The following is a 71,898-nucleotide window of genomic DNA, read 5'->3' on the forward strand; positions in this document are numbered from 1 at the left end:
TCATTATATTAAGCAAACCAGACGGCACAATTTACTCATTTTTTTTAGTGACAAATTGCAGGTAAACACTCCAACACTAAGAAATCATTTACAAATGAAGCACTTGTGAGCCAGATCAGAGACAGTAGGGATGTTCTCTTGATAAGTGTATGAATTGGACCATTTTCCTGTCAAAATGTAATAAGTACTTTTGGGTGTCAGGGAAAATGTATGGAGTAAAAAGTACATTATTTTCTTTAGGAATTTAGTGAAGTAAAAGTAAAAGTTAGCAAAAATATAAATAGTAACATAATGTACAGATCCCCCCCCAAAACTACTTAAGTAGTACTTTAAAGTATTTTTACTTAAGTACTTTACACCACTGCACAACATGCAACAATTTCAAAGATTTTACTGAGTTACAGTTCATATAAGGAAATCAGTTGATTTAAATAAATTCATTCGGCACTAATCTATGGATTTCACATGACTGGGCATAGGCCCACCAACTGGGGAGCCAGGCCCAGCCAATCAGAATGAGTTTTTCACCACAACAGGGCTTGATTACAGACAGAAGTCCTCCTCAGTTTCATCAGCTGTCCTGGTAGCTGGTCTCGGACGATCCCGCAGGTGAAGAAGTCAGATGTGGAGGTCCTGGACTGGCGTGGTTACACGTGGTCTGCAGTTGTGAGGCCAGTTGGACGTACTGCCAAATTCTCTAAAACGCCATTGGAGACGGCCTATGGTAGAGAAATTGGACTTTGATAGGCCGCCCCCAGGTGGTGAAGGTAGGAAACAGCATCTCCCCCCCGCTGATCCTCAACACTGGGGCCCCACTAGGGTGCGTTCTCAGCCCTCTCCTGTACTCCCTGTTCACGCATGACTGCGTGGCCATGCACGCTTCCAACTCAATCATCAAATTTGCAGACGACACTACAGTGGTAGGCCTGATTACCAGCAAAGACGACGAGACGGCCTACAAGGAGGAGGTGAGGGCCCTCAGAGTGTGGTGTCATGAAAATAACCTCCACAAAACAAATGATCGTGGACTACAGGAAACAGCAGAGGGAGCACCACCCCATCCACGGGACAGTAGTGGAGAAGGTGGAAAGTTTTAAGTTCCTCGCCGTACACATCACGGACAAACTGAAATGGTCTACCCACAGACAGCGTGGTGAAGAAGGCGCAACAGCGCCTCTTCAACCTCAGGAGACTGAAGAAATTTGGCTGGTCATCTAAAACACTCAAGAGCATCCTGTCGGGCTGTATCGCCGCCTGGTACAACAATTGCACCACCCTCAACCGCATCGCTCTCCAGAGGGTAGTGCAGTCTGCACAACGCATCACCGGGGGGAAACTACCTGCCCTCCAGGACACCTACAGCACCCGATGTCACAGGAAGGCCAAAAAGATCAAGGACAACAACCACCCGAGCCACTGCTTGTTCACCCCGCTATCATCTAGAAGGTGAGGCCAGTACAGGTGCATCAAAGCTGGAACTGAGAGACTGAAAAACAGCTTCTATCTCAAGGACATCAGACTGTTAAAGAATGCAATCTCTGGCCATTTAAATAAATTGACTTAATAAAGGTATCACCAGTCACTTTAAATAACGCCACTTTAATAATGTTTACATAATCTACAATTCCTCATCTCAGGTGTACATTGGGGCAAAAAAGTATTTAGTCAGCCACCAATTGTGCAAGTTCTCCCACTTAAAAAGATGAGAGAGGCCTGTAATTTTCATCGTAGGTACACTTCAACTATGACAGACAAAATTAGAAAAGAAATTCCAGAAAATCACATTGTAGGATTTTTTATGAATTTATTAGCAATTTATGGAGGAAAATAAGTATTTGGTCAATAACAAAAGTTTATCTCAATACTTTGTTATATACCCTTTGTTGGCAATGCAAGAGTGAAACATTTTCTGTAAGTCTTCACAAGGTTTTCACACACTGTTGCTGGTATTTTGGCCCATTCCTCCATGCAGATCTCCTCTAGAGCAGTGATGTTTTGGGGCTGTTGCTGGGCAACGTGGACTTTCAACCCCCCCCCAAAGATTTTCTATGGGGTTGACATCTGGAGACTGGCTAGGCCACTCCAGGACCTTGAAATGCTTCTTACGAAGCCACTCCTTCGTTGCCCGGGCGGTGTGTTTGGGATCATTGTCATGCTGAAAGACCCAGCCACGTTTCATCTTCAATGCCCTTGCTGATGGAAGGAGGTTTTCACTCAAAATCTCACGATACATGGCCACATTCATTCTTTCCTTTATACGGATCAGTCGTCCTGGTCCCTTTGCAGAAAATCAGCCCCGAAGCATGATATTTCCACCCCCATGCTTCACAGTAGGTATGGTGTTCTTTGGATGCAACTCAGCATTCTTTGTCCTCCAAACACAACGAGTTGAGTTTTTACCAAAAAGTTATATTTTGGTTTCATCTGACCATATGGCATTCTCCCAATCTTCTTCTGGATCATCCAAATGCTCTCTAGCAAACTTCAGACGGGCCTGAACATGTACTGGCTTAAGCAGGGGGACATGTCTGGCACTGCAGGATTTGAGTCCCTGGCGGCGTAGTGTGTTACTGATGGTAGGCTTTGCTACTTTGGTCCCAGCTCTCTGCAGGTCATTCACTAGGTCCCCCGTGTGGTTCTGGGATTTTTGCTCACCGTTCTTGTGATAATTTTGACCCCACGGGGTGAGATCTTGCGTGGGAGCCCCAGATCGAGGGAGATTATCAGTGGTCTTGTATGTCTTCCATTTCCTAATAATTGCTCCCACAGTTGATTTCTTCAAACCAAGCTGCTTACAGATTGTAGATTCAATCTTCCCAGCCTGGTGCAGGTCTACAATTTTGTTTCTGGTGTCCTTTGACAGGTTTTTAGTTGAGTTTGGAGTGTGACTGTTTGAGGTTGTGGACAGGTGTCTTTTATACTGATAACAAGTTCAAACAGGTGCCATTAATACAGGTAACGAGTGGAGGACAGAGGAGCCTCTTCTAGAAGAAGTTACAGGTCTGTGAGAGTCAGAAATCTTGCTTGTTTGTCGGTGACCAAATACTTATTTTCCACCATAATTTGCAAATAAATTCATAAAAAATCCTACAATCTGATTTTCTGGATTTCTTTTTCTCATTTTGTCTGTCATAGTTGAAGTGTACCTATGATGAAAATTACAGGCCTCATCTTAAGTGGGAGAACTTGCACAATTGGTGGCTGACTAAATACTTTTTTGCCCCACTGTATATACTATATACCATCTACTGCATCTTGCCTATGCCGCACACCATCGCTCATCCATATATTTATATGTACATATTCTATTCATCCCTTTATATTTGTGTGTATAAGGTAGTTGTGAATTTGTTAGATGAATTGCTAGATATTACTGCAGTCGGAACTGGAAGCACTTCGCTACACTCACATTAACATCTGCTAACCATGTGTATGTGACCAATAAAATTTGATTTGAAATTAATATGAAATTATCTAGCACCAGCTCTGGTGGACATTCCTGCAGTCAGAATGCCAATTGCATGCTCCCTCAAAACTTGGAGACATCTGTGGCATTGTGTTGGTGACAAAACTGCACATTTTAGAGTGGCCTTATTGTTTCCAGCACAAGGTGAACCTGTAATGATCATGCCATTTCTGGTATATGGAAGAATGTACAGACCGTGTCAATCTAATGACTGCAGCTTTCTTCGTCAGCTGTCCAAATGGTTAGCATCAATGGGTATAACTTGATATTAAGAAACACCCATACCAGAAAACACCCTAAATTGCGGTCTGCAATTACACCCTTCTCGGCTCAGCGGCTTTGGAGAAGTGTGACCAACTGTCTATCATGCTGCATAGAGATGGAAAATACAATAGATAATATGGTGCAAAATAAATACAAATAAAATAAACCCGTCCTCGAGGATAGTCTCTCTCCCTCCCTCACACAGAGACAAAAAAAACCAAAAAAAAGTTACCCCAGACAGCACAACTTAACCCACAGAGGCAGTGGTCTGTAGTCATTGAAATGTCAGTTTATTTTACAACGCATTGCAACTGGATAGCACTCATTTCTGCAATAGAGAAACAAATAACACAGAAAAAGACATTTAAATACACATGGATCGAGACACTTTCCATACTGTAGACAGGAGGAGGTTGGTGATGATAGTACGAGTGATTGAGATTGTTTGGCATGCGTGTTTCCTGTCTAGGGGGTCAAAGCTAGAAGGGATCCAGCTTTGGTCAAATTAAAATCAAAAGTATATTTTTCCCCCTTCATTTTAACTAACCTAATTCTCAGAACCTGCTGCGTATGTTCCAATCTGCTACAAAAAGTCAAATCTGATGTTAATTTGACAAAAGCAGGATCCTTTCTAGCAATGACCTGTCTGGGGGGGTAATCGAACAGACATTGAGGCCATGGTACCATTTCTCCCATTGCACAGCAGACTCGGAAAGCTGCTGCACTTCGTCACTCAACTTTAATGCAGTTGGGATTTGGTGTTTAAATGTGTTTTATAAAAATACAGAAAAATTCATACATTTGTAATTCCTTGCGGATATGTTTCTAGGCAGAGTTAGCTAGTATGTTTGAGAGAGTTCCAATACACTGCTAAGCAATGGGAGTGTTTTAGGGGTCTTTATCACTGAAGTAAACCTGGTGTCAAAGACAAGGATTTTTTCCCTGGCCAAGTTACGACTCAGACAAACTCTGGGCACTAAACATGTAAGATTAGATAAGAGCGCAAAAATAAACAAACACAGGACAGGGCGAAAGAATCTGGTAGTCCAATCAACACTGTTCTGAGGAGACCGCATTAAACATGTCAATGCACATCCAAGCTTTGAGAGAGAAAAAAATACAATCACTAAAACATTTGAAGCTTTGAACTGTGTTGTATTATTATTTTTCAGTGGTGGTGGGATGTTGTTACAAAGAGGTAACATGCACATATAGATAAATCAATTTGCCTCGTATTAACCAGCATGTGTATTCTATTCTTTGTATTTTGGAGAATCTACCACAAAATTAAAACACATCGTACGGCGTGTGGATAGAGCAGAAAGGACAAAGCAGACACCTGATCACTAACGCAGATAGACCGTGCCGCCTGAAACAGATAAAGTGCTACACTGGTGCAACTCAGAGGCAAGGTGAGTGACTACAGGACTGACTGAAACAGACTTCAAACCTCACCAATCGGTTGGAACTGATAACAGGAGGAGCTGCGATTGGCAGTGTATTAGGTTACCGTTCTGCTCAAAAGTAGAGCGTGTACATATGACACTTAACAGTAAGTGTCCCTTTGTTTACAGTATCTGCGAGACAACATTCATGCCTGACAGACAGTTAATTCTGTCTACCACAGCAACTCACAGTACCTTAAAACAACTCTACAGTAGTACCCATCTGTGTGTATTCACTCCTATCTGTACTGCAAAGTTTGATGCGTTTCTTACATAAGAAAAGTTCTGTGGTTTGTGTTTGACTTGTCTATACAGTGCAGGGCAGTGGATATCACATGCAGGGGTTGATGATTGTACTGGACCGGAATCGTGATATTGGAGGGGTGTGGCTTTTATTCTTTACCAAGTCTCAAAACTCTTTAAGTCACCTCCTCTCCCTCATAACTGATTGGTTAAACAGAGCTCATTAACAAGTACTTTTACCTTACAGATCAGTGATAAACATAAGGAGAGGGAGGAAGCCATTCAAGAATATTGAGACATCCCCATATCTTTAAAACACAGCATGTCCCCCTGTCCTCTCAACCCCTCCCCCTGTCTCTGTAGCTCTTCTTCCCTCTCTCAAGTTACTGGAGCTCTTTCATTCTGTTGAGGGCCGAGCCGGCCTGAAACCATTCGATCTGTGTCTCGTTGAAGGTGTGGTTCAGCTGGAACTCATCTTTGGTGCCGTCACTGTGCTTCACTACTGTAGACAGGGGCTGGAGGGACAGGGATACACCATTAGAGATACAGACATGTGAACCTTCTGGAAACAAAGTCCCAGATCCTAATCTGGAGGTGGGCGATTCTGATCCTGGACAGTCTCAAAGCCTACAGACTGGTGTAAATGCCACTCACCTTTCCTGGGGTGAAGGTTGCAAGCCCTTTGATGGATATCTTGTCGTCTGGGCGGATCTTGTCGTAGTCAGCGGGGTTCTGGAAGGTCAGGGGCAGCATTCCCTGTTTCTTCAGATTTGTCTCTACAGAGAGAAGGAAAGAAAAAAGGTTAGTTGTATGGATGTTGAAAATTAAGTTGGCGAGAGAAGCAATGTAGATGCAATGCAATGTTCTGCTTACACACAAACTGTCCCTTTTAGCCTGTACGCAAGTTACCGTGGATCCTGTTGTAAGTTAACGTGGATATAGGTCTGGGCGATATGGCCAACATAACATGGTATTCTAAATGTTTGATGGGATTTGATTAATAAAAGTTCTACATTTGCTTTATGAGTAGCGCGTAACACCTATTCTAAATTATACTGTTCAATTCAACAAAAATAATTTCATGCATTTACATGAATTTCTGCACTCATGAGAATTTCCACAATTAGGGAAAAAACACAAAAAAAAAACACACTAGGCCTCTTTTTTTACCCATTTTTTCTCCCCAATTTCATGGTATCCAATTGGTCCAGTTAGTCTTGTCTCAACGCTACAACTCCCGCACAGCCTCGGGAGAGGCGAAGGTCGAGAGCCTCCGAAACACAACACAATCTAGCCACACTGCTTCTTAACAACGCACATCCAACCCGGAAGCCAGCCGCACCAATGTGTTGGAGGAAACGATACACCTGGCGACCTGGTCAGCGTGCACTGCGCCCGGCCCGCCACAGGAGTTGCTAGTGCGCGATGAGACAAGGATATCCCTGCCTGGTCAAACCCTCCCTAACCCGGCCGACGCTGGGCCAATTGTGAGTCACCCCATGGACCTCCCGGTCACGGCCAGCTGCAACAGAGCCTGGGCTCAAACCCAGAATCTCTGGTGTCACAGCTAGCCCCTAGGCCTCATTTTTAACCAAATGTTGCAATTGCGATTTAGATCAAAACACAGGTGAACTATGGAATCACGGAAATAGAATGTTTATTTTATAGTTACAATATAAATAATAGTGGTCACTTTGAACACAGTGTTGTTTGACTAGTTATTGTGACAGGGCTGTAACCAAAGTGATGTTCAGCGTTTCCTATGGGACCCCATAATCTTTGGCTACATTAAATCTTTATTAATGTAGCCAACATTCATGCTTCGCCTATTCCCTCGGATTTAGAAGATACTGTTGCACAAACAATATGCGGATTTAAGCCTCCACCAGCACTGGTATTAGCTAGCTACGTTTGCTCAGATTCAGTACTTTTATTAGCTAGTTAGCGATTAGCATTAATGGCTAACACAATTTAGCTTAAATTGCTAAGAAAATACAAACTAGCTGTTTGCAGATGTAAGAAACAAACATGGATTTATATTAAGATCAAAGTGGAAACATTGTAGTCATCATCATCTACATTGTGGCATGTGCTGCACTGACCATTTAACAAACATTCAAATACTGTTACAGAAGGTAACAACCCAAACCGGTACGTGCATCAATACCGGTATATAGTAAAATACGGTATACAGCCCAGCCCTAAGTGGATCTTGTAGTAAGTTACCATGGATCCTGGCAAAGCTCTTGACAATGATGCATCTTCCTCCCAGGTGCCTGGGCTCCAGGGCTGCATGCTCTCTGCTGGATCCCTCACCGTAGTTGTCATCTCCCACAACCACCCATGACAGACCGTTGGCCTGGGAGAAGAGGAAGGTGAGGGGAGTTAAAAAAATTATAATTAAATAAATAAAGGGGAAACCATTAAAATCCCTAATCAATGGCCGTTTCTTACATTGATGGCTAAATGTTTAAGGGAATGCCTAATCGATATCAATCCCTCTTGGACAAAATGACAAAAGGGTTTGAATCTTAACGAGACAGACTTTCAAAGGGAAATTAGAGTGAAAAGTACACTTGTTTATCTCAAGTAAGGATGTTGTTTGAGCTAGGGGTCAAGGGTCATTGTTCATCATCCGGGGCGCTTACCTTGTAATGACGGGCTACGTCAGGCACACCGCCGTACTCTCCTGTCAGCTGGTTCTTGATCTTGTTAACGCCGTCGTTCTCGATGTTGACTGCTCCAATTAGCATGTTGTTGGAGATGTTGTCAAGGTGACCACGGAACTTCAGCCATGGACCAGCGGCACTGATGTGGTCTGTGGTGCATTTCCCCTTCACCTGGAGAGAGAGCATGAATGGTGGAATGGGAAAAGGAGAACAAGAGTAAGGGTGACTGGAAAGGATCACATTTTAAAAAGGAGTCTTCAGTTACAAAATATATTTCTATCTGAACGTTCTATAATGTCGCACCCTCCTGAACAGACCCCAGATTATCCTTTGACCCCTGACCTTGATGAGGATTTGCAGGTCCTCCAGGTCACCTCCGGCCCATTTGTCAAAGGGCTCCAACAGCTGCAGCCGGGTGCTGGTGGGGCTGACGTCCACCCTCAGCTTTGAGCCCCCCTCGGCAGGGGGGTGCTGGTAGGTGTCCTGACCGGGGTCAAAGTCCAACTTGGGCAGCTCGTCTGCACTGGGGGGCTTTAGCTTAAACTTTTCTCCATTGGCGGCCGTAAGGTAATCAACCTCGGGGTTGAAATCCAGGGTTCCTGCGATGGCCAGGGCTGTGACGATCTGGAGGAGCAGAGGACAAGGGAGAGAGAGACAAGGTGTGTGTGCGCGCAAGTGTATAATATTTCTATGCGAGTGAGAAAAGACAAAGTCAGAAAATAAGGTGCATTTAGCGTCCTAAAAGTACCTCAGGGGAGGCGACAAAGGCATGTGTGGCTGGGTTGGCGTCATTCCTGGCGGTGAAGTTCCTGTTGTAAGATGTGACGATGGTGTTCTTCTCTCCCTTCTTCACATCACGCCTGAACAGAAACATCAACTTAACATTGTATCCCAAATGGCACCCTATTCCCTATACTATATAGTGTACTACTTTTGACCAAAGCCCTACGGGCCATGGTCAAAAGCAGTGCACTACACAGGGAATAGGATGCTATTTGAAACACAACCAATATCTTAAGACACATTTAAGTCTAAATGAATAACAGAATTAACATAAATAGGGCTGTGGCAGTCATGAAATTGTCAGTTGGTTATAGTCATGCAAAAGTCTGCAGGTCTCACAGTAATTTATGTTAATTAACAAACAAGTTTAGCATCTCCAGGCCTCCACACAAAAGCTGCTGATGCGGGTCTTGGTGCCTTTGGAACAAAATCAATTGAATATACACCATCACAATATATCCCTTTAGGACTATCCTAAACAAACAAAAATAATATCGGGTGACCGAGAGTAATCTGTTCTACCAATAAAATGGTAGAAATGTTTAAAATGTGAATTTTTCATTTTTTTTTTTAGACACATCCTATGTGTTTTCACCTAATCAACTATATGTAGAGCTCGTCTTATGCTTTGAGTGCACCGTTTGATTAAATTATTGAAAGACATGAGTTCGTCCGCAGCTGATTTGATTGTGCTGGGCGGGCTCAGACTTCCTGCGCAGTGTTAAAAAATAAAAAGACATTGAGTGACTGACGAGCACCCGTTGTCTCTCCCTCTTTCCTCCCTGCTGCAGCGACCAGCACAGATCAGTGTTTACTGCGCTGTTCATGTTACTGAACCTGCAAAATAATTACAGCCATTTGACAAAAGTTCTGTTACAGAATCCCTAATTTGTTTAAGAAAAACATGCCCTATTCCAGCAACCATTCCTCTCGTTACGTGACACATGTATGCATCGCAAAATGGATGCAGAGGACATGACAAATAAACTTGAAAACGGGGGAACGTTTACTGCTTGCTCAGGAGGGAAAAGTGAAGTCAGATGTGTGGAATAAATTTGACTAGTTGTGGAAAATACTGGCAGCACTGTGCGCCAAACAGGTGCTGTTGGATTACAATATACATTTGTCTGATGGTTTGGAACAATGTAAACACTAAATAAGCGTACCAGACTTTGTTTTGGGGGGGGGGACCTTTATTACAGCAAAGACTAAAAACAGTCGCATGATACAGTAGCCTATATAAGTATTGAAGTTACACGTCGCAAAATACATTTAGAAATCAATGTCATTCAATTATTGCTCGCGCCAACGAGCATCTGTGATGCCAAGGGCTAAAATAGAACTCCTATTTGTGAAGCAGATCGAGCTGAAAGTCCTGCCTCTCCCATCTCCTCATTGGTTTATAGAAGCAGGTACCCACGTGCCATTTCCTCATTGGTTATACCCACGTGGGTGATTGAAAGACAAACTGTTTTCCCGGTAGCCGTCGTAAACTATGAAAGTGTAGATGCCAATCACCATATAAATTCAAAAGATGAAAAGGCCTGGAAGGAGGAGAGATGACTAGAAGCGATTCGACTGGCCGTTTTATGTGTGGATTAATTGGCGGAGTAGAAGAACTTGTGTATTTCAGGTAAAATAACTGTTTATATCCCAGGACAAATTAGCCAGCAAGTGCAAGCTAAATAGCCATACACGTTTACTGCTTTTCGACCTGTCCCCAAATTAATGTCATTGGTTCAGAGTTTGATATTTTAACCTGCGTGTCGTAATCGCGTTTGGTGTAGGGGGACAAAATAAATGTATGCACGATAGCGCACGGTTTGGGTTCCGTGTTAGGCCCCACAGCTCGATGGTGGTTAAGGCTGCTATACTAAGCCTACTAATGTTAATGACCGTTATTATTATGATCGTTATAATAACAATAAGACCAAGAAATGAGTCATTATTATAAATATTATATGAGACAACTTCGAAGTGTTTTACACAATAAACAAGTAATACCTAACAAAGTGTAAAGCCTTTATTACAGAAGAGCAAAGATTTTTTTTTTTTAAACAGCCAGATTTGTTAAATTGTTTCAGAGGTTGTGGTTGCTTGAGGCTCACGGAATCAGTAGGCTATTAAACACTCAAACAGGCAACACAAGCATGATCTGGCGCATGCAAAATATATTAATGGACCTAATTAAAGTTAAGGTTTCCTCACTATTCTTAAGGCAATGGCTGTTCTCGTCTCCAGGGTTCGTAAAGTCAGCGGCAAGTCAAATTTATGGACTTTCAAGTGCTTTTTCAAGCACTAATATTTATTTACGGACCATCAATCTGTAAGTTCCTATTATGCAATTTTTCCTAGTCGCCAGATGGTAGTATATTGCCACAACCTCATGAAAAAAGACTGACTTACAAGTTCTACTCAATAATACCTGTTTCATGACTACATACATTAGTGCTAAGTCAGAACTGAAGATGTTGACTGATTTCCTTACATGAACTGTAACTCAGTAAATTATTTCAAATTGTTGCATTTAATATTTTTGCTCAGTGTACATATTAAATTGTCTTAATATTTAAAATATGACATGAAAGTGAATTCTGATAGTGTAAAATGTTGCATTCTAAACCCATTTGAAAAGACACAAGTTATGAATGTGTTTGATAAAGATTAAAGACTCTCTCGGGTGCCTATTTAGAATTTTAGGGACCCCAAGTTTGGGAACCTCTGAATACTAACCCATCTCCCTGCTTGCGTCAACGCTTCCCCACTCTGCATCTCCTTCATTGCAACCTGACTCACCACAGTCGGGTTCACTACTCTATAAAGAAAAGGCATTTGGTTATGTCAACTTACAGTAGCCCATCTTTTAATTATAGCTAGCTTACATTTCAGTCAACTGCTCCTGCTGAGGTCAGGCTCCGCGTAACGTTAGCTTCATCCTTCTAGCTAGCTAGTTATAGCTAGCTCCTTAGCTTATAGCCGGAGCCCTTGCGCTACCTAGACATGCCTGAAATATCAGCGACTATTTACTAGTTGTACACTCATTCTCCAAAAGTCAGGCAGGGGGTTTGTTTGGGGTGCGTCTTGACACTGTAGGGGTTGATGGATGTTTAAAAAAAAAGTTCACTGTCAGCGGAGTCTCTCTGCCACTGTAGGTCTGGGCTGGGGTAGTTTGTGTCCTCTCTGCCCTGCATGTGTCGTGGGAGGAGTTTTCCTCCACTACATCCCTGGTTTGGTCTGGCAAAAACATCAATATCCCGCCAGGCATGATTGAATCTACATTTGCCCGGCATTTTAGCTATCGATGTGAGGTTCAGCAGCACTTAAGTCAGTTATGTACCTGCCTTGCTCAGTGGCAGTGTGGGTGAAACACCTGAGGAAAGCAAACTGTGCCATTATTTTATAGTAAGAACATAATTGAACGTAGCTGAATAAAATAAAAATGATATTTTTCCCCATTCAGGAGCATGCACATAAGTGGCTATCGTATATTGAGTGTAAAAATGATAATTGGAAAATGGTTCTGTACGCTAGATTTAGAGTTAATTGCTACTTTAGTTGTGAATTATACAAACCTTAGAAATCAAATGATGCAGTGTATTCGATAAGTATTCAGACCCCTTGACTTTATCCACTGTTACTTTACAGCCTTATTCTAAAATGGATTAAATTGTCACCCCCCTCAATACCCCATGACAAAGCAAAAACAGGTTTGTAGAAATTTTTACAAATCTATTAACAATACAAAACTGCAATATAACATTCACATAAGTATTCAGACCCTTTAAGTACTTTGTTGAAGCACTTTTGGCAGTGATTACAGCCGCGACTCTTCTTGGGTATGACGCTACAAGCTTGACACATCTGTATATGTGGAGTTTCTCCCATTCTTCTCTGCAGATCCTCTCAAGCTCTCTCAGGTTGGATCGGGAGAGTCACTGCACAGCTATGTTCAAGTCTGGACTCCGACTGGGCCACTAAAGGACATTCAGATACTTGTCCCGAAGTCACTCCTGCGATGTCTTAGCTGTGTGCTTAGGGTTGTTGTCCTGTTAGGTGATCCTTCACCCCAGTCTGACGTCCTGAGCGGGTTGTCATCAGGCATCCCTGTGCTTTGCTCCATTCTTCTTTCCCCTCGGTCCTGACTAGTCTCCCAGTCCCTGAAAAACAGCCCCACAGCATGATGCTGCCACCACGTTTCACCAGAGGGATGGTATTGGCCAGGTAATGAGCGGTGCCAGCTTTCCTGGAGACGTGACGCTTGGCATTCAGGCCAAAGAATTCAATCTTGGTTTCATTAGACTGGAGAATCTTGTTTCTCATGGTCTGGGAGTCCTTTAGGTACCTTTTGGCAAACTCCAAGCAGGCTTTCATGTGCCTTTTACTGAGGTGGCTTTCATCTGGCCACTCTACCATAACGGCGTGATTAGTGGAGTGCTGCTAAGAAGGGAGAACCTTCCAGAAGGACAACCCATCTCCACAGAGGAACTCTGAAGCTCTGTCAGAGTGACCAAGGCCCTTCTCCTCCCCATTGCTCAGTTTGGCTGGGCGGACAGCTCTAGGGGGGAGTCTTGGTGGTTCCAAACTTCGTCCATTAAAGAAGAATGGAGGTCACTGTGTTCTTGAGGACCTTCAATGCTGCAGACATACACTGTCAACTTGTGGGGCCTTATAGACAGTTGTGTGCCTTTCCAAATCACACCCAATCAATTGAAATTTACCACAGGTGGATTCCAATCAAATTGTATTGTAGAAACAGCTCAAGGATGATCAAAGAAAACAGGATGCACCGGAGCGCAATGTCAAGTCTCATAGCAAAGGGTCTGAATACTTATGTAAGTAAGGCATCTTTTTTTATAAACTATCAAACATTTCTAAAAAAAAAACAGATGTTGCCTGGTCATTATGGCGTATTGTGTGTAGATTGATGAGGAATTGGTTTTATTTGAATCCTTTTATAATAAGGCTGTAATGTAACAAAATGTGGGGGGAAAAGGGTTCTGAATACTTTCCGAATGCACTGTACGGGCTGCATGATGCGACTATCGGCTATTGATGATTTGAAAAAGGAAAGCTGCCACTACCTTGCCTCAGGATGCACACGCCGTTTCCTCATTCTCCATTTAATCTTTACTAATATGTCAAATTAGTTTTGATTTAGAATGGCCCATTATTAAATTGGCAAGATAAAAAGACATCTGTATACACTGGAATAGCGAAGATGTTACTTTCCTGTAGGTATGTTTTTCACTCTTATAGGCTACTGCACGACAGAAAAATGACACCCAAAACGGTTCCTGCAGATACCCAGTGCTTAATTTGGGAAAGTGAACAGTAACAAATTTTCACAATGAAAACATTTCATTAGACTGTTGACAGCCCCTCTCTGCACACTGGAGAAAGGAATGAAGGAGAGAGTAGAAACTCACCGTGGTGAGATTCGGTAGCTTAAAAGGGTATTGCGTCAGCCTATTTCTTTTATTTATACATGTTTTCCTGTCATGTATATTATGGGGTAAGCCATGTATTGTACAAAGACAATCATTATTTTAATTCAGTTCTCTTGGGGGTGGGGGCTTGGGCTCAAATATAGGCCTATGCTTATTAATTTAAAAAACAGCATATGGCTGTTTCGGATTAATCGTCACCTTAGAAAAACGCTGTCCATTTCATTGTGTTAGGCTTTGAAACATCCACAACGGTTTTCCACTCAGTTGCAACCTGTTAACTTCAAATTGATCAATCACAGTGAGGTGAGTTTTAAAAGCATATTCCGTTTTCATGCGATTTGTGATTATATTTGCATTGATGTCAGAGTGGTTCGAAAGGACAGTAGAGCCCCTGAGTACCAGGCCATTAGCAACCTGATGAACGTACTACTAATGCATGTCCAGAGTGGATATCTGGAGATTACCGTGACCAAACGGTCACATCGAATTTTACTGAGGTCATGACTCATGACTGCCAGTAATACGATCACCTCAAACAGCTCTTAACATAAATGAGTAAGTCAACTAATTATTACCTGTCCCACTGTCCAATGCAGGGTCCACAGGCGTTGGCCAGGACCATTCCACCAACATCACCAAGGATCTTGGACTACAGAACATACAGCTTAAATTAGGAGCAGCTAAAAGAAGTAGTTCCTGCTGAATATATCAACATCCAAGGCTCCAATTACAAATTGGCTACATATGATTCCCTTAAAACTAGAGAGCAGAGTTGTGCCAAAGTTGACATCCTCCTAAGAATCAAGGATGTTAACAATATTTTACAAAAGTTATCCTGTCACCCTGATTTGCTAGGTGAGTGACCAGCACCCAAGACATCCCTGATCATATCCCCTTCCCCTATACTAGACATCTGCCCGTGCCCAGGGACTCACATATCCATCTCGCTCGATTGTGGCGCGAATCTGTTCAGACCCGGGTGTGATGGTGAACGCAGCCTTGCACTTCAGACCTTTGTCCAGGGCCTGTTTGGCCACGGAGGCAGAGCGGCCCATGTCCTCATAACTGGAGTTGGTGCAGCTGCCAATCAGACCTGAGGGGAGGGGACAGAGCTTAAGGAGCCACCTGCTGCATGTCTACTTTCTCAGTAGAAAATCTATAGATCAGTATACAAGGCTAAAGTCAGATGTATAGTTAATAATATAGTAATATCACAGCAATAGCACAAAAATAGCTCTAAACAGAGACATGGTTGTGAGAGCCAGTGGTCAACTGTGAGGTCAAAAGGATCTGAAGGCTGCACTGACCCACTTTGACTTCCAGGGGCCAGCCATTTTTCACTGCGGTGGCCCCAATGTCTGCCATGGGGTGGGCTAGGTCAGGGGTGAAGGGCCCGTTTATGTGGGGCTTCAGCTTGGAGGGACAGAGAAAAGTAGCATGGTTAGGTTGGGGGTGTGGGGGTGTATGAGAGAGAGAAAGAGCAGGGGAGGGCACTCACCTCATCTAGGTTGATCTCGACCATTGAGTCATACTCACAGCCCACGTCAGGAACCAGCAGGTCAGCGTAATCGTCAGCCAGGGCAGCAATGTCTGAGATAGGGAGGGTAACTGGTCAGATAAATGGATCAAACATCTCTTTAAAATGAAATGACAACCCTTTCAGGGGAGTGTCCATAGTAGCACCCTATTCCCCTTATAGTGTATTATATAGGGAATAGGGTGCCATTTGGGACACATTCCCAGGACTTTCACAAACATATTCAGCATAACCGGAGATCATTGCACATCACACACAGGCGTGTTTGACGACATGAACTGACTGACCTCCACGGCCAGTCTTCTCCAGGTAGGTCTTCATGCGGTGGTTATAGGGGAACACAGAGGTAGTGGCTCCAATCTCAGCCCCCATGTTGCAGATAGTGGCCATTCCTAAAACCCACAATGGTCTGTAGGTTACTATAGGCATTTCTACAACACAAAATCACAATGTGGCTTGATAGTAAACACTTTGATTATGTATGGTGTGAGGAGCACAAAAAAAAAAAAAAATGACTGCATAACCACTAAGAAGTGTGCAGTAGTGTGTAGAGGTAACAAAGTCCTCCCTCTCTCGGACCTGTGCAGGAGATGGAGTCCACCCCAGGTCCGTGGTACTCCACAATGGCTCCAGTACCTCCCTTCACAGTCAGAATCCCAGCAACCTTAAGGATCACATCCTTGGGGGATGTCCATCCTGACAGCTTGCCTGTCAGCTTCACCCCAATAACCTGTCGTTGGAAAACATGGTTAAGTGAGGTTTATGTAGTATCAGTTGTAGAAATGCATTATACCACTGTACTATATTACTGGGGACTTCAGGAAAAAGGTTTCTGTTAAATATAAACTAGGAATCACACTTACATTGGGACACTTGAGCTCCCAGGGGATGCCAGCCATGACATCAACAGCATCAGCCCCTCCCACTCCAATGCAGATGGAGCCCAGTCCGCCACCATTGGGTGTGTGAGAGTCTGTGCCAATCAGCAACACCCCTGGGTAGGCATAGTTCTCCAGGATGATCTGAAATGGTGCAATATGGTAGTCAAATATGGTACTTACCACTGCAAACATAGCTCTTCATTATAAACGTGAAATATCTTGTTAACATAACATTACATTAACATATAATGAAATTCTGGACCTGCATTCATAAACAATTTATTGGAATGTAATTATATAATCAAGTGAATGCATTATCATAAATCAACACGAGGAAAAATAGTGCCTTCAAAAGTGTAATTTCAGATTAGCCTCATTACTGTACCTGATGGATTATGCCAGAGCCTGGTTTCCAAAAGCCCACTCCATATTTAGCTCCAGCACTGGCCAGGAAGTTATATACCTCCGCATTAATATCCTAAGGACCAAGAGAAAAGGACAAATATTATTACTGGTACTTTTATTCCCTCGTCCTGCCTCCATCCCCCAGGATTGAGGATTTCACATTTTTAGTCATTGAGCAGACGCTCTTATCCAGTGCAACTTACATGAACAATTAGGGTTAAGTGTGTCGCTCACATAGACAGCTCGGTATTTGAACCAGTGAACTTTCCGTTACTAGCCCAAAGCCATTAACAGCTAGGCTACCTGCCTCCATCCCCCTGACCAGGACTGAAATATCATGATTTTAGGGGCAGGGTCATTTGGCCTTGCAGAGGTGCCCAACCTGCTAGGTCGCCAAGAACATTAACCAAAAGAGACAATAAATGCATTTGAAAAAAGAAAAGCTAGTGTTTTTTGGTTAAGAAAAAAGTACTAAAATAATAAGCTATGTCAAAGTGTAGGTGATAGGCTATGCATATTGGCTACAGCCTCATGTCAACACCAACATGAGGGAGGCACCAAACTTGAATGAAAAATATAATGTAGGAGAATTAATATTATCACCTATTATCACCTGTCAACATACTCAAGATAGGCCAGTGCCTGTTGCACACCACAACGTCACCCACCTTGCAATCTGAGCGGAGTCAGTCAGCATTTTGAAGCCATTTAACCATAAAATGTTTCAAACCTGGACTTTTTATTTTATGAGGCATGTCTTACCTTACTTCAAAATAGCCTAGTCAAATTATGGCCATAGGAATGTTGAGGCAATTATTTTTATAAACCCTTCCTCATATCATTGAAACCAGCAGGCTATTTCTCTCATGTTCAACTTTCATTGTCCAGCAGCCAGACACAATCCTAGCTGCAGCTTAATATCTTCCCTCTTTCATTTGCCACATTTCCCCGCGAATTGCATTTTGGAAGAGTCGCACATATAGCCTACTGCCTTCTGCACGTATACTGTGGAGACAACAGTTTATCAACATATTAAGCAAAAAAATCTGATCTTCTGCACCAGCCCAACTGCTTTTAATTTTTTTTTTTTCATGAATTTGGGATCTATCATCCCACAACGGTTCCAGATTCTGTTTGGAATATTTATTTCTCGTACAGAACAAGCTGACCAATAGAAAAGGTATATTTTTGTACTATGGGGGGATAGTAGATTGACATAGGCTATTGCTTTTGCTAAATGTTATGCAACTTGTTGACTGAGGAAAAGTAAATGTGGACAGTCCCAACTTATTCAATGTGTGCCTCGACATTAAATAAGAATGACACGCACATTGTATCCCCAGATTATACTCAGCCACTTTGGCCGCAAGGCATGGATTTTGTTAGGGGGCATTATGGCCACAAAGGGGGGAGACGGCCGTGGCTGTTGCCAGGAAATTCGAGGCCTGCCCCTGACCTCTCACCTTTGCCCTTGCCAGGTCCTTGGCTCCTCCAATCTGGGCCTCGATCAGATGATCACAGTGGATGGTGGAGGGTACGGCCACCTGGGGCAGGCCACTGCTGATGAACTGCAGCATGGCCATCTGGGCCGTGGCGTCCTGCATGGCCACGCGGTCTGGCCGCAGACGCAGGTATGTCCTGCCCCTGGCAATGTCCTGCCCCACAGGGTCATCCAGATGGCCGTAGACAATCTTTTCTGAGAGGGTGAGGGGACGGTTGAGTCTGAAAGGGAGGGCAGAGAGTGTGCAGAGTTACTGTAAAGAGCTACAAGTAGCTCTAATTGTACAGCTGACAATTAACATAAAAAGTGTGCGTTACAGTCCCATCATTGCCTAGGCAAGACATTGAAGTTGGCTTAGTCAGAAACAGAATAGAACAGGCCTGCCACCCATCTCACTGTAAACATAGTGAAACAGGTTCATGTTCTCGTGTAAACAGAGAGGCACACTGACCTCTTGCGCACAATGTTGACATTCTCATTGAGCTTCTCATAGTTGACGAAGTTGCTGGGCTCAAAGCGGCTCATTGACACTTTGGCCTTGGCATTGAAGGCTGCAGACACGTGCAGGCGCCGCACACCCTGGCCCAGGGCAAGCTGGGGACAGAGAATAATAATTTTAAAAAGTAAACATCAAAATAATTTGGGCCTAGAGTTAGATAAGTCTTTGGTTGCTGTACTGTAGCCCATGAGTAAACAACTTGGATGAAGAAGTGTGCCTGCACCCACAATGAAATAAACCATAAAAAGGGAAGGGTGGGTTTATTACAAAGTTATGCACAAGTGTGTGTATAGAGAGCAGTATGTGGATGGGAGTTGCCAATAAAAACTTTAACATTTCCTTGTTGAAGACTCATTCTAGCTCAAGGTGAAACTGCTCTTCCTGTCCCTCTAGATGGGAGCAGTGGAATTGTATGGCTTTAAGGCCTTTCATTGTATGGAACCAGATGAGATCATAGGCACAATGTGGGGTTAACAAGCATTCGAGAATATATGCATGCGTTTGCCAGCAAATACAAAGACAAACTTATCTGGAAAATTCTAATGTTTAGTCACTAATCAGCACTAAATGAGTCCTTCAATTGAAATCCCTGAACCCAAGCATACAACTGACAGCTACAACAGCTGAGACGTACAGCAATAAACAGGTATTGTCGTCTTTGTGTCACCAAAGAGGTGCTGTCACTCAGGTATGGGGAGGAAACCAGATCTATGAACATCAAACAGCTCTAGAGATCAAATAAAAATACCTTAGCATAACGCCAATAAATCCATTTAGACTTGAAATAAAAAATAAAAAGACCAGAAAGTCAAGATTCGTATGACAAACTGCTTTTTAATGACACCCCTCACTCCGGACACTAGTCAAACCGTGTTTTCATTGGACATGCTGCGTCGTGCTTGCCAGCGCCTTGTGCGGTTGCTATGCGCACTAACCTTGCGTTAACCTTGCGACCAACAAACTTGTCCTCGGTTGAAATGACATATAGAGCGCAATGACATCGTACATTAGGGCACCTTCATCCAATTTTCAACGTTACAAATCGCTTTAAAAAGCTATATTTGTGTGGAAATTACAAACTTGAGTTCATGACGAAGCTTTGACTCAGGCAGGACAAGATGACCTGGGTAGCCGGCAAGACTGATCGTACTCTCTCAGACAAACATCATATATAGACACCAGGTCCACATCCAAAGTGTATTTACTTATATTTGAAGGTGAACTCTCACACATCGATGGTACATAAAGGTGATAAAATGTCACCTACCTGCAGCCGGGCAACGGTGAGACAGTATGTCGCCATTTTGTTCACTGACAAAGATGTGTCGAGCAGAGGTGACGTCAGGTTTTGTAGCCGTCTACGTCGCGTGTCTTTGCAGGAAAATAGATCGCACGTGTAAAGTTGTATTAGAAATATAGCTTTTCTGTGTCCTACTCTAATTTTGAATTCAGAAATGTATATATCATATATTTTCTTAACTAATATGCAACATGAATGCCAAACATTAAGTCCTTTATTTTGTATCTAATATTTTGTATACCTAGCTGCAAGGACCCCGGGATGAATTATGTGCAGTTCATATCTATTATTCTCCTTTTGAATTTAGCTAGATTAATTCACTAACATATCCACAACCATAATATTTTAACTAACGTGAAATAATCTAAAATAATATGATCCGAAAAAGGAACTAAACCAAAAGAAAGGAAGAAAGGGTCAAAGTTCAACATAGCCATTGCATGCCCTGCGTTCGACGACAATGGCTAAACATCATCCAGATTTGATATTTTGTAGAAAACAAGCCGGTGTCGGTAAGCTGTTCGTTTTATTTTTACCGCATATGATTGTATTACTACTAACTTCTTGTCAGCAATGATCCGTGCTGTGAATGGGTTATTGCTGTGCTCAAGCCTTTTGTTGATAGGGGCTAGCTAGCTAAGCTAGTACATTAACGAGCATGCTAGTAGGAGCAGTTAGCAAATGTTGTTCATTCATTTAGCTAGTTAACGTTACCATAACTTGCTTCTTCGTCAACCCTTTGGCATGCCTTCTAACGTTATAGTTAGCTATATTCAAGCGAAATTGACTCAACTTTATTGATTGCATAACGTTACTCGCGTAGCCAGCTTCATTAAATAATTATTTGTTGGCTAAGTTACTGTACAATCCTTTTCAGTAACTGATTTCTGTTTACTTTTCAGCTATTGGAAGATTGTGCGAGAAATGTAAGTTTCAATATAACGTTTACAACTTTACATTCATGTCTGTCTCAAATAGGGTCATGTCTCGGGGGTTGTTAAGGGCCGCGACGCTCGGTTTGAACATGAATACATTTTGAAAGCGTAAGGGCTTTATCTTTCACATTGGCAATACATAAAATGTTTAATCGATACATTTTTTATAGAGTTAGGGTTCCCAAGCGGACACATTTCCATGTTACAGCGCTTGTTTAAGGAAAGCAGATTGAAGACTGTGCACTGTGCTAATTAACGTTAGCTATCTGCGTCTCGGAACACCTGTGTAAATGGAAGACAGGCGCCACAAACGTTTTGTCACCTAAAGACTGCAGGCTGCAGCCGTCTTAAAACAGTGTGTATTTTGCATTTGTGAAATTATTTTGATTTGATATGAAAGTAGAGGGATTTTTGTTTCTAGAGCCGTATCGCAATTGAGAATCGATTCACGTTTAGATTGAGTATTTGGCTGGTTTGGCTTCCAGAGCCAATTCGACCTTTAAACAGAACATATAAGGTCCTTTCACTAAGGAGTAACAGTCAGGCTCATTTAGTAAAATATTGGGCTAAATAAAACTTTTTCATACATGGTTGGCCGAAGTGGTCAGAAGGTGACTTTTTGGACCTGATTGCCAATGCATTCAGGAGATACAGGTGCTCAAAGTTGACCCCATTTTACATACCCTACCTAGTTACAGTTTGTTACGCAAGATATGTGACAACTATGTTTCCATACTCGAGGATACAGTTTAGCTGATACAAAACGTTGCCATAGATTTTTAAACTAACATGCTCCTAAACGAACCTGCTACTTTCATCGTTCTCAAATCGGGAAAGGTTAAATGTCCAGTTGCAGGTGGTTCTACAAAAACCAGAGAACTCAGGAAAATATTAAATCATGTTTTGTACTGCACGAGGAGGTTCCTCGCCATCTTAATAAGCTTCTAACTTATAGCCTATGTCACTTGTGCAATATGCAAGCACCTCTACTCCGCTGGCCTCTACCGCTCATTAGCCCTTCGGAGTCCCATGCAGGAATAGCTAGACTAGAATAGCTTGCTGGACATTTTTTTGTTTGTTGCATTTCTTATACCAATACACTATTCGAAGAGGGGCGCAAGCTCTTTGTTGCTGAATGTTAAATACAGCAGCCCAATTGAACTCCCTGGTAGATTGAAAGAAGCGTGAACAAGGTAGGGTATAGCAGTTTATTTATTCAGACCCATAACCATTTGATATTTGTCAAGAGAAGTGAAAGCCTTCTGCATCTAAATCTAGTCCTATATTATTATTATTATTATTAAAGGATGACATTAGAATGGTGAAGATAAGGACAACTTATTTCATTTAACTGTTGAAAGCGAGGAAGGAATAATAGCGAGAGAAAAGGGTGGGAGGCTAATAACATTTGGAAATATTATGGGAGGTACAGTATATATATATATATATATATATATAGAGTCAGCCTACTAGCTATACAAAGAGGCCCTATTATATCAAAATCAAATTCGCTAGCCTATACTTATAACTTTGTAGGCCGCATATGCTACACCATAATTACATGTTCTCTTCTGCTTTATCATGGTTTAAACGATGTTTGTAATTCCAGACCATATAAATCAGGAAAGTACAATTCAGTAATGTAACGACCCTGGGTTTATAAGCACGGAAATCGACTCTGCCGCACGAGTATGCTTTTGCACACAGTCGATTGCGCGCCGGACCTCGGGCTCGAAGGTTGAGGGTTCGATACCTGCTCCCTGCTGTTTCCTTACAGTAATAGGTTTCACTCTCAAAGATTTGCCTGCTGGAGCTAGTTTAATTTATTTACCCAAGAGCACCTATAGCTAGCAAGGTAGCAGATCAGGTAGCATCGGGTTTGAATTTTCATGCCGCTTAACGCTCTAATCAAATCCAGACATTTTATATGCTTTTGAATAACACTTCCCGCGGGGTTATCCAATCAGTGAAAGCGTTACAATGTTTATCTCTCAATACGTATGAAGTTTAGTCTAGTGCAACACCCCCAAAAAAAATAGCCATATTGCAACACAATTATCACAACACATTCATTTGCTCTATAACCTGTTAGTTCATATGTCTTGACACTGGGCTATATAGGCCTAAGGCTGAGACAATAACAATAAGAAGACAGTGGCAGAATAAATTAAACCACACATTTGCTTCATTACAAAACCGGTGACCAACATCTGTCCGGTGAAGTCCACAAAACATATTGCATGTAACAACAATTACATGACCAACAGCATGGTCAAGCAAGGTAATGTTTACAACATTTTTAGACGACAGAACAACCTCCGCTATTCCAGCACCATTTAAACTTCATCTAATATCACCTATACATAGTCTAATACAGTGATAACAAAAACTATTAGTAGTTCAATCAACGTAAGCTAAATATGAAGTGCTGTCCATGGTACTGATTTCTGTGTGTGTGCAAGTACTTGTAGAGAAACGCCAATACCATCCGCTTTCATTTTGCCTAAATGGTCTATGACTCTGTCATATAGTACATGCTTTTAGTTTTTGTTGTCCTGGGCTACCTTGCTAAAATACTTGATTTGCTAGCCTAACTTCCTTTTAATGGGCAATGATGCGCCAGGCAAGCTAGTTAACATTTGCCTACTACATCTAGCTACACGTTGAACTTCCATCCTCTCAGGCCAGGGGCACAATGCATGAATGTATGGTTGGATCAGAATAGCCTTTGTAATCATTGGACAGTATGGAGAATTAAGTAAAGCCACATTCTAAATCCCGTTCTCCATCCATGGCTAATTTAGCAATGGGATGATTTTTTAGCTAGCTAGCCACCGGAGAACAACAATACAATGAGATGATTTTTTTTTTTTTTTTAATGGGTCAATAATTACGTTTGGCTTGTGATGTTGATTGGTCTGAAGCCAAATTCAAACTGGTTTCCCTTTGTTTGTTTTTTGGTGCGCCAGGACTATTCACAGCTGAACTCACTCGGTTTAGCTCAATAATGACTGGCTATTATTTTAGATTTTTGGGGGGGGGGGCAACTGCTCGCTGGCTTCCCCTGCGTTCAATGCTACGGGCGGTAACAATGTCAAACTCTTTCTGACCATACAGCATCAAATCAAATGTATTTATATAGCCCTTCGTGCATCAGCTGATATCTCAAAGTGCTGTACAGAAACCCAGCCTAAAACCCCAAACAGCAAGCAATGCAGGTGTAGAAGCACGGTGGCTAGGAAAAACTCCCCAGAAAGGCCTAAACCTAGGAAGAAACCTAGAGAGGAACCAGGCTATGAGGGGTGGCCAGTCCTCTTCTGGCTGTGCCGGGTGGAGATTATAACAGAACATGGCCAAGATGTTCAAATGTTCATAAATGACCAGCATGGTCAAATAATAATAATCACAGTAGTTGTCGAGGGTGCAGCAAGTCAGCACCTCAGGAGTAAATGTCAGTTGGCTTTTCATAGCCGATCATTCAGAGTATCTCTACCGCTCCTGCTGTCTCTAGAGAGTTGAAAACAGCAGGTCTGGGACAGGTAGCACGTCCGGTGAACAGGTCAGGGTTCCATAACCGCAGGCAGAACAGTTGAAACTGGAGCAGCAGCACGGCCAGGTGGACTGGGGACAGCAAGAAGTCATCATGCCAGGTAGTCCTGAGGCATGCTCCTAGGGCTCAGGTCTTCCGAGAGAGAGAAAGAAAGGGAGAATTAGAGGGAGCATACTTAAATTCACACAGGATACCGGATAAGACCGGAGAAGTACTCCAGATATAACAAACTGACCCTAGCCCCCCGACACAAACTACTGCAGCATAAATACAGGAGGGGTAAGGAGACACTGTGGCCCCATCCGAAGATACCCCCGGACAGGGCCAAACAGGAAGGATATAACCCCACCCACTTTGCCAAAGCACAGCCCCCACACCACTAGAGGGATATCTTCAACCACCATCCTGAGACAAGGCCGAGTATAGCCCACAGAGATCTCCGCCACGGCACAACCCAAGGGGGGGCGCCAACCCAGACAGGAAGATCACGTCAGTGACTCAACCCACTCAAGTGACACACCCCTCCTAGGTACGTCATGAAAGAGCACCAGTAAGCCAGTAACTCAGCCCCTGTAATAGGGTTAGAGGCAGAGAATCCCAGTGGAGAGAGGGGAACCAGCAAGGGCGGTTCGTTGCTCCAGAGCCTTTCCGTTCACCTTCACACTCCTGGGCCAGACTACACTCAATCATATGACCCACTGAAGAGATGAGTCTTCAGTAAAGACTTAAAGGTTGAGACCGAGTTTGCGTCTCTGACATGGGTAGGCAGACCGTTCCATAAAAATGGAGCTCTATAGTAGAAAGCCCTGCCTCCAGCTGTTTGCTTAGAAATTCTAGGGACAATTAGGAGGCCTGCGTCTTGTGACCGTAGCGTATGTGTAGGTATGTACGGCAGGACCAAATCAGAAAGATAGGTAGGAGCAAGCTCATGTAATGCTTTGCAGGTTAGCAGTAAAACCTTGAAATCAGCCCTTGCCTGAACAGGAAGCCAGTGTAGGGAGTCTAGCACTGGAGTAATATGATCAAATGTTTTGGTTCTACTCAGCATTCTAGAAGAAAAAGAAACTCACACCTATTTAGGCGAGGTGCTGGCTAGCGGAGTAGAAAACTTGAAAATAAAAGAGAGCCGCACACTCTAGGAGCTCAGATGCAAAAATGTAATTTACCAACGTTTCGACAGCCAAGCTGTCTTCATCAGGGTATAATCACAAACACTGCAGGATGACTCGTTTATGTAGTGTCAAAAGGCAGATGCGTCTGTAATCATGGCCAAGAGTGGCCTAATATCATTGGTTAATTATCAAATATGGCATACAAAGAACAGCATACAAACAACAAATGGATATCATACGATCATAAATTAATTTCCGACTTCACAAGCTTACAAACAATTACAATGGCAAAGTCACAATAATCACAAGAATGGCTTCAGATCAAAGTCTACGTTGAGACCGAAGGAAGCAAGCGTCTTCAAATGAAAGATCCAGACAATGTATTGTTAAAACGAGAGACTATCAAGGTCACCCCCTCTCCTAGGGAGGGTGACATGTTCGATGCCAATATAACGCAGAGACGAAATTGTGTGGCCTGCAAGAAGTGGGCCGCAACTGGGTAAGTCAAGTTTTTACACCTAATGGTGCTACGATGCTCTGAGATACGTACTTTTAATCCACGCTTTGTTTTACCCACATCATTTTTACCACAAGGACAAGTTATAAGATAAATAACTGCCTTAGTGGAGCACGTAATAACACCTTTGATTGGGATCGATTTCCCTGTTTGTGGGTGTTTGAAGGATCTACATTTATAAGTACCATTGCATTGAGCACAGCCATTACATTTGTAATTTCCATCCAGTAGGGGCGCAAATATATATACAAAAAGCTGCTTTTCTTTCAAAAACAAGGACATTTCTAAGTGATCCCAAAAGTTTGGGATCACTTAGAAATGTCCTTGTTTTTGAAAGAAAAGCAGCTTTTTGTCCATTTAAAATAACATCAATTGATAAGAAATGCATTTGCCCATCTTAATCTTTTATTTTTATTGGCCAGTCTTCGATATGGCTTTGTCTTTGCACTCTGCCTAGAAGGCTAACGTCCCGGAGTCGCCTTCACTGTTGACGTTGAGACGGTTTTGTGGGTACTATTTAATGAAGCTGCCAGTTGAGGACTTGTGAGGCGTCTGTTTCTCAAACTAAGCACTGTAATGTACTTGTCCTCCTGCTCAGTTGTGCACCGGGGCCTCCCACTCTTTCTATTCTGGTTAAAGACAGTTTGCGCTGTTCTGTGATGGTGGAAGTACTACACAGCGTTGTACGAGATCTTCAGTTTATTGGCAATTTCTCGCATGGAATAATAGCCTTCATTTCTTAGAACAAGAATCGACTGACAAGTTTCAGGAGACAGTTCTTTGTTTCTGTTCATTTGGAGCCTGTAATCGAACCCACAAATGCTGATGCTCCAGATACTCAACTATTCTAAAGAAGGCCAGTTTTATTGCTTCTTTAATCAGAACAACATTTTTCAGCTGTGCTAACATAATTGCAAATGGGTTTTCTAATGATCAATTAGCCTTTTAAAATGATAAACTTGGATTAGCTAACACAACGTGCCATTGGAACACAGGAGTGATGGTTGCTGATAATGGGGCTCTGCACCTATATGTATTTTGATCAATTTGTTTTATTTTATTGAAAAAGTTGATTTTCTTTCAAAAACAAAGCCCTTTCTATGTGACCCCAAACTTTTGAATGGTTATATATTTCAACACTTTGATGGCTTTGTTTATGTGCATGGCTCAGTTCAAAATTGCATTAACACACTCATCCCTCTCTCCCCACTCTCCCAGGCGATGGAAAGTGTGTGATCTGTGATTCGTATGTGAGGCCGTGCACTCTGGTGCGCATCTGTGACGAATGCAACTACGGGTCGTACCAGGGGCGCTGTGTCATCTGTGGAGGTCCTGGGGTGTCTGATGCTTACTACTGCAAGGAGTGCACCATCCAGGAGAAAGATGTAGGTGTCCTACCCTCTCACCCCTTTCTCACACTGATTGTAAAAGGAGTAGGAAGATCTGCACACTGAATGCTCCTGTATAGTTAATATAATCTACATTGGAATAAACTATATGGGATAATTCAACAGTGTGCAGCAGGTACTTCTTTAACTAGCTCAACCTAATATTTATTTATTTGTTAGTTCCAGTCTTTTACTTTTAGATTTGTGTGAATTGTTAGATACTACTTCACTGTTGGAGCAAGGAACACAAGCATTTCGCTACACACGCAATAACATCTGCTAAATATGTGTATGTGACCAATGAAATGTAATTTTATTTCTACTCCTTTCACAACATTTAATGTTGTAAACAATTTATAGATGTCTAAGCAGGAAATTGAAATGAAAGTGGTTCTATAATTTAGAGTAATTTTCAGCAATCCAGTTTATACCCATTGTCTCACGTCAGATAGCGCAACGATTCTGTCGGTTGAGGGATGAGCATCGCATATGAGTAATACCACCTGTTAGAAGACAATGGTGTACCATAAATATTAGAGGAAAGGAGAAAGCATTTCCCATGGAAAGAGATGATAAAGATTCCTGTCTGTCAAAGTGGTCTTGCTTTCTAATAGTGTTGCACAGGTATACAGGCACCAAAACGTCATGATGCCAACATTTTAGAACACCCTAGTACCGTTTCATATGATACTAGTGACTTTTTCTGTCAGACCGATCTAAAGAACCTGCTGGCTCCTGTTATACAATGTTTATAAAGTCAGTTGAATTTAAGCAACAGCCACTACTAGTCTATTGTATGCAGGTTCAATAATATCCACTTCACTTTCATTGACATATCAGTTGTAGCCGCATCCCTACCAGCCCTCACTCATCTGCTTCTCCACACACAGCTATTCCTGTCTGTTTTTTTTTTCTTCATTTTCCCCCCACAAATATTATTTATTTGCGATGGCTAGTGGAGATTCAGACCCTGATGAGTCTTCTGTTATTAGATTTGTACATTTTGTTCGATTGGAGCAGCGAGCAATGTTGATACATTGTATCATTTCATTTCCCAAGTGGGCGCAGTGGTCTAAGACACTGCATCTCAGTGCTAGAGATGTACCAACAGCCAACTTGGTTCGAATCCAGACTATATCACAACCGGCCGTGATTGGGAGTCCCATGGGGCGGCGCACAATTGGCCCAGCGTCGTCTGAATTTGGCCGGTGTAGGCCATCATTGTAAATAATAACTGACTTGCCTAGTTAAATAAAATGAAACTCATTTTATTTTCACCCCTCTACCAATAACTGCCCTTTGAGGGAAAATGTCCCTCCCTGGTCTTTGTGGTTGAATGTATTTTTGAAATTCACTCTTGGACTGAGGGACCTTACAGATCATTGTGGGGGGATACAGAGATGAGTTAGTAATTAAAAAGTAATGTAACTATTATTGCACAGTGTGAGTCCATGAAACTTACGGGATTTGTTAAGTGCATTTTTACTCCTGAACTTATTTAGGCTTGCCACGAAAAAGAGGTTGAATACTTATTGACTCAAGACATTTCAGCTTTATTTTGTTTTAATTTGTAAACATAAATAACATAATTCCACTTTGACAGTATGGTGTGTTGGCCAGTGATCTCAATTTCACTAAATGTTTAATTCAGGCTGTAATGCAACAAAATGTGGAAAAAGTCTAGGGGTGTGAATACTTTCTGGGCTCAGAACATGTTCAGCTGGTCATAAAACCTTCCCAATAAGTACTACCCGTTAAGCTCATTTTTTTTCACACTGAGGTGTCTTGGTTTCTATACTGCCACTGGTTTATACCTGCACTAACCATTTGCTACTCTCTCTACACTTCTTGGTTTGACCCTACAGCGAGACGGATGCCCCAAGATTGTGAACCTGGGCAGCTCAAAAACGGACCTGTTTTATGAACGGAAGAAGTATGGCTTCAAGAAGAGGTGAAGACAGGACAGTCCAACATGCTTTGCTTCAGTTTTGTTTTTACTTTTCTTTTTGTAAACATGTTTTGACAATACAATAAAGCTTTCTTTTATATTACTGCAATGTATGCATTTCCCTTTAGTTAGGAGTAATGATCTAGTGTTCACACTTCTGAATTGAGCGTTAGACATTAAAATTCTAATTTGATATCATGAACTAGAACTGGGAAATGTCCAGTAGGAAGGGTTGACTAACAACTCATCACCTGACTCAGTGGATTTAAGCGCACTCTCCTGATTTGAGGTGTGATTCAGTGTTCTATCCCCACTTGCCAATCTAATCAACACCTCTACATTGAAATTAGATAAGAGTTGTGGATGCACAAATGTTTGCAGCCCCTAACACACATCCATTGTTGGTCTTAGCTACGTCCTCTTTTAATTTCTTCCCCCATACCTCCCCCACCAGATGGCATCTTTTCAGTTTCTTAGAGTGGCTTATGCAACACCAGGGGTGTATTCACAACAAACCAAACGAAACTGAGGGACCTACCTGAATTTGTCCAATACTCATTTTTGGTGCGAAAGGTTTTCTGTTTGAGTAAACCATTGCTATTGCAAAAGGTTGTGGACTGATGATTACACCCCTGGCATGGCCCCCCTTCAAAAAAAGAGTCCAGTTTATCCCATGGCTAAGTTGAGAAAGCTTTGTCCTAACGCTACTGGTGTGTTCCTTTCTCTGGATGGTTTAAACTGTCCTGTCTAATATTTACACAGGCAGGTACTTCAGCCCCAAAACACCTTCACCGTTTTCAACAACGCTTTATTTATATATACAGGACATACAGTAGCCACATGCAACAATATATCAACTAAATCTAGACAATTCTCAAACAGTTAAGAATTTCCCCTGCACCAGTTGAATAACAGATGTTAACATTTTCTTGGTTGTAGCGTAAGAAAGTAATTGTGCTAGTGTTTAGGGGGAACCCAATCCAGTCGGTTTACCTTCCTGACATCGTTCACTGGTTGGTTTAATCAAGATGTACATAGCTTATCTGAATCAAATTCTTGATTTGTCGGTTCTCAATCATCTATTTCCCAACATGTTTGATCTATTGAGTTATAGTCAAAGGACAGGAATAATTACAATCACTGCCACACAAAGGTCTTGTCTCCAGATTTTGCAAACAACCAATAAATGAAGCTGTCAATTTGAACAAGGTTCTCACCACAACGCACAAAACCAATTTTAAAATGTCAATAAAAAATAAAGTAAAACACATCCAGACTACCTTCAAGGTAATTCTTCAGATAAATTCCAAAATGAGCTGAAAGCACTGCAATCGCTTATTTTCCTCCAGTTACATCAGCAGGAATTAGGAAAGTGACAACCAGGCTTGATAACAAGGAAACATGATGGACCAAAGGGGGAAAAACTAAGGAGACAGAAACCCTGAAAGGAGGCTTGAATTTCAGTGTATGATATGGTATTGCCCTGACTGGGCACTGCACTGAGTCAGCTGAAGACATTTGAAGGTCCTTGTTGAAACAGGCCCAGATCAAGCCACATTGAGTTTTAAAAAATCCTGCTTTTGACAAAAGGAATTAAAAAACTGCAACATACAAACTTCCCCATAAGTTCTGATGTCTGTTTTCCAGTTTCATGAGGTAACTACAATGTATTGTAGACAGCACAGAATCGATCACCTTTTTACATTGTGTGGCAACTGTCCATGTATGATCAAGGTCCCAGAGAAGTTGGATAAACCACTTTCCATAGTAGTAAACAGGAGAAAGGTTGGAGTTTTACATTTGGTTGAGAACACAATTGCAGAAAATGTGTAAATTGCACAGTAATGTCATAGATAAGTCAACAGGTTTTTGTATGGAGTTATTTGAATATTAGGAAAAAGTGTCCAGAAAATAAAGCTAACTTTAAGCATTTCTTTATAACACAAAACACAGAAGCTGAAGAAAGAAGTTTCCTGGAAATAACAATGATCCAAGACCATGGGACAATATACAAGACAGAGAGACTGAAATATTACCAAGCATTATGTACAGTTTGAAGCAAGTGTTAACATGTACAGGAAAAGACTTGCATTGAAGGTCTTACTAACATGGTCTTAAAACCACTACCAAGCCGTATTAGTCCCCGGATTCATTTTAGTTATTGTATTATATTTTTGTATTTTAATTAACCTTAGACTTTAACGGGAGACGTGGAAGCAAAGTTATGAAAACCAGAACTGCTTATGGACAATCCATGCTAGTTTAGACTAAAATCCCCCCAAAATAAAAGCCCTTTTCAGTTTACTAAAATGTCATCCACCCTTATCCCCCCAATCCCAATCTCTTTACCAGCAAATGTTGTACAAAACATGATCAGAATACACATTCATTGTACTGTATTGAAAGAAGCAGTCCCACAAGTTAAAACCAAGTTAAATAAATGGCTGAAGAACAGCAACATTTACTTGGATCTAACTCTGCAAATAGCACTGCTGGGTGATTTGGAAAGTCAATCAATCCATCAATAAGATAACAATTTTAGCAAAAAGAAAAGTCACTTTAATTTACAATCTGTAGAAACTATGAAGAATAGAAAGGTTCAGAAACATCACAGCACAGAAGAATATATGGCAAATAGAAATCGAAACTGGATGGTGTTCAGAGATAGATGAAAGGAGTTGAGTGGAGGGTGGGACTAAAAACAAGATAACTAATGTCAAATATACTGTGTCCGTAAAATGTATATAGGTTCAGAACGTTTGTGAAACAGCACAGTTAAAAATATGGTAAAATCAAATTAAAACTGGATGGTCTTCAGAGATGGGTTGAGGGGAGCTGAAGGATGGGACTAAAAACAACTATTGTAAAATACATTGTGTCCGTAAAAGGCCAAAGTGTTGTTGTCCATTAGTTTACTCAAATTAGGGGAGGGGTGGTAGGGTTAGGGGAAAATAAAAAGGAAAATATATATTTACAAAACAAATATATGGGGGGGGGGATTAGAAATTATGCATACAATTACATTGATGGAAGATACGATCTATCTGCAATATTAAAGCTGATCTACCCCCTAAATTAAAAAAAAAAAATCAAAAGTCAAATAAAAACAATAAGCAGCGGTCACTAATACAATTCCACAGTATCTACACGGCAACATCATTCACTCTCTTCCACACTCCATCTTCTGATCCATCTATCCATTGTATTTGATTCAATTACTTCACCCACGCCACAAATAAATCAATAATAGTCTACTGGTCTTCCAGCAATGCACTTGAAAGAGAAGAGAAAAAGTAGATTATTTACCACATTCATCAATTCTACCCATCAAACTTGTGTTATACAGGGAGTACTGTGTTATAAAGGAGCAAAACACATAAGGTCATGTCTCACTGGTTAGTTTGTATTTGAACATTTTGTAGTGTATTCATTGCAATAATATGCCTGCCTTTCTCTACCTCAACGTGATGTCATCGTTTCCTTTTCCTCATCTGTCTCACTGAGGAGCTCATATTTACTGCGTATCACTGTCTCTCATTGTTTCGTATGCAGCTAATGTGAGCAGTGCAACAGTGGATATTCACAATTGATTTATGACCACAAACAAAGGATGTTGCTACTTAGTGCCCTGACCAAAATGAAGTGAATAGCTGATGCAATCTGTGTGCAACGGCCGGCAGTTGTCTGTGTTTGGTCCCTTACAGCTCTCCGAATTTGGCCACGTAGCGGGCCACAACATTCTTGCTGCTGGCAAAGTCATTCCGTAGCTCGCCCACTTCCTGTCGTAGCGCCGTGTTCTCACGCTCCAGGAACGCCGCCCGCACCGTGATCTGGTTCTCCTTGAGTCGGCGCGCGTCCCGGGAACGCTTTGCCGCCACGTTGTTCTTCTTCCTCCTCTGCCAGTACTTCTCATCCTTGTGAGGAGGAGAGGGGGAAAGAGAAGAGAGAGAACAAGGTTGTTATTGAAAGCGACCTTAATGATGAGAGCATTAAGGTCGCTTTCAATTCAATGTCACTGCTGTGTTATTGAAAGCGTCCAATGTCGCTGCTAAGTTATTGAAAGCTTTGTTAAAAAGCAAAAGCTAGTTTTCCCCTCACTGGCGCTAGGTCATTTAAAAAGACCTTCAGAATGACAATGCTCTATGACAGTGATCACCAACATTTGAGTCATGATCACTTTCGCAGTCAAATCAAATTTTATTGTTCACATACACATATTTAGTAGATGTTATTGCGGGTGTAGCAAAATGCTTGTTCCTAGCGCCAACACTGCAGTAGTATCTAACAATTCACAACAATACACACATCTAAAAGTAAAACAATGGCATTAAGAAATATATAAATATTAAGATGAGCAATGTTGGAGTGGCATTGACTAAAATACAGTAGAATAGAATACAGTATTTACAGATGAAATGAGTAAAGAAGTATATAAACATGAAAGTGACGACTGTTCCATTATCAACATGGCCAGTCATTCCATGTATATAGGGCAGCAGCCTCGAAGGTGCAGAGTTGAGTAGTCGGGTGGTAGCCAGCTAGTGACAGCTATTTAACAGTCTGATTTTAGTTTGGTTTATTAATTTGACCATTTAAAAATACAAGCACACACAAAACTTAAAAGCCATACATGCGCACATTAATAAAATCATTGAGGATAACACAAAGTCTAGGACTTATTTCCATTGTGGTCCTCTTGAGAAAAGATGGATAGACAAGATCCAACACAGTACGGCAGTGAAATAATAAAACAAAAACAGAGAAGAAGAACATCTCTCTCATCGTTCCAGTTACATCATAGGGGTTATTCATATGGGCACAGAAGACATCAAACATATTTTTACTTTATGTTTAAAGCTGTCCAGAGAGAACGTTGTTTTTATAGGCAGAGGCAACTCATTCCATTCTGAGGCTCCAGTATACAAGAAAGTACCTTTCCCAGCATTACTCCTGAACCTGTATAAGCACACATCAGCAACACCTGATCTGGTGCTGTGATTGTGTGCATCCCTAACACGAGGAAAGTAAATCACTTAGATATCTGGGCGCAGGACTATAAATACTCCTGTAAACCAAACCTAGTCTAATCTGGGACACCCTAGCCTCAACAGGCAGCCAGTTTCGTTGCTGAAAGCAGCTCCTGCCTATGTGAATACATGGACTCACCTTCATTACTACCCTAATCAGCTTACTCTGGGCTATCTGGAGCTTCCCCTTCATAAGTTTGGATAAGCCCCCAAACCAGGAAGTACTAGCATAGTCAAAAATGGCATTGATTGATGGCAGTAGCTAGCACTTTCATGGAGTCCTTATCAAGCAGCTTGGACTTTCTAGCCAAAAACTTAGTCCTGGCATTAACCTTCCCTAGCACCTTATTGGCCATGCTCACACCTCCCAAGCTTCCATCAAGGATACATTCCAAGTAGCTAACAGAGGTTTTAGTAGTCAGCACCTCACCACCTAACTCCACTCTCAAGGTTTTGCTCGCCTGAGGTAGTGCATCTCATAAGCTGAAGACCACACTATTTACCAAGAGAGTTTATCTCTATTTTTCATAGGTGTCTATTTACCACCACAAACCGAAGCTGGCACTAAGACGGCACTCAACAAGCTGTATAAGGCCATAAGCAAACAGGAAAATGCTCATCCAGAGGCGGCGCTCCGAGTGGACTGGGATTTTAACGCAGGGAAACTTAAATCTGTTTTACCTAATTTCTACCAGCATGTTAAATGTTCAACCTGAGGGAAAAAGAACTCTGGACCACCTTTACTCCACCCACAGAGACACGTACAAAGCTCTCCCACTCCCTCCATTTGGCAAATCTGACCGTAACTCTATTCTCCTGACTCCTGCTTACATGCAAAAACCAAAGCAGGAAGTACCAGTGACTCGCTCAATAAGGTAGTGGTCAGATGACACAGATGCTAAGCTAGCACAGACTGGACTATGTTCCGGGATTGTTCCGATGGCATTGATGAAAACATCAGTCACTGGCTTTATCAATAAGCGCATCGATGGCATCATCCCCACAGTGACCGTACGTGCCCCAACCAAAAGCCATGGATTACAGGCAACATCCGCACTGTGCTAATGGGTAGAGCTGCCGCTTCAAGGTGCGGGGCACTAATCCGGACGCTTATAATAAATCCCGCTTTGAAAGGCTTGTCATGGCTCACAACACCATTGTCCAAGAAACCTGAACAAAAATAACACATACGTGAGAATGCTATTCACTGACTACAGCTCAGCTTTCAACACCATAGTGCCCTCAAAGCTCATCACTAAGCTAAGGACCCTGGGACTAAACACCTCCCTCTGCAACTGGATCCTGGACTTCCTGACAGGCCACCCCCAGGTGGTAAGGTAGGTAACAACACATCCTCCACGCTAATCCTCAACACGGGGGCACCTCAGGGGTGCATGCTCAGTCCCCTACTGTACTCCGTGTTCACTCATGTCGTGCTTGTCCATGCAGTCTCCAACACCATCATTAAGTTTGCCGACAACACAACAGTGGTAGACCGATCACCGGCAACGATGAGACAGCCTATAGGGAGGTCAGAGACCTGGCAGTGTGGTGCCAGGATAACAACCTCTCCCTCAACGTGAGCAAGACAAAGGAGATGATTGTAGACAACAGAATAAGGAGGACCGAGCACATCCCCCATTCTCATCGACAGGGCTGTAGTGGAGCAGATTGAGAGCTTCAAGTTCCTTGGTGTCCACATCTGCAACAAACTATCAGGTTCCAAACAGACCAAGACAGTTGTGAAGAGGGCATGACAATACCTATTCCCCCTCAGGAGACTGAAAAGACTTGGCATGAGTCTTCAGATCCTCAAAACGTTCTACAGCTGCACCATCGAGAGCATCCTGACTGGTTGCATCACCGCCTGGTATGGCAAATGCTCGGCAAGGCACGACAGAGGGTAGTGTGTACGGCCCAGTACATCACCGGGTCCAGGCTTCCTGCCATCCAGGACCTCTATATTAGGTGGTGTCAGAAGAAGGTCCAAAATATTGGCAAAGACTTCAGCCGCTCTAGTCATAGTCTGTTCTCCTTGATACCGTACGGCAAGTGGTACCGGAGCGCCAAGTCTAGGTCCAAAAGGCTTCTTAACAGCTTCTACCCCCAAGCCATAAGACTCCTGAATCAAATGGCTACCCGGGCTATTTGCATTGTCCACCCCCCACCCCTCTGCCATTTTTATGCTGCTGCTACTCTGTTTAATATCCTTGCATAGTCACTTTACCTCTACCTACATGTACATATTACCTGAATTACCTCAACTAACCAGTGCCCCCACACATTGACTCTGTACCGGTACCCCCTATATTTAGCCTCGCTAATGTTATTTTATTCTTGCTCCTTCCTTTTTTAAATAGATTTTTTACTTCAGTTTATTTTAGTAAATACTTTAACACTTAAAAAAAATACAACTGCATTGTTGATTAAGGGCTTGTAAGTAAGCATTTCACTGTAAGGTCTACCTACACCTGTTGTATTCGGCGCATGTGACAAATAAAATTTGATTTATAGTCCACGATCAGCTCCTTCATTCTTGTTGACATTGAGGTAGAGGTTATTTTCCTGGCACCACTCCGCCACGGCCGTCACCTCCCTGTAGGCTGTCTCGTCATTGTTGGTAATCAGGCCTACTACTGTTGTGTCGTCTGCAAACTTGATGATTGAGGTGGAGGCATGCATGGCCACGCAGTCATTGGTGAACAGGGAGTACAGGAGGGTGCTGAGCAAGCACCCTTGTGGGGCCTGTGTTGAGGATCAGCGAAGTGGAGGTGCTGTTACCTACCCTTTCCACCGGGTGGCAGCCCATCAGGAAGTCCAGGACCCAGTTGCACAGGGCGGGGTTCAGACCCAGGGCCGCAAGCTTAATGATGAGCTTGGAGGGTACTATGGTGTTGAAGGCTGAGCTATAATCAAAAGGCAAGCAGAGATCAACTGCTCAGATTATAATTTTTGTTGTTGCATGATTTATTTTTCTACATTAACCTAATAAAAACAGTTCTGTAGGAATGAGGTTTGTGCAGTAGGTAGGCCGAATACATTCTCACAGCACATTAGCTATATGCCTGGCAATATTGTTCTTCTCAGACCATATTATATACACTGAACAAAAATATAAAACGCAACATGTAGTGTGTTGGTCCAATGTTTAATGAGCTGAAATAAAAGATAACAGAAATGTTAAATAGACAAAAAGCGTATTTCCCTAAAATGTTGTGCACAAATTTGTTTACATCCTCATTAGGAGCATTTCTCCTTTGCCAAATTAATCCATCCACATGACAGGTGTGGCATATCAAGTAGCTGATTAAACAACATGATTACACAGGTGCACCTTGTGCTGCAGACAATAAAAGGCCACTCTAAAATGTCTAGTTTTGTCACACAAAGCCACAGATGTCAATTTGAGGGTGCGTGCAATTGGCATGCTGACAGCAGGAATGTCCACCAGAGCTGTAGTCCGATAATTTCATGTTCATTTCTCTACCATAAGCCACCTCCAATGTCATTTTAGAGAATTCGGCAGTACGTTCAACTGGCCTCACAACCGCAGACCACATATAACCACGCCAGCCCAGGACCTCCACATCCGGCTTCTTCGTCTGAGACCAACCACCCGGGTAGCTCATGAAAGTATTTCGGTCTGTAATAATGCCCTTTAAAAAAACAAAAAACAATTCTGATTGGGTGGGCCTGGCTCCCAAGTGGCAGGGCCTATGCCATCCCAGACCCATCCATGGCTGTGTCCCTGTCCAATCCATAGATTAGGCCCTAATTTATTTATTTCAATTGACTGATTTATATTTTTGTTCAGTATATTTTAACACTTGAGCTTTGATAACAAAATAGATCAGTTTGTGAAGCACTTGCAAGCCACAGCTGAGCATAAATTGAAATCATTTGTACCTGCATCTGATGATCATGGTGCTTTCAAGACAACTGGGAACTCTGGAGAAAAAAAACTTGGAATTCGGAGTTGGATGACTGTTCAAAAAGATTTTCCCCCAGCCGGATCTAGTTTTTTCTGAGTTCCCATTTGTCTTGAACAGACTGAAGTCGGAGATGTCCAAGTTCTGAGTTTCCTTTTGTTTTGAACAAGGCATTAGTCTCAGCGGAGGGAGGGAGAGAGCAGCAGAGGGTCCGCCTCTCTTGGTCCCTCTCTCCCTTCCTTTCCTCCGGTGAGACTGACCAGAGAGTGGACAGGGTCTTCCACCTGATGGCGAAACTCGAGTCGCACCGCATCAGCATCTGCCTCATGCATGTTCCTATGACCAGAGAAAGTGAAATATTTCTCTATATTAAAATAGACACGGCAAGCTGCTAATAATAAAAACGCAGAGCTATCAATATACTTGGCTACTAATTCAAAGCAGCTGCAGCGTGAGTGGTAGTACGAAGAAGCACATTTTATGTTGTGTAATAGTGTTGAATAAAAACAGTGTTGACAGTGCTGTTTAAAAACTTAAATGTAAACTCACTTATAAAAACAGCAACTCTTTACATTCTCTCTCAGGTCATTGTTTTTTTAAAGTTATGAAATCTCATGTAGGCTAATATCAAACTTTGCTGGAAGCTGTAGGCACGGTGACACTCGATTTAGCCACAGATCTCCCAACAGCGGCAAGAAAAAAAAGGAGCAAGTCTTCATCATTGGCTTTTCTACAGAAATGTTTGGTGATCGACTAGGAATGTGGTGATCACTGTTCTATGAACTAACTGGTGGTACTGTAAACCACAATTAAATAACTATTTAAAAAAAACAAACATCCTATTTCTCTTCTTGGAATTTGAAAAGAAAATGTATACACCTACCTACCACAACCGTATCATCGTTTCCGACCTCCATGTCTCTGACTTACCTTAGAATCCTCAGGTACATACACCTTCTTGGCCTTCTTGATCATGGGCTGTGGTTTGAGTTCCTCATCTGAGAACTTGTGTTTGCGTGGGTTGAACAGCTCTCCTCCAGGAACGCTGGACAGGACCAGGTCCGTAGGGTCCGGATCAAAGTTCACGTTCACCTCAATCTCCTCCGGGTCGATGGTTTCAGGGGTCAGCCTGTCCTTGTCTGTCACCACTTCTGTGGGGGAGATACAGGTGACCAAGCATTAGGTTAAGGTTTCAAGTATACCGTTTTGGTTTCTTGGGTTCTAACTTGAAATATACTTATTCCTGTCACTATATAAGAACATATGGATTTCATTACATGTATGATAACTGTTTATATTCTGTGTCAATGAAGGGTGAATAAGGAATGTGTATCGAAAGTTACTGAGGGAGGCAAAGAGCAACAGTTAATATCTGATAAGGCAAGCCAGCTGCGGTACTAAAGAGGAGCGAGGAATTTGGCTTGAGGTCAAGTCAGCAGAAGAAGTGAGAAGAAACCTCTGGAAGGGGGTCCAGAGGGGCCCACCACAACAACCCTCTTTACAGTTCTCTCACACACATACACTTCCACGCCCACAAAGGTTCTAGCATCAGGCAGGGCCATGACTACACCAGTAAGAGGAACCAATGAAGTTCCTGCCTAGCAACAGACATGTATTGGCTGTCTAGATGTGTAAGGAGTTGACCCCGCCTAGTAGGAGGTTATAAATATATGTACTTGTATCTTCATAGCTTGTCTTTTTAGCTGTTTGACCCAATGGGATGAATAAACTTGGCTTGAGCTTTTTCTAGTCGTCCATTTGAGTCATTACTATTTGTTCAGAACCTAACAGGTTGATGGGTAAATGCTACAATCAGTTTTAAGGGTAAATAAATGCTACCAATGTAAATGGAACATTATGTTCGGTAGAAACATACATTTGGCTCTAACCTGTTTATATCCTGAACTGGAGAATTTTAAAAATAAATCCAGGCTTCTACATTCAATAAAGATGGCGTCATGTAGCCCAGCCCACATCTGTTGGTCAGCTCGTAATAAACACCACGGTTGTCTTGACCACTCAGCATAGCTAGGATCTATTTTTACCACCATCTACAGCAGCACACACAACAGTACATACAGCCTTGAATGACATTCAAACAAACCAGTATGTGTTTCTCCGTACATGTGCCATGTGTGCCCTTGGTGCTCAGACATGTCTGACTGTCTATGGCAGAACCAAGAACAACTTACTTGGTTTACTTTGAGCTTAAATACATTTGAGTCACGCTTTGTATTACTTATGTATTATACCATGTAATTACTAGGGTAATTCTCTATGTAATAACACTAACAGACCATTAGTGCATAAGGCTCTAATGATTTCACAGGTGTAACCTACCGGTGTTGGCTGTGATATCAGCACTGTTGAGGGTGACGGTGACCACCTCCTCCTCACACTGGTCTAGTTCCAGGACCGGCAGCAGGGAGATTGGGGCAGCGGGGGCTGTCGTGGTGCTGGTTGGCTTCTCTGTCTTCCTCCCTGCAATTCCCATGTTGAGAGCATTGTCCAGGGACATGGTGGGGATGCCGTTCTCGATGAGGAACTCCTCCAGGTCCATGTACTCCAGGTGGAAGGTCTCCCCGTTGTACGGGATGGTCTTATCCCAGATGGCGGGGGTCAGGGCGGCCGACGGACCCAGCCCGCTCCCTCCTCCAAGGTCCACAATGTCCCCCGTAAAAAGCTTATCCTTGTCATTGTCTGTGGCAGCAAAACAGAAGAGCCTTGTATAATATTATGGGTTATGGCAAGCATGATAAAACAAGTTGCTTGAAGACAGGTATTGTAAAATGTGTTTATTTGACATGGTCATTCAGTAAATGGTTTAATCCATTTACACTCAGGATATATTCCATATAAGTGGTCCATGTGAGAACCAAACCCACAAATCTGATCATGCAAGCACCATATTTCAACCAATGGAAGAGATATGATGAAATATTAGGCCTACATCACTATTTGGTGGAAAGGGGCCCGTGACACTAGCCAGACGAATATGTGACCTAGCCTACTAATATATGCAGTTTTCAAAACAACTGGGAACTGAAAAATCTCCTGCTTCAATGCGTTCAAGACCACTGGTAACTCGAAGAAACGAAAATCGTTTTGAACGGTCATCCAAATCAGACTTTGTGACCTGAAAATCACTGTCCATGTTTCCATTAACTTGTCCATAGATTTTGTGTGACATTTATAAAATTCGCATACAATATGCAGGCTAGGGTGCGTTTCCATGTAACTCGTGTGGATGAAAAGGGTATGACAACAGCGCCCCCGCATACCTTCATAATGATTCGGCAATCATCGTTTATTCGAAAAACACTGTCTCAATCATCATTTGTCGCAAAAAATGAAGTTCGTCAGAAGAATAATCCACCCCTATCGAACGGAAGGGGGGGGGGGGTTATATCTTTAGAAAATGTCTACTATATCTGCCATTTCCATGTACACGTGTCGCATTTTGCGACATTGCTTTTGTCAATAGAGATGAGTAAATGGAAACCTGCCTAGTGAGTGGTGAGGAGGAGGAGAGTTGAAGGAGTGGGGAGAGAAGAATTTACTGTCAACTGTGTAGAACTGAAGTGCAGCTACCCAATTTTAGTTCAAATTCAGATAAAAGGATACCTGAATGCTTGGTTGATCATAACACTATAGAAACAAACAGACAGGATGTGATTTTGTGTAAACCTATCCATTTTAGGCTACTACTTTGCATAAATTGTATTCGCATTCGGCCTCTTCTCAGTTTGTTGCCTATAACAAACCGTGCGTGTAACCCCCACACAGAAGCATCAAGACTTACCATCGTCGCTCTCGAGTAAATTCGGTTGGGGCATTAACATGATTTTCTTCAATACCACGGGAAACGCACCCGGTGACCCCTTGAATGTTTCATTCTTGGTTGTTATCCTCTCCAGACATTTTTGCCGGTAATTACGCAACAACTCAATTTAAAGATAGGCTACTTCAACAATGAAGCTTGGACTACCCTACCAATCTCCTGTCCGTGAAAAAAGTAGCCTATTAATTCAGAGATAGTGACACCGAGATTAGGCTAAAGGTTATGTTGCAGCAAACGACTCGACATTAGTTAACCTCTCAGATTCTGATCGATTCTCCAAATAATCCAACAAAAAAAAACGTTTTTTGGTCAAGAGAAATCGCACCTCGTAGAGAAGAAAATATAAAACAGCCCTGCCCCGATAGGTGCTCTTCTCTGCCATTATGAATATTAACATTCTTTGCGCGACGTAGGCAAGGCGTGACACCATTGGTTGACAAAATATTATATATCTGTTGTAATCCTGCATAAATGAGAGGAAAACTTGTTGGGAGGGGGGAGCAACCCCAATGACATCTCCATTCTGTTAGACTTCTTTCTGCTGGCTTCACGTGCTCGTGGAAAATGGTAATGAAATACTACTTTATTTTCTTTTGGAATGTAGTAAAGTCAAATGTATTTTTTACTCCATATGTTTTTCCTGACAACCCAAAGTACTCGTTACATTTTGAAACGCTTAGCAGGACAAGAACAATGTCTAATTCACACACTCATCAAGAGAACATCCCTGGTCATCCCTACTGCCTCTGATCTGGCAGACTCACTAAACACAGAACATCCCTGGTCATCCCTACTGCCTCTGATCTAGCGGACTCACTAAACACATGCTTTGTTTGTAAATTATATCTGAGTTTTGGGTGAGATCTCACACCATAATTTGCAAATAAATTAATTAAAAATCCTACATTGTGATTTTCTGGATGTTTTTCCCTCATTTTGTCTGTCATATTTGAAGTGTACCTATGATGAAAATTACAGGCCTCTCTCATCTTTTTAAGTGGGAGAACTTGCACAATTGGTGGCTGACTAAATACTTTCTTGCCCCACTGTATATTTTGAATGTGAGATTCTTCAGTAGCCACCCTTTGCCTTGAGAGCTTTGCACACTCTTGGCATTCTCTCAACCAGCTTCACGAGGTAGTCACCTGGAGTGCATTTCAATTAACAGGTGTGCCTTGTTAAAAGTTCATTTGTGCAATTTCTTTCCTTCTTCTTTGAAGCCAATCAGTTGTGTTGTGACAAGGTAGGGTTGGCATAAAGAAGATAGCCCTATTTGGTAAAAGACCAAGTCCATATAATGACAAGAACAGCTCAAATAAGCAAAGAGAAACGACAGTCCATCATTACTTTAAGACATGAAGGTCAGTCAATACAGAACATTTCAAGAACTTTTAAAGTTTCTTCAAGTGAAATTGCAAAAACCATCAAGCGCTATGATGAAACTTGCTCTCATGAGGACCGACACAGGAAAGGAAGACCCATAGTTACCTCGCTGCAGAGGATAAGTTCATTAGAGTTACCAGCCTCAGAAAATAGGCAATTAACTGCACCTCAGATTGCAGCCCAAATGTTGTTCAGAGAAGACTGCTTGAAACAGGCCTACATTGTCGAATTGCTGCAAAGAAACCACTACTAAAGGTCACCAATAAGAAGAAACTTGCTTGGGCCAAGAAACACGAGCTTTGGAAATCTGTCCTTTGGTCTAACAAGTCCAAATTAGAGATTTTTGGTTTCAACCGCTGTGTCTTTGTGAGACGCAGAGTAGGTGAACAGACAGATTGCTGCCCCCCCCCCACTCCTGCTACCCTCTGTTTATTATCTATGCATAATCACTTTCACTCCACTTACATGTACATATTACCTCGACTAACCAGTGCCCCCCACACATTGGCTCTGTACCGGTACCCCCTGTATATAGTCTCACTATTGTTATTTTACTGCTGCTCTTTAATTATTTGTTACTTTTATTTCTTGTTCATATTTTTTAAACTGCATTTTTTGGTTCAGGGCTTGTAAGTAAGCATTTCACTGTAAGGTCTACTACACCTGTTGTAATCAGCGCATGTGACTAATACAATTTGATTTAAGATGATCTCCGCATGTGTGGTTCTCACCGTGAAGCAGGGAGGTAGTGGTGTGATGGTGCTTTGCTGTGAAATATTTAGAATTCAAGGCACACTCACCCAGCATGGCTACCACAGCATTCTGCAGCGATACGCCATCCCATCTGGTTTGCGCTTAGTGGGACTATCATTTGTTTTTCAACAGGACAATGACCCAAAAACACACCTCCAGGCTGTGTAAGGGCTATTTGACCAAGAAGGTGAGTGATTGAGTGCTGCATCAGATGACCTGTCCTCCACAATCACCCGACCTCAACCCAATTGAGATGGTTTGGGATGAGTTGGACCGCAGAGTGAAGGAAAAGCAGCCAACAAGTGCTCAGCATATGTGGAAACTCCTTCAGGACTGTTGGAAAAGCATTCCAGGTGACTACCTCATTAAGTTGGTTGAGAGAATCCAGGCAAAGGGAGGCTACTTTAAAGAATGTCAAATATAAAATATATTTTGATTTGTTTAACACTTTTTTGGTTACTACATGATTTGTAGTAACCAATTTGTAAGTCGCTCTGGATAAGAGCGTCTGCTAAATGACTTAAATGTAAATGTAAAAAATGTAATGATTCCATGTGTTATTCTACAATGTAGAAAGAAAGAAAAACCCTTGAATGAGTAAGTGTCCAAACTTTTGACTGCTACTGTATACTTAGATATGGGCCTTCATACGCATATATACCATAACAGCCAAATGCACAACATACTAAGCCCTTACTCAAAACATTTAGATATAGGGATAGACATGATACACAAGTTGTCAAACATTTGTTTTCTACAGATCAAGCAGAGGCAAAGACAGCATTCTTGTATTGTAATCTGAGGAGTAAAATAGATTTTTTTCGGGGGCATTACTGCAAGAGTACATACAGAGTGTGCTGTTCTGTCTGTATACAGAGCTAGTCTAGCATCACCACAGTAAGAGGGAAAAATATAGATGTCATCCACTACTGTCTTTAAGACACTTCACAAATGTAAAAGCTATTGATTGGCCTACTATACAGTATAAAAGCTATTGATTGGCCTACTATACAGTATAAAAGCTATTGATTGGCCTACTATACAGTATAAAAGCTATTGTATCAGGTCCTCCTTACATCTGGCATTTTGCCATCACCCTTTTTCACTCTCTGGATGTTTGCTTCTGAATAATTTGTTTAGCATCTATGAAGGCCTTATAAAAAAAGTCCATCCAAAGGGGTGATATGGTATTCAGGAGACAACAGTGTATCTGTCACCATCAAGACGAGGGGATGGAACTCCAGGGAATTACTGGCGCTGCCAGCATGACCTTACACTTTGTCCCCCTCCCCTCGTGTGAGAGATACGATCTGATATACTTTATTGTCCATTTACATGGAAATTAATTTTGTGACGTCAGTATACAAATACACAAACGACACAATATAAATACACATACAGTACAGAAAACTGGAAAGTTAGTACACAAGTCACACATTTACATTTTCACCTAATTCAAAGCCTCTGCGACCTACTTTCCGACCTTGTATTGGGCATGCATCTGTCTGCATGCATCTGTCATGCATATGTCCCACTGTTCAGCAGTCTGATGGCTGATGGAATGAAACTCTCCTGGCTTATATTATTGCTTAACAGTGGGGCCCTTTACCTCCTTCCTCAGGGCAGCAGCTCAAACATTGGGCAAGATTGTGTGTAGGTTCCTCTATGACGCACTTGGCTTTGATCGCGCTACACAGCCAAGGGCACCAATGTGTGTACTTAACAGTGTCTCCCACAGCCTTACAAACATTTGTGTGAATGTGTCTAATTATCAGCAATTGGTTTGGGAAGAGGATATCACAAGATTAGTGAGCTCTGTGTTTACAGTTCATATTATTAGACTACCAGCATTTCCTTACCAAGTGCATACCAGACAGCTCTTATGTGGACAGGTTGTATCATTAGGTTTTTGGTGCCAAGTCCTGTCCAGTGGTATTTGGCTATTGGGAGTTGATGTCAGTGGTTCAAGTGTTGTGAATGCAGTGAGTAATTTGTATCTTGAGTGTGATCAGTATGTTTAGGAGTACCTGACACCACTTGCATTTTGCAACTGTCCATGTTTAAATTGTCTCATGAATTTAAGTGAAAAATCATATCTACTCTAATCTTGTTTTACAATCTGTTGACAACATCTGCTTTTGACTGTTTATATAAATCACATCCAATCCAATCTCACAAATGAGAGAACACAACCACATCCAGAACAAGTGAATAGAGCCCTCTAACGATGACAAACCGTAATCCTACTTCTCCCTTCAACCCCCACACCACATGATGCTGGCATGTTGATTAAATCAGAGGTCAATCTTGTGATCAAATTGCCTAGGCTAAACCGAGACGCTGTCAAAATGGCACCAGGGTTTTATTGAGGTTACGCAATATATATAGGACATGCAGTGAGAAATTAGTCCAACATTTTGTATTTATAGTCGAAGAGTGTTCACAGACAGCACATTGTTTATGCTTGCAACAAATGTATCAAATACGTTTTATGGTTGGGACACTGGTACGCGCATGGTTTACTATAGTGCTGGGGAAACATTCGTTTATCATTCAGACACAGCGCAATTTATTGACAATGTTCACAAAGAAATCAGGATTATTTTGCTTCTTCTTACCGTTGTAATCAAATGTAGGAACAGTGAAGGGGTCCTCTAGCAGAGCTTTGAAAATCTCCGGAATGTCTGAAGACATCTTTTCTAAAAGTTTTTAAAGATCTCCTGGTCTGACTATCAATTAAAAACTGGAGCAGATATATGAAATTGACAAGATTTATCAACGCTTCCAAGTTCAACAGCAGAAAAAATATCCACATGTAAAACGAGATTGATGGACATGTGGAAAATGTAAACCTCGTTTTTATCACCACAAGGTTTGTATCCCGCCCCTCAGCGATTTTCCCCCATGATCTAGCCAATCACTGCTAGAAACTTACGGAAAGAGTCGTGATAGGTTTCTCCTGTTGTCCGACAAAATAGGGAAAGCCAATCGGATGCGTTTACTGTATTACCTAAGAAACAAAAATACGTTGTTACGAAATAAGTCTACGTGCTCGGCAAAAAAATAACGATCTAAATATGTATGTAAACGGTAAATTAAACTGGCTAGCGGTTTGCTCTCTGCACAGAAAATAGGATTTTGCAGAGGATTATGGGGTATAGCATTTGTGTGTGTGTGGGGGGGCTTGCCTGTTTTGCATTCATACATGTCACATATCAGTTTGCAAACAATGTAAAAAAAAAATATTGAGTTAATCAAGCTACATACAAACGTTGTCTCTTATGTTTTCTTGAGTAAGGTAGCTCCAAAATGCAGGTGTTTCAGCCAAGTTTTCTGCTTTCTGTGGTGGGGCAAGCCAGCAGAAAATACAGAGCGTTGCGCTGTGATTGGCTCAGTGTTCGGTCACTCATGGGGACACTACGTCACCCCCAAGGGGAGATATCAAAAATTCTCGGGTGCAGCCATAGAGTTACATTACAAGTGCCCGTCCAAGAAGGCTCACGGTCATTGGCCACAGATAAAATGATGTTAAATCACGTAAAATGTACAGTAGCAGTGATTGGACTGATCATGTCAACATCCTACTTTCAAAATCTTAGCTAGCAGTCATCATCACAAATCAAGTCGACAATCTACTCACAAATCCTTTTTAATCCTTGTCATACGAAGAGAAATAATGAATAGAAATAGATAAAATGGATTGGTGCTCATCGGCCATTGGACATAAACATTACACAACAAGTTGGAAATAGCTAATTCAACAATGAGTGGTTTGGAAAGATTCAGTGACAGTGGCTGTGTGGTCTCAAATCTGTGATTAACTAGCTATTTTCCTCATTTAAAATGATAAACATTCAACATTGGCCATGTTGTCAATGAAGCATGATTTGTGCCTCACTCAAAACACAAAACGGAGAAAACTTGACTTCAGTGAGTTCAAGACAACTGGGAAGTCGGGAATAAACAAGCTCCGACTGGGAAAATACGTTATGGACGGTCATCCACGTCAAAATTGTAAATCCGGCCTCCAGTTGTTTTGAAAGCACAATAAATCCAGAGAATGCCAGACTGAGGACAACATTTGCCCACGAAGGACCGCCGTGCCACCTCCATGCTCAAATGAATCCAAAAATGTATTGTATGCTGCTGCATAAATTATGTAATATGCCAGGGAGATAAGTATACTAGAACTAAGAAAGTAATACAACATGTATGTTGTGTCATAAGATGTTATTAGTCCATGTGCCTCACCCTAATCATTTGGTATACTTACCCCTCTTAATTTTGCCTACTGTTCTTAGTTGGTGGTGCACATGTAGCCTATAACCTGTTTTCGAGAAATGTAATCATAGAATATTGTAAGAGCTTTCATTGTCTACTTATATGACCCCTGTATTTATCCTACAGTTCTGACTTGGTGTACAGGGAGAACACCAAGAACTGCCCATGTTCTGAATTCTGTCCTGTACATTGCAAAAGTCCTAGCTCCTCATTGTCTTAATCGAAATGGATTGCCACTGATCCACTTGTCGTCCCCTTATGCCATAGTTTGTACATCACAATTGTCAGTAGAAACCACATTTGTTTAAGCGAGTCAGCCATATCAGCTATGTTTTTTTAAGGCCTTAAATGAGGCCGAATTAACTGTTTCGCTGCCAGACAAGGCGCTGCTGATAGCCAGGTGTAGCAGTAGTAAGATGCTGGGACAGCTTTATGTAGGCCCTAACACTTTGTGGCCACCGTTTGTCACCATTTATAGTTCAATTAATGTATTTTTTGTGTTGTGGCTTTGCTGGCATGCATCACACTTGTATTTTTTTTTGCCACACCAAGATTTACATGCTAAAATTGCCACTGGTCCACACCCATCAGAGTATGTGAGCGGAGTTGAGCGGTTGGAAATCACGCTCACCGTTCCGGTGCTCTATGTCCTTTCCTTTTGCTCCGCTAAAAACCGCTCCATTCTCACAGGGAATCTATTTTGTGACTATCTAAATCTACTAATTGTTTTTTAAAGTATTGAAACCAAACCACGTGGATTTGAATGAAAAGTTTTGAATAAACATGAAAAGGTGAATGTACTGTAAGAAGCGAGCATAATTTCAAATAGTCTACATGTCATATTAAACAGAACATAAATACTAAATAGGTCAAGACAGGGAGCCTAAGAAGTAACGGAAGTTATTTAGGCTATATTAATTTAAATTATTTCAAGGCTATAGCCTACAAATAAATACATTGCGAAGCATTTGTGAGTGCGACACAATAGGCTTGTAAGGACATAAAGCTCGCAGCATTTAAACACATTCGTTGTATTAATTTATTAAATCATTATAGTATATAAAATTGCGCAAATAGGCTGTGACTTAGAATTAAATATAAATTAAACGAAAAATGACTTATTAGGGCGATGGTGCCTGGAGAGCCGGTCAGCAGCGGAGAATATCCTCTCCACACCTGCAGTGCCACTGGGGATGCTTAACACCGTTTTGGCCACTCTTGCCAGGCTGTGCAGAGATGCGGTGTTGTTTTTTGTTGTTTTCTATTGGTAAGGCAAAAAAAACGAAAACTCCTTGAACGTGGGAATATGCCAGGTCTATTGGGCCAAAATCAATTATGGCCTATTGTATAGATACTGGAACGAAAATGAACTAAACGTCTAAGATATCTGATATATAGTTTATAAATACTTTGCTACAATGACAGTTATCTACCCACCTCATTCATTTCTTTTAGCATGTCCACATAGTAGCCAAGTAAACCATCATAATTTTGGTATAAGAGTCTTTTCAGATTCCACAATGGTTCTTTAGTTGTGGATATCACTGCACTCCCTCCCTTGCTCTTGGTCCTCATCTCTGTAAGTCAACTTGATTCATAACATGTGTGTTTATCAGTTTATTTAAAATATATGTAATATTTAGCTAACTACACGGCAGCAGCTAAAGGAAGTATATTAGCAGCACACAAGTGGACAACAAATGCATATGCAGGGGCGGGCATGCCCGGAGACAGTGGAGCGCTGATGGAGCGAAATATGAGCGGGCGAGAAGCCTGATGCTCCATCCAGCCTTTGGGAATCTCGCTCCACGCTCCAGTCAAATTGGGCACGCTAGATCTTACGAATCTCTTTCGGCTGGCACCCTGTCCCATCTTGGGCACATGTAAAACACTTTTCACTTCAGTCAACATCAGCCACGTTATAGGAGTAGTCATAACCATGGAGACCTCTTGCAAGGTCATACTTCTAGGCTGGGATCTGAGTCTGGGTTAGAATCCTAGGATCATTGTAGAGCCAGTACATCAGGGTTTTTTGGTTTCAGCGTTGACGTTGCCTACCAGTAACAGCAGAGGTGCATAAAGATAGCGGCCCCCATGCACTTACCACAAATCCCTCGTTTTGCTGAGGTACATTGCTAAGGTATTGTAGCCTACATTGCGCTACTTATTTTTTTAAGCACAGTATAAATGATCCCAATTTTAGCGTGACGCTGGCAATTTTAAAAACCAAAAGGGTAGATTGTGCTGATTTATTTGCACATTGTAAACGATGGCGCGAGACATGGTTCATACTCAGTGGATAATGCAAAAAAAAAAAAAAAAATCAGGTAATATCTGAATTCTGCCATCTTTATGCACGTTCGCCATTAGAATCTCACAGAACCACTGGAATGAAGCCTATTGAGTCCAATAAAACAAATACAGCAGAGAAGTAAAGATACATTTCGAATGATCAGGTCAATATTCTTGCTGTGTCCAAACTTAAATATTCAAATTCATACTTTCAATATACTGTTAAAGCTCCAATATATAACTGTGGGTGTCCCAACCAAATTCACATAGAAATGTGAGTTATAGATGTCATTACCATTGAAAGCAGGTCTAAAATAAGCATCAGATCTGTTGTGTGCACTATTTCTATGCTTCCAGTTATTTACTTTCGGTTTTGTAAACCAGCTTGAAACATCTGAAAATATATGATTATTTGGTATTGAAAATATATTTCAGTGGTTTAGATGGTCACAAAATGAAATTAGCCTATTAGCATTTTAGCAAACAATAAATGGCGGAGAGAATTCTGCATACTACACCTTTAAATTAATGTATGGGGTGGGGTGAATAAGAAAATCAAAGTCACACCATTTCTCGAAAACAGTCTCTGTTTATTGTTAAACACTTGAGAGATTGTGGTCATAATTCACTTCAAACCAGGGCGAGAAAAGGTTTAAAAAACTAAGACAAACAAATGTAACAATACAGTACAAAAAGAGGCCTCGTTTTTCTCACTTCTTATAATTCTGGTTCCTATTCCATGTTGTTGAAAATAATCCGTAACTCTGATCGAAAATTTAAATTGATATCAGAAAATTGGGTGTGTGGATATGGGTGTGTATGTCAATTCACACTTATTTTTCTTCTTTTAATACAGGGGAAATAGTGTGAATTGGTTTACAAGCACATTTTCGTACTTCTACTTGAAAAGATTAACGGGCAAAAAATAAAAAACATCTGACAATGCTTTTTGGAGTCAAAGCCACTTCTTAAACCAAAACAAATGAGTCAGTCATGATCAAATGCAGTTCTCTCTGTGGATATTGATACCATCATGTCAGACCACTGTTCTTTCCTCCAATCCTCTCTAAGCACAAGGCCAGATACATTATTATTAACCATTCTGATATAACCATTTGTTTACAAACATGAGTTTGTTGTTTTAATTATGGCTGTTTATTGACACTTCTAAAGATAGCGGTCAGAGGTGACAAGCCTGTTTGTTTACAGCACACTTGTCCTCTGCAGCAGAGGGAACTATGGGTCTTCTGTTCCTGTGGCGGTCCTCTTGAGAGCCAGTTCCATCATAGCACTTGGTTTTTGCAACTGCACTTGAAGAAACTTTCAAAGTTCTGTATTGACTGACCTTCATGTCTTTAAGCAATGATGGACTGTTGTTTCTCTTTGCTTATTTGAGCTGTTCTTGTCATATATGGACTTGGTATTTTACCAAATAGGGCTATCTTCTGTATACCACCCCTACCTTGTCACAACACAACGGATTGGCTGAAACGCATTAAGGAGGAAAGAAATTCCACAAATGGACTTTTCACAATGCACACCTGTTAATTGAAATGCACTACAGATGAGAGAATGCCAAGAGTGTGCAAAGCTGTCACCAAGGCAAAGGGTGGCTACTGAAGACTCAAATATATTCTGATTTGTTTAACACTTTTTTGGTTACTACATGACCATTCATCGAGTAAGTGACCTTGGATGTGTCCTGTTTTTAATTTAACCTCATGATTTTAATTGAAAGCCAACATTTATAGTAACACAAACCCACATTCCAGGATTTCACAACATTTCATAGTTGTGAAGTCTTCACTACTATTCTACAATGTAGAAAATAGTAAGAATAAAAGAAAAACCCTGGAATGAGTAGGTGTGTCCAAACGTTTGACTGGTACTGTATGTATGCATGTACCACTTTGAGCCTGTAATCAAACCCACAAATGCTGATGCTGCAGATACTCAACGAAAGAAGGCTTAGTCGAAAGAAGGCCAGTTTAATTGCTTCTTTAAATCAGAACAACAGTTTTCAGCTCTGCTAACATAATTGCAAAAGAGTTTTCTAATGTACAACCAACCTTTTAAAATGACAAACTTGGATTAGCTAACAACGTGACATTAGAACACAGGAGTGATGGTTGCTGATACTACAATGGGCATTTACAATATTAACAATGTCTACTGTATTTCTGATCAATTTGATGTTATTTTAAAAATGGACAAAAAAGTGCTTTTCTTTAAAAAACAAGGACATTTCTAAGTGACCCCAAACCTTTGAAAAACTCAGCATGAAAAGAAACATCCCTTTTTTCAAAGACAATTAGTAAAAATCCAAATAACTTCACAGATCTTAATTGTAAAGGGTTTAAATACTGTTTCCCATGCTTGTTCAACTAACCATAAACAATTAATGAACCTGTGGAACGGTTGTTAAAATACTAACAGCTTACAGACGGTAGGCAATTAAGGTCACAGTTCTAAAAGCTTAGGACACTAAAGAGGCCTTTCTACTGACTCTGAAAAACACCAAAAGGAAGATGCCCAGGGTGCCTGCTCATCTGCGAGAACGTACCTTAGGCATGCTGCAAGGAGGCATGAGGACTGCAGATGTGGCCAGGGCAATAAATTCCATTGTGAGACGCCTAAAACAGAGCTATAGTGAGACAGGACGGACAGCTGATCGTCCTCGCAGTGGCAGACCACGTGTAACACCTGCACAGGATCGGTATATCCGAATATCACACCTGCGGGACAGGTACAGGATGGAAACAACTGCCCAAGTTACACGAGGAACGCACAATCCTTCCATCAGTGCTCAGACTGTCCGCAATAGGCTGAGAGAGGCTGGACTGAGGGCTTGCAGGTCTGTTGTAAGGCAGGTCCTCACCAGACATCACAGGCAACAACATTGCCTATGGGCACAATCCAACCGTCACTGGATCAGACATGACTGGCAAAAAGTGCTCTTTCAATGACGAGTCGCGATTTCGTCTCACCAGGGGTGATGGTCGGATTCGCGTTTATCGTCAAAGGAATGAGCGTTACACTGAGGCCTGTACACTGGAGTGGGATAGATTTGGAGGTGGAGAGTCCGTCGTGGTCTGGGGCGGTGTGTCACAACATCATTGGACTGAGCTTGTTGTCATTACAGGTAATCTCAACGCTGTGCATTACAGGGAAGACATCCTCCTCCCCCATGTGGTACCCTTCCTGCAGGCTCATCCTGACATGACCCTCCAGCATGACAATGCCACCAGCCATACTGCTCGTTCTGTGCGTGTTTTCCTGCAAGAAAGGAATGTCAGTGTTCTGCCATGGCCAGCGAAGAGCCCGGATCTCAATCCCATTGAGCACGTCTGGGGCCTGTTGGATCGGAGGGTGAAGGCTAGGGCCATTCCCCCCAGAAATGTCAGAGAACTTGTAGGTGCCTTGGTGGAAGAGTGGGGTAACATCTCACACAGCAAGAACTGGCAAATCTGGTACAGTCCATGAGGAGGAGATGCACTGCAGTACTTAATGCAGCTGGTGGCCACACCAGATACAGACTTACTTTTGATTTTGACCCAGTCCCCTTTTTTCAGGGACACATTATTACATTTCTGTGAGTCACATGTTTGTGGAACTTGTTCAGTTTACATATCAGTTGTTGAGTCTTATGTTCATACAAATATTTCCACGTTAAGTTTTCTGAAAATAAACGCAGTTGACAGTGAGAGGACGTTTCTTTTTTTTGTTGCTTAGTTTATATGGGACATTCTTGGGCTCGGGTAATATTGCAGCCCCTCTGACTTTTTATGTTATATTTCAAGTATTGGATCACCAAAATAAAAATGTTAAAAGATTTTGTATATAAATTGAAATGTCCAGTATAATGAATTTAAATAAATATAGCATCCATTTTAACTTCATTATTTAAAAAATCTCATGTTTTAACTGACTAAGAATTGTGCCATGTACCCCGAGCGTTTCACTTCATTTTTACTTGGGAAATTAATATTAAAATGTGCACATAATTAATCACTTTTGCCATTAATGCAAACATGTGTTCTTTTGTTGAGTAAGTATTTATCAAATAAATGCATGATTATGGAATTTTTAAAAATCACACAATTTCAGTCTGTCCGTCAGTCTACACTCAACGCCTACCCAACTCTGCCTATAAAAAAAAATAGCCAGTCCACTAGTGCCATCATTAACAGGAACTGACATCATTCAACAATGTTCAACTGCATGGTACAGAAAGAGGCAAGTAATCACATTATTTTATATCTGTATTTTGTTGTTATTTTAAAGTCAGGTGGGGATCGTCAACCTCAACTCAACCCCGTTACATTAAATAAACATGAACTAGTACCTATCAAAATTATATTTCAAAACATAAAAATATACAATCTATTAATTTCATGCACACCATGTGGTCTCCTGTCCTTCACATGAGAAGCAGAGGCCATTTTGAGCCAAAAACCATCACATTTCATTGTAACAGGGTTGTAAACCTGTGACAGGGTTGAGTTACTTACTGCATCTAAACAAATGAATTAATCCATATATTATACATGGTTTACATTCACTTATGAAACATGCTGTAATGTGTTCAATGTGAGCAAAAAATATATTTTGAAGGCAGGTAGCCTAGTGGTAGGAGAGTTGGGCAAGGCTCTTAACTTCAGTTGTTCCTTTAAGTCGCTCTAGAGCCTAAATTACTCAAGGATTATAGTGTAGACATGTATATATTCTAAGAAGCTTTGATTTAACGTTATCCATTGAACCATCTAGGGAATGATGGCACCCACATCAGCAGAAAGACAAAGGCAGTGTCGGAAAAAGGGAACAATACCTTGAGAAAAAGCGTCAGAGAAGGAAAAGAAATGTTGAAGCAGGGAAAAAGAAACTGAGAAGAGCATACAAAAGAAGCAAGGAGAGGAAAGGAACACTGAGGAACTTGACCACTCCTCCACAAAGTCCAGATGTTGAACATGCGATGGAGATGATGCCAAGCTCGATAAAAGCGGTACCCTCCACCATGAGACTACACCAGGTCATCACCCTTTGCTCCTGGTGAGCTGATGTCTCGTGATGTCAGCAGCCTTTGTTCAACAAAGAAGGACCTAAACTGTGCATGCTTTAACACACAGCACTTCAGTTTCAGGCAGAAGGTCCTCGCTGCTCCAGAACAGCCAGCCAATGAGGAAAATCCACAAACTGTGGATGAAATCCAGTGTGGGAAATGCAGGTGTTCTTGGGCAGTGGTGTGTAGTGGAATTTGATGACCTTTATCCAGGCATCATCCTCAGCACGGATGGCATGTGTACAAGTGAAATGTATGCATCGTGTAGGACCAAACAGATTTTACTGGCCTTATCGAGACGACATCCACTGGTATCAGTTTGATGAAGTCCTTGAGATGATTCCACCCCCACAGCGTGTGACATCCCGCCACCAAGACGTTGAGAGAGTTGTGTTGGCCAGACTCTCAAAAAGAAAACAATGAATGAATGAATGAATATGGTGCTCCTGAGAAGAAGGATCGTCATGCTGACACTAGTGCTGTCGTTACAGCTGTTCTAGCATTCGAAATGCCCTTGGAAAATGTTCCTACTGTTTGATGACACGTTGAACTTTTCTGATGAAACCTGTTGAATGTTATTAATTACCCCAATGCCTGATGTGTTTTATATGTTGCCATATTTACTGCAGTTTGGTTAATAAAACCCATATTAATCTAACTATATCTAAATGTCCTTATTACATGGTTACATACAATGAAATGCAATGTTTTGGGGGTAAATCTTGGAGGGATTTTGATTGTAAACTAAACTAGTTCATATGGAAACCGATGTGTCTCTTCTACCCCGTTACAAGACAATATTTGTTAAATAAAATGTCAAAGATTAATAAATATGAATTTGATGTTGTTTTCTGAGCTCAGTCTGAAATGTTATGGACAATCCCAAGATCAGATTCATGTCAAAACTCTGAATTGAAAGCATTTTTAAAATTTAAATGATGACCTGCTGACATTGTCTATTTCAGGGTTTAATAGAGAAAAATTCTAAGATTTTACATACATTTTATATTTATAATAATTTAATTGGTTTGGGGGACACATGAGCATTAGGTACAGTGCCTTCCGAAAGTATTCGGCCCCCTTGAACTTTGCGACCTTTTGCCACATTTCAGGCTTCAAACAAAGATATAAAACTGTATTTTTTGTGAAGAATCAACAACAAGTGGGACACAATCATGAAATGGAACGACATTTATTGGATATTTCAAACTTTAACAAATCAAAAACGGAAAAATTGGGCGTGCAAAATTATTCAGCCCCTTTACTTTCAGTACAGCAAACTCAGTGAGGATCTCTGAATGATCCAATGTTGACCTAAATGACTAATGATGATAAATACAATCCACCTGTGTGTAATCAAGTCTCTGTATAAATGCACCTGCACTGTGATAGTCTCAGAGGTCCGTTAAAAGCGCAGAGAGCATCATGAAGAACAAGGAACACACCAGGCAGGTCCGAGATACTGTTGTGAAGAAGTTTAAAGCCGGATTTGGATACACAAAGATTTCCCAAGCTTTAAACATCACAAGGAGCACTGTGCAAGCGATAATATTGAAATGGAAGGAGTATCAGACCACTGCAAATCTACCAAGGCCTGGCCGTCCCTCTAAACTTTCAGCTCATACAAGGAGAAGAATGATCAGAGATGCAGCCAAGAGGCCCATGATCACTCTGGATGAACTGCAGAGATCTACAGCTGAGGTGGGAGACTCTGTCCATAGGACAACAATCAGTCGTATATTGCACAAATCTGGCCTTTATGGAAGAGTGGCAAGAAGAAAGCCATTTCTTAAAGATATCCATAAAAAGTGTCGTTTAAAGTTTGCCACAAGCCACCTGGGAGACACACCAAACATGTGGAAGAAGGTGCTCTGGTCAGATGAAACCAAAATTGAACTTTTTGGCAACAATGCAAAACGTTATGTTTGGCGTAAAAGCAACACAGCTCATCACCCTGAACACACCATCCCCACTGTCAAACATGGTGGTGGCAGCATCATGGTTTGGGCCTGCTTTTCTTCAGCAGGGACAGGGAAGATGGTTAAAATTGATGGGAAGATGGATGGAGCCAAATACAGGACCATTCTGGAAGAAAACCTGATGGAGTCTGCAAAAGACCTGAGACTGGGACGGAGATTTGTCTTCCAACAAGACAATGATCCCAAACATAAAGCAAAATCTACAATGGACTGGTTCAAAAATAAACATATCCAGGTGTTAGAATGGCCAAGTCAAAGTCCAGACCTGAATCCAATCGAGAATCTGTGGAAAGAACTGAAAACCGCTGTTCACAAATGCTCTCCATCCAACCTCACTGAGCTCGAGCTGTTTTGCAAGGAGGAATGGGAAAAAAATTCAGTCTCGATGTGCAAAACTGATAGAGACATACCCCAAGCGACTTACAGCTGTAATCGCAGCAAAAGGTGGCGCTACAAAGTATTAACTTAAGGGGGCTGAATAATTTTGCACGCCCAATTTCAGTTTTTGATTTGTTAAAGTTTGAAATATCCAATACATGTCGTTCCACTTAATGATTGTGTCCCACTTGTGGTTGATTCTTCACAAAAAAAAACAGTTTTATAGCTTTATGTTTGAAGCCTGAAATGTGGCAAAAGGTCACAAAGTTCAAGGGGACCGAATACTTTCGCAAGGCACTGTACATGTTGATCTTATAACAAGCATCTTTTATAATCTTATTCCATATTGTCTGTGACGGGGTTGAAGATAAGTGGTGTCCATTTCAGACAAAAATGGACAATAATAAAATGGCTTTAATGCCTGATGTGGGGGATGAAGATTTAATATGTACTTGTGAGGTGTTCAGAAAATGCATTTATTTTAGTAAAAAAAAGTTTACTTTTATATTACCGCAGCACAAGTATGTATGTATTGTATTGGTTTTGACTTGGTTATTATTTATAGGGGTGCCAGGTAGGTTGTGCCTAATAGAGAAAACATTGGTTTCTCCTTTTGGTTTGGGAGGGAATGAATCCCATCTGGTCCGTCAAGTCTACACCAATACAAAGGACTTATGCAAAAGTCAGAATGGAAATAAACTTTTCATAAACCCTTAAAACATTGGAAAGAACTTCAAAAACAACTGTATTATTTTGCATGGGTTGTATTACCAACATAAATGATTACACACACATACAATAATATAACACAATGAGTTCTGGTTCCTCCAAAAATGTCCTGTGCCTCGGGTCTAAAAAGAGTCCAGCCCGGTAAAGGAGTTCAGGGAACCCAAGTGACCTTTGTCACGCAATGTTTGTCCGTTCACTCAAGTGTAGCGTAAACCCAGTATTAATCATACAATCAATAACAATTATTTTACCACACAACTATAAAGCGTATCAACTCTTACTAAGTCCTCAACTACAACTAACAACATAAATCACAGTATACATCAAAATAAATGAAGTACCGTATACAAAAAAGGTTGTAGTCGGTCAGTCAGACAATCCAATCCGCCAACAGATCTCCAGCTGAGAAAGGCCACGAAGAACAGAGGTGTAAGTCCACGGACGCAAAGAGTGGATCCGATCCTGGGTAAACTCTATTAGGCTACAAAACACACATTTAAATGCAACAAAACAAATGGAATAGAGAAGCTTCGGAACTGGGGGCTGAAAACATCCTCATTCACGTCTCCATCACAACCCCACTTTGCGCAGCTGATGCTGGCTATTTAATTAGGAATTAAAGGGAAAGCACCCTATTGGAAGGAAAAGCCCTATTTAATTGGCAATTGAAGGGGAAGCGCCCTATTGGAAGGAGAAGCACTGAGACGGTTCATAAAATTCAGGGCCGTCACAGTATGCATGTATATACACACATCTAAATTTAAGACTAGGCTAAAAACGTACCTTTAAGTGTAAATTATGGGTAGTCCTACCTTACTTTTCATTTACTTTTTATGTCTTCATTGATATTGTGCTTATCATCTTTTCATGAACTCTGACACCTCATCCCAGACAATCAGTTTTCCCTTGATTAATCAGCGTAGGTTTACATTTGAGGGCTAATGTGGCAAAGGTAACTTCACGTTATCCTAGTTAAACTGGTGGTCCACATGCCAAATGAAGCCACGCCACCTGACCAGGAGGGCTGTGACAGTCATTGAATTTTGGATGATGGTTATTGGTCTTTTTGGGGGGATTTTAAGAGGCACATTTTCTCCTCTCCTCCTGACTGCAAGTTGTTTCAGCAAGGAGCAACAAAGATTCATCACGTTGTGAAGAGTCCGTGTTACCGCAGAAACCGATTCAACCGCACGAATAACCGACTGTCCCGTCTTCAGTCAGTCGTTCGTAAATAAAAACAAAACGGTTGTGAAAAATAATAGCAACAATGGTTCGTCTGTTTCAGGATTATGCTGTAATTGTGCCAGCCCTACTGACCAAGACAAACCAGGACTTGTCCATGTGGTCCACAAAAACTCTAGACTCTAAGCATACGGCACAGTATGTTTGAGTGGGTCCGAGTGAAGAGTCTGTGAGAACTGAAGCTGAACTGCTACAGTCACTTTGACCCCTATAGTCCTCCAATGTCAATGCCATATTATGAAACACGGTGTTCCATTCTGAGCCTGCTCAGTGCATATGTCTGTGAATGCATGTACATGTCAGTGCTGACCACAGGTTGGGCTGCCTGACTTGCTTATGTAACCAAAAGACTGCTATGCAATTTATATCAATAAAGGGGAGGATAGGTGGGGTAGGGGTTCATTTTAAATGTTATATAAGATTTGTCTTGAGTATTCCGAATACATTCCACAACCATATATCATTTGATGGCTTTCTCATTATGGCATTGACTGGCTTTATATTCATAGTCCTCTACCAATATTGCAGACAAATAGAGTGAAGCACTAACTACCATGGACAAAGAAAATGGCGTACTCACAATTTCTGTCCTATTTCACTCTCCACCTTTCTACGTTCCTACAAGGAAAGGAGGGAAGGATTTGGTTGAAGGCGTTTGTCCCTAGCAACATATATAGGGGCTTATTTGTAAGGATGAGTGACCGCCCAGTTTCACCCCTTAGACACCTCTTCCCCAGAGCTAAACAACCTAAACACGTTCTGCGCATTTCTCTGCGTCATATTTCTGAACAGCTGAATTAAAAAACCCACAGCGATTTGAAATAACATTTCAAAAATGTATATATTTTGAAGCCTAATTTGTTTGGTTTATCGATCGGGAAGAGGCGTCAAGAGAACTCAGCCATGCAGCCACTCCGTATTTGTAAAGGGGCGACTTTGAGGGCTGTAATATAGGGGAAGGGCAGACACGTCCAGTACAGTGACATCTGCAGCGTGCTAGAAATGCAATGAGGCTCAGATTGAAGTTAATAACAGCCAAACCTTAGTCAAACCCCTCAGATTATGGACGCGCATTTTCTTATACATTACTTTCTGTGTGTGCATCGCACAAGGCGGTGCCTGTTGCATCAGCAATTTGTCGTACTGTAAGGGGTGTGTGTGTTCGCATTCAGACTCTCGTCACAGGCGGTAGGTACTGTAGCTGGTCTCTGGTGTAGTGGGATCAGGGTCACTTATCCACAGCTCCAGGGAGCGGCTCAGCCTCAGCCTGACAACACTCACACATCTCCTCCTTCTGCCCAGACTGACACTCACAAAATGAGTTTCTCCACATCCAACATCAGAAAAGGCTAGTATAAAAAAAAATATACCACTTGTTTTTAATCCTTAAGGAGTCTACTGACACAGCCGTGAATCAAATCTAAGTAACATAAAAAATCCCCATCAAAATCCATTAGTTCAAGCTAGAGCTATCAGGTTTTTTGTACGGGCTGCGTCTCAATCTACTGCCTATGTCGGCCTTCTGCATCTGCAGAAGATGGCCGAGCTGTAGCCGTGTTTGTCAGACCATGAGGAATCTCACAAAAACCTATGTAGCGTCCGAACGGTTTGGCCTACAAACTATTATTCCACTCTATGGAAAGGGGAGACTCTCACAAGTGTCGTCTGAAGGTAACCCATACAAAAAGGAATGGAAGAAAGAAGGTAGTTGTGCCAACAAAAATAAGGGATCAAATGTGTCCAGAAAAACGTAAATATTTCCTGAGCTTTCTCATATCTCCTAGATATAGCATAGTCAAAAAATAAATCATAAGGTTTTGAAGTGTCTTTTTTGCCATTTATGAACCTGTTACTCAATGTGTTTCCATGGGCTATAGTAGAAAAGGCCAAATTCTATATTTTATCAAATCCTGTATTTTTATTTTTGGGGGATCCCTAAAGGGGTTGTAAAATTACAAATTAAATAGCTAATGACCATCTTAAAACAGTTCCATGTTACCTTAGTACCCCACCGCCCCTATGACTTAAGCCACTCACCAATGACTCCGTGGAATCTGTCGTCAGGGAAACCCATTTCTCCTCCAGAGGCGAGGCCATAAGGCTTGCATCAGTGAGTCTATTCTGACTGGTCAGCCTGAGCCACATGTCAAACATCTGCTGCATGTCCCTCACTGTGGACGGGAGGGGACAGGGATTAGCGTTGCAAACAAATACACTGTAAATACATGATTTGTTTGGCCATGACACACGCAAAAAAAGGAAAAGCAACAGAAACACAGAATCTTACAGCTGTTGTTCTTCATGTACGTCCAGACGTCCCTTTCTTCCAGAATGTGGGCGAAGGAACAGTTCCCGATGTCAGTGGCACTTCTTCTGCTTCATCACATGGACACACATCTAGGCAGACTGCTTTATTATTGCACTGTCTGTCCTGATTGTATACTTTCCTGTGATTTTATTCGACAATCCTTATAATCGGATGTCAAAACACAATTGAAACGGATGCTGACATACTGGCCCTTCTTTACAGAAACCCTTTAGTAGCACGACAAATAGCTAACCTACCGTGGAACAAAGGCCAAGCTGCCTATAGGTGTAAAGACGAGAGGAGGAGAGCTGTAAACAACATCAGCTGTATTCAGCATGTGAGAGGTCTGCTGGAAATGACTGCCTGATTGGAGAGATTAAAACAGACCCCGAGGGGAGGGAGGGATGGAGAAAATTAGTAGAGAGGGGTGACTCAGTTCATACTTAGGTGGGTGTGACTGTGTATGAGAGAGGGGAAGGGTGAAAAGAGTGAGTGATGGAGGGATAGAGAACTGCTGTGGGTATGCATGGGAGAAGGGAAGAGGCCGCACAACAACCCACTTCTTCTTCTCCAAAGACTTCACCAGCAATACCAAACGCTCCTTAGTCCATCTGGAGAAAGGGGGAAAGGGGAAGACAGAGATGAGGAAGAGAGATGAGAGATGGGTGGGAGAAAGAGAAAGAAAAGAACATGACTATGGACTACAATCATAAAGTTAGTGAAATTGACCATTCAGAACAAGGTATTTTGCATTTCTATAGAGTTAATCCTTTAATAGGCCTATTTCTTTAACATTCCTTTTATCCTATTAATTATCAGTTCAGGCCTGGTCATGAAACAGATGGTAGCCCCTGCAGCCTCATATTGACACAAGAACTTCAGCACTTACCATGAGTGCAGATGTCAGTTTGATATAGTCTCTCACCTGTCGTGCAGTACTTGAGGGCCTTGTCTGGTTCGTGTACATGTCCATCCATCTGGCCACAGACAAACTTCATCTTCAGGTTTAACCCCCTGCCATCCCCTCCACCCCTGAGGTTGTCTCCCACTCCCCCTATTCCCCCCACCACAGCTCTGGTGTGTGACGTGCACAGGCTGAGAGCATGAGTGAGAGAGATCTTGTAAATCAGGCCCTTAAAACAATAACGCAAATGGTGTATTGTATTAGGAGACAAGGGCATCGTGCCCATCTCATGCTCACCTTCTGTTTCTGAGCATTTTGCTCTAGCCTGTACCAGAGCCTCTTGGACTTCTGTACCATCTCATGGGTGATACCTGGGAGAGAGAGGGAAGTTAATAAAGAAACACAAAGTAACAGATGATAGCGTGAACTGTGGTTATTTTGCTGGAATCCTTGATAGAGTGTGTCTGTGTGTGCAGCCATGCTTGCAAACACATGAGTACTTCTGTACCGGTGTCCTGCTGCAGCACCTAGCACTTGAGTTCTATGACGGAGTGGGCAAAGGAGCAGCTGTCCTCGCGCTGGCAGCTGTAACGCACCTCGTGGCGACACATGTCAAACTCGCAGAGGGGGTGCAGCGGGCGCACCTTACTGTGGCGCACGTTGGCAGAACACACCACATTCACTAAGCACCTGAGAAAACAGGGATGAGATAGAGGGGGAAGAGATGGATGAGGAGAGAGAAGGAGAGGGCAGAAGGGGACAGGGTGCAAATAGCTGACTTGAATATTGTCTGAGGGAAATTGGATTTAGAATCCATTATACCAAGACAAAGTGCTTATTTGGATCTGATACAATGAAGGACAGAGAGAGGATGACGGAAAAGTACAGAAAGGTCTAGGAGACTCACTTATCAAAGGGATGCCGGGCAGTGAGGTTTGAGCAGACAGCCAAGTTCTCTTTGCTGCACTTGCTGATGATGGGAGGCTTACTGTCAAAACATTCTTGCAGAGGGAGAGAGAGCGAAACGGAGGGTGTGTGTATATACAGAATACTGCAAAGTTCACCATGTGGAGGTCTATGTGCATCACACCCTACCGCACAGAGGAACATGAACATGCCCATGTGCTGCTGCAGCAGGAGTGTGACGCTGAGTGCCCGTCTCTCGGTGCTGCTCAGCGGGTCAAACAGCAGCTCCCTTCTCAGAGCCCCCTTCCTCTCCTGGGTCCACAGGTATAAATCCTCCTGGCAGTAGGCAAACGTGCAGTTCTCCCCATACTGGCATTCCTGGCGCTCCTGGACCTCTTCAGGGAGACAGAGGAGGAGCAGGAAATAGGTATGAGATAGAGAGTACATAATATTTATTATCACTGATGAAAAATTCTGTTTAAGCAACATTAAAACTACTGCCAGCACTTCTGTGCTTATTTGAGTAAGAGAACATGCATGTGCTGGTGACACTGTCTCTCATTTATTTAGAATTCAAAGCACACTTCACCAGCATGGCTACCACAGCATTCTGCAGCGATACGCCATCCCATCTGGTTTGCGTTTAGTGGGACTATCATTTGTTTTTCAACAGAACAATGACCCAAAACACACCTCCAGGCTGTGTAAGGGCTATTTGACCAAGAAGGAGAGTGATGGAGTGCTGCATCAGATGACCTGGCCTCCACAATCACCCGACCTCAACACAAACCAATTGAGATGGTTTTTAATGAGTTGGACGGCAGAGTGAAGCAGCCAACAAGTGCTCAGCATGTGGGAACTCCTTCAAGACTGTTGGGAAAGCATTCCAGGTGAAGCTGGTTGAGAGAATGCCAAGAGTGTGCAAAACTGTCATCAAGGCAAAGGATGGCTATAGAAAGGGTGGCTATAGAAAATATATTTTGATTTGTTTAACACTTTTTTTGGTTACTACATGATTCCATGTGTGTTATTTCATAGTTTTGATGTCTTCACTATTATTCTACAATGTAGAAAATAGTAAAAATAAAGAAAAACCTGCAATGAGTAGGTGTTCTAAAACTTTTGAGGCCAGTACTGTGCGTACCTTTGCAAAACACAAAGGCCCCCAGGAAGTTATTTCGGTGGGGTGGGGTCTTCTTTGTTCTTGAAGCGAGACAGAAGCAGGTCCCTCTTACAGCGGTGACCTCCTGGTACTGGTAGTCTATATCCCACAAACTTGCAGAGAGAAGAGTAGGGGAACTTATCAGAATAAGGAATATCACAAAAGCATAAACAACAACAATAGAATAAATGCAATCTGGGAATTAAAAAAACACACATAGTATAGAGTATAAAGTATAGTATCAAGTATAGAGACATCCATGTTGTGATAAACTCAGAAGACAGGAGAAAGAAGATGAGAGTATCCATCGGAGTGTTCAGGTGTTATGCCGCTGTCTTACTGTGTGAGGGGAGCTGTGTTTGTAGATCCTAGAGATGATACTGTGAGAAATTCTTCCCCCTGAAGAACAGAACTGCAACACAAGGACACAGGGATACCAGACACCATGTGGCCATACAGCAGTGCTGCTGACACAAACTAGCTTCAACAACAACTAACACATTCCCCGAGGACTGTTCAGGGTCACTGGGCAGTTCCGGGAAGGTTTAAGTAACAGCTGATGCAGGTTTAAACTGTATGGTTGCAAAATAAGACTGGATAGTGGCAACAACAAAAAAAGCCTGCTACAATGGCTTTGCTGTTTTCAATATAATTGACATCACCAAAGCACACACCCGGATCCATACACCTTGTTCATATGTCTCATCCACTCACCAGGCAAGATGTACTCAGAGAGGGAGTCCAGCCCTCCAATTCCAGCCCCTCCTTTGCCCTCTGTGTCCCCAGCCTCCTGGGAAAAGGCCCCCAGGGCATCCAGCACCTGTTTGGAGGTCTGGTCCCTCTGGCCCAGCGAGGGGTAGGTCTCCAGAGCGGACATCTGGCTGACAGTGAAGCTGAAGAAGGCAGGGGGTAGCTGGGGTGAGGGGGCTGGAGGAGAATGGAGGGTGCAGGCCCACAGCTGTGTTGGGGAGGTTGGTGGGGATAGCGCCTTGGACTGGGCTCTGTGACTGAGGGAGAGAGACATATTATTCTAGATCTCCTTCTAGACCAGAAATGCATAGCTCTGTGCTCCATGTAAGGTACTTCAGTGGTGGACGTTCAACTACTAAAATGTGCAACCCGTCAGGCAGTAGTGGAAAAAGTATGCAAATGTCATACTTGAGTAAAAGTAGATACCATAATAGAAAATGATTCAAGTAAAAGTCACTCATTAAAATACTACTTGAGTAAAAGTCTAAAAGTATCTGGTTTAAAATACACTTAAGTGTTAAAAGTAAAAGTTCATTTCTAATTCCTTATATTATGCCAACTAGACGGCATATTTTCTTGTGTTTTTTATTTATTTACGGATAGCCAGGGGCATACTTCAACATTAATTTACAAAATAAGCATTTGTGTTTAGTGAGTGCGCCAGATCAGAGGCAGTAGGGATGACCAGGAATGTTTTCTTGAAAAGGGGTGAATTGGAGCATTTTCCTGTCAAAATGTAACAAATACTTTTGGGTGTTAGGGAAAATGTATGGAGTAAAAAGTACATTATTTTCTTTAGGAATAAAGTATGTAAAAAAAACAACTTATGTAGTACTTCAAAGTATTTTTTACTTAAGTACTTTACACCACTGCTGTCATGCAACTCCCGGAAATACTTCCCTTTAAATTGTTCCTATATTCTACTGACGAATGTCTGTACCTCCTCTTGGAGATGCAGTCATCCCCCAGCAGGCTGTCCAGATCGTCGGGGATCAAGCTGCACTCCTCCATGTGCTCCGACACGGGGACAGAGTAGGGCATGCGGGGCAGGCCTGTACTGGGGCTATCTGATAGGTCAGCACAGGGCGTGGCCACTGGGCTCATCGCTGACAGGGATGAGTGTGGCCAGAGGGGCGGGGATACACTGGGCGATGGATAGATCAACTGGGAGGGATAAAGAACAAAGAGGAAGATGAGATCGAGCCATGGAGAGAAGGGAATTTGAGAGACACGCTAATGACAATGTCAAATAAATTGTTAAAGTTAAATGTTATGTTTTTATGGTGAACTGACATCTCTGATGCAATGTCAGTCAAAGATTCTGCCCATTGGAGGACATCTAAAATAAGAGACAAGGCTTGGTTAATCAAAACATTAACCATTCACCCGTAATAAGAAAATGCCAATAACCACATTTCCACCCAGTTTTCATGCGAGTAAAGTCATACCGTATAAATAAAAATCAAGAGAGCTGTGATGGAAACAGGATGTTTTGGTAAAATGTTATAAATGAAGAAATATATTTTGTTCATTCGTGATCTTTTTGTGTCGGTAAAATTAATGTGAAATGGTAGTGGAAATGTTTTTATGCAAAAATATTGATATAATAACCATAATATAGGAGTAAACTTGAAGTCACGCAATGATATGGTGTGGTCATCCCACTACGCCTCGGGAAACCATGCAGTTAGGCTACAGATTAAATAAATTATGATGAACTTCACAGGGTGGTGAAAGTGCCCTTGATGCTCCTTTCCAATACATATTGAGGCTCTTATTCTGGTGACATGATGATAGATCCAAAACGGCAGTCAAGTGTTTATTGCGCTGTCCCTGCAACATTATTTGAGCCATTTAGTTTACTTGTTTCTGACTGAAAAGCTGTTCCCGAAATCCCTCATTTGTTTAAGAAAAACATTCCACATTGCCTCAACCCTTGCACTCTTTACGTGAATCATGTAAGCATTGCATGCGACCAACAGGGCCTGACCTATAGCCGATCATAATCACATCAATAAATTGGTTATAACAAACTTTGAACATAGTAATGTCGACAGAAAAATGGATGCGGAGGACGTGAAAAATAAACAGGAAACGTGCAAAATGTTTACTGGTTGCTCCGGAGGAAAAAGTGGAAGTCAGATCTGTGGAAGACATTTGACAGTTGTGGAAACTACTGGAGATCCAGAAAAGGGAGGGTATAGGAGCAAGTGTTGCGTGAGTATTGTGTGTGCCAAACAGCTGCTGATAGACTACAATATATATATTTTTTACCATTTGGAATAGTGTAAACACTAAATAAATGTGTACCAGAAAAATATTTATAAAGCCTTTATTACACCAGACTAAAAAACAGTTGAATGTATTCGTGAATTGTAGTTTATTTATTGTTTAGGTTAATTATTCAAAGCTCCCTTTATCTAATTTTAAGGCAAAAATGCTTGATTTCATTTTGAAGCATGAATGTCTTGTATGCTGTGTGATGGCAGGAACGAATGCATGATTGATACAGTAGCCTATATATTGAAATATAAGCATAAGTAAGTTGAGGTATTAAGACTAAACCAAACAGGTTCTTAGGCCTACTGCTCGATAGTGGTTATACAAGGCTGCTATACAACTCCTACTAATGATAACGACATTGTTTATTATAATGATCATAATAATAACAACAACGAGATCAAGAAAAAGAAGAGTATAGGAGCGAGAACTGCATGCATATTATGTGTAACAAACAGGTGCTGTTAGATTACAATATTATTTTTCTGCCTGTTTGGAACAGTGCTTAATTACAGCATGGAAAAGACTAAAAACAGCCAAATCTGTGAAATTGTTTTATATGGCATTTTGCCGTTCCATGAGGCTTGTTGCTCACGGAAATCAGTAGGCTATTAAACAAACAGTAAAACAGGCAACAGAAGCAGGACCTGTCTTATTTCTGTAGATATATATGGATGATTTATAAAGCCAGGCACATTTAACAGTTACGCTATTGATTATAGACCTAAATAAGTTGTGGTTTCCCCTCTCCTCAATTTTCTTAGACATTTAGGCTAAGCCCTATTCACATGGGACAAGTATTATTAGAGAATGTTGGTTATGTAATAATTACCCCAGAATGTCTGTTATTCCAGAGGACGATTCGGACTGGATTCGTTTTTCCCAAACTGCCCAGTAATTCATAATTCTTTCTCAATAAATATTGACAGATGACGGAAGCCTGGAGGTTCTTCTAGGCGTGAAGATATTTCAACAAGTCCAGGCGCTAACAGGGCTACACTGTCAACTCAAGCTCGATTCCAAAGTTTCTAAACCATACCAAACCATCTCTGGAATAGAGTGCATTCGGAAAGTATTCAGACCCCTTGACTTTATCCAAATTTTGTTACGTTACAGCCTTATTCTAAAGCGGATTGAATTGCTTTTTCACCCTCATCAATCTACACACAATACACCATAATGACGAAGTAAAAATACGTTTTTAGACATTTCTGCAAAAAACATCACATTTATGTAAGTTGAAGCACCTTTAGCAGCGATTACAGGCTCAAGTCTTCTTGGGTATGAAGCAAAATCCTTGGCACACCTGTATTTGGGGAGTTTATCCCATTCTTCACTCCAGATCCTCTCAAACTCTGTCAGGTTGAATGGGAGCTTTGCAACACATATATTTTCAGGTCTCTCCAGAGATGTTAGATCGGGTTCAAGTCCCAGCTCTGGCTGGGCCACTCAAGGACATTCAGAGACTTGTCCCAAAGCCACTCCTGCGTTGTCTTGGCTGTGTGCTTAGGGTTGTTGTCCTGTTGGAAGGTGAACCTTCGGCCTCGTCTGAGGCCCTGTGCGCTCTGGAACAGGTTTTCATCAAGGATCTCTCTGTACTTTATTACGTTCATCTTTCCCTCGTTCCTGACTAGTCTCCCAGTCCCTGCCGCTGAAAAACACCATAGGGATGAGAGGTCGACCGATTAATCAGAATGGCCGATTAATTAGGGGCGATGTCGAGTTTTCATACCAATCGGAAATCTGTATTTTTGGACACCGATTTGTCAGATTAAAAACGTTTTTTTTACACCTTTATTTAATCTTTATTTAACGAGGCAAGTCAGTTAAGAACAGATTCTTATTTTCAACGACGGCCTATGAACAGTGGGTTAACTGCCTCGTTAAGGGGCAGAACGACAGATTTTCACCTTGTCAGCTCAGGGTATTCAATCTTGCAACCTTACAGTTAACTAGCCCAATGCTCTAACCACCTGCCTCTCATTGCACTCCACGAAGAGACTGCCTGTTACGCGAATGCAGTAAGCCAAGGTAAGTTGCTAGCTAGCATTAAACTTATCTTATAAAAAACAATCAATCAATCAATCAATCAATCATAATCACTAGTTAACTACACATGGTTGATGATATTACTAGTTTATCTAGAGTGTCCTGCATTGCATACAATCGATACGGTGCGTATCGTTGCTCTAATGTGTACATAACCATGAACATCAATGCCTTTCTTAAAATCAATACACAGAAGTATATATTTTTAAACCTGCATATTTGGCTAAAAGAAATTCAGGTGAGCAGGCAATATTAACCAGCTGAAATTGTGTCACTTCTCTTGCGTTCATTGCACGCAGAGGTCAGTGTATATGCAACAGTTTGGGCCGCCTAATTTTCCAGAATTTTACGTAATTATGACATAACAGTGAAGGTTGTGCAATGTAACAGGAATATTTAGACTAATGGATGCCACCCCTTAGATAAAATACGGAACGGTTCCGTATTTCACTGAAAGAATAAATGTCTTGTTTTCGAGATGATCGTTTCCGGATTCTACCATATTAATGACCTAATGCTCGTATTTCTGTGTGTTATTATGTTATAACTAAGTCTATGATTTGATAGAGCAGTCTGACTGAACGGTGGTAGGCAGCAGCAGGCTCGTAAGCATTCATTTAAACAGCACTTTCGTGCGTATTGCCAGCAGCTCTTCGTTGTGCGTCAAGCATTGCGCTGTTTATGACTTTGTAATGAACTTCGTCTGTTGTTTGTAGAGAGTCAGACCGAAATGCAGCGTGTAGGTTACTCATGACT

The 71,898-nt window shown here is 41.7% G+C and overlaps 4 protein-coding genes and 1 pseudogene across 9 annotated transcripts in view; 2 read left to right on the forward strand and 3 right to left on the reverse strand.

Annotated features, from left to right (window-relative positions):
* Positions 1-4,001: 4,001 nt before the first annotated feature.
* Positions 4,002-20,537, reverse strand: LOC118402984 (aconitate hydratase, mitochondrial-like). Its single transcript, XM_035801397.2, has 17 exons — positions 20,408-20,537; positions 19,093-19,235; positions 18,604-18,862; positions 17,121-17,213; positions 16,718-16,876; positions 16,434-16,584; positions 16,142-16,246; positions 15,816-15,907; positions 15,625-15,730; positions 15,253-15,410; positions 14,893-14,966; positions 8,836-8,947; positions 8,430-8,711; positions 8,067-8,258; positions 7,645-7,777; positions 6,073-6,194; positions 4,002-5,933 (listed from the first exon to the last, which is right to left on the reverse strand). Exons 1-17 carry the CDS (start codon positions 20,441-20,443, stop codon positions 5,802-5,804), a joined length of 2,349 nt encoding a protein of 782 aa, XP_035657290.1. The 5' UTR covers positions 20,444-20,537; the 3' UTR covers positions 4,002-5,801.
* Positions 20,538-20,620: 83 nt separating this feature from the next.
* On the forward strand, positions 20,621-29,993 carry LOC118402986 (PHD finger-like domain-containing protein 5A). The gene is made up of 4 exons (XM_035801399.1): positions 20,621-20,952; positions 21,343-21,366; positions 27,773-27,939; positions 29,808-29,993. The coding sequence occupies exons 1-4, from the start codon at positions 20,901-20,903 to the stop codon at positions 29,895-29,897; spliced, it is 333 nt and encodes a 110-aa protein (XP_035657292.1). The 5' UTR covers positions 20,621-20,900; the 3' UTR covers positions 29,898-29,993.
* Positions 29,994-30,133: 140 nt separating this feature from the next.
* Positions 30,134-47,710, reverse strand: LOC118402987 (thyrotroph embryonic factor-like). Of its 3 annotated transcripts, none has more exons than XM_035801401.2 (5): positions 47,442-47,710; positions 41,187-41,546; positions 39,777-39,994; positions 33,593-33,804; positions 30,134-33,163 (listed from the first exon to the last, which is right to left on the reverse strand). In XM_035801401.2, the coding sequence occupies exons 1-5, from the start codon at positions 47,515-47,517 to the stop codon at positions 33,142-33,144; spliced, it is 888 nt and encodes a 295-aa protein (XP_035657294.1). In that variant the 5' UTR covers positions 47,518-47,710; the 3' UTR covers positions 30,134-33,141. The 3 variants fall into 3 exon arrangements, with proteins under 3 accessions (XP_035657294.1, XP_035657293.1, XP_035657295.1); XM_035801400.2 differs by having other exon boundaries at positions 39,777-39,997; positions 47,442-47,706; XM_035801402.2 differs by lacking the exon at positions 47,442-47,710 and adding an exon at positions 42,649-43,071 and having other exon boundaries at positions 39,777-39,997.
* A 16,459-nt stretch (positions 47,711-64,169) lies between these two features.
* LOC118357723 (zinc finger CCCH domain-containing protein 7B-like) lies at positions 64,170-67,912 on the reverse strand (annotated as a pseudogene).
* Positions 67,913-68,370: 458 nt separating this feature from the next.
* LOC118402989 (ran GTPase-activating protein 1-like) overlaps positions 68,371-71,898 on the forward strand; it is a 25,404-nt gene continuing 21,876 nt past the window's right edge. For all 4 annotated transcript variants that reach the window (XR_008078494.1, XR_008078495.1, XR_008078496.1 and 1 more), the window contains exon 1: positions 68,371-69,030. Coding sequence is in view for 1 of the 4 variants with exons in the window: in XM_052478115.1 (XP_052334075.1) it covers positions 68,875-69,030 (156 nt within the window). In the remaining 3 variants the exon portion in view is untranslated. The remainder of the gene's footprint in view (positions 69,031-71,898) is intronic.

This window comes from Oncorhynchus keta, chromosome 24 (assembly GCF_023373465.1).
Source record: "Oncorhynchus keta strain PuntledgeMale-10-30-2019 chromosome 24, Oket_V2, whole genome shotgun sequence".
Lineage (NCBI taxonomy): Eukaryota > Metazoa > Chordata > Actinopteri > Salmoniformes > Salmonidae > Oncorhynchus > Oncorhynchus keta.

Coding starts and splice junctions, on each gene's coding strand:
- LOC118402984 (XM_035801397.2), bottom strand. CDS start 20,443: ATGGCGACATACTGTCTCACCGTTGCCCGGCTGCAG. Junction 14,967..15,252: donor CAATCGAGCGAGATGGATAT/GTGAGTCCCTGG, acceptor TATGTTCTGTAG/TCCAAGATCCTTGGTGATGT. Junction 7,778..8,066: donor ACGTAGCCCGTCATTACAAG/GTAAGCGCCCCG, acceptor CTCTTCTCCCAG/GCCAACGGTCTGTCATGGGT.
- LOC118402986 (XM_035801399.1), top strand. CDS start 20,901: ATGGCTAAACATCATCCAGATTTGATATTTTGTAGAAAACAAGCCGGT. Junction 20,953..21,342: donor TAGAAAACAAGCCGGTGTCG/GTAAGCTGTTCG, acceptor TTTACTTTTCAG/CTATTGGAAGATTGTGCGAG. Junction 21,367..27,772: donor TGGAAGATTGTGCGAGAAAT/GTAAGTTTCAAT, acceptor CCACTCTCCCAG/GCGATGGAAAGTGTGTGATC.
- LOC118402987 (XM_035801400.2), bottom strand. CDS start 47,517: ATGTCTTCAGACATTCCGGAGATTTTCAAAGCTCTGCTAGAGGACCCC. Junction 41,547..47,441: donor TCCTACATTTGATTACAACG/GTAAGAAGAAGC, acceptor TTGCTGCCACAG/ACAATGACAAGGATAAGCTT. Junction 39,998..41,186: donor TGATATCACAGCCAACACCG/GTAGGTTACACC, acceptor TCTCCCCCACAG/AAGTGGTGACAGACAAGGAC.